Source organism: Lolium perenne, chromosome 3 (genome assembly GCF_019359855.2).
Source record: "Lolium perenne isolate Kyuss_39 chromosome 3, Kyuss_2.0, whole genome shotgun sequence".
Lineage (NCBI taxonomy): Eukaryota > Viridiplantae > Streptophyta > Magnoliopsida > Poales > Poaceae > Lolium > Lolium perenne.
The window spans coordinates 223,229,804-223,301,892 of NC_067246.2; the positions used below are offsets into that span (position 1 = coordinate 223,229,804).

Here is a 72,089-nt window from a genome sequence, read left to right on the forward strand (position 1 = left end):
GATATGGATATCGCATAGGAAAGCGCGCTCGTCAAGTTCCTCCGTGAGAACTGGAAAATCTTTGCATGGTGTCCAGGTGACATGCCAGGAGTACCAGGGAACTTGCCGAGCACCACCTAAATTTGGATCCAACAGCAAAACCAATCGAGACAACCTTTGCGGCGTTTTTGAACCAAACCGCAAAGCCATGCTTTCAGAGATAAATCGACTCGAAGAAGCTGGTTTTATCGAGAAATATCTACAGACGCCACCAGGGTAGCTAACCCCGTGATCGAGCCGAAGAAAAACACGACAGACCTTCGCATGAGCGTCGACGTTACGTGTCTCAATAAACATTGTCCTAAGGATCACTTTCCCTCCCAAGGATCGATCAAATTATCGACTCCACGGCAGGTTGCGAACGTCTTTCCTTCTTGGATGCATACTCTGGTTATAACCAGATCAGATTAAAAGAAGATGATGAAGCCAAGACAGCGTTTATTACACCTTACGGCGTGTTTTGCTACAAAACAATGCCCTTTGGTCTAAAAAATGCGGGAGCAACATATCGAGGATGATGCGAAGTGTTTAGCAACACAGATCGGGAAAAACGTGCAAGTATACATCGATGATGTCGTCATAACATCAAAAAAGGGGACAACGTTGATCGAGGATCTCAAAGAAACTTTTGACAACCTCGACAAATTCTGCCTCAAACCGAACCCGACGAAGTGTTCTTTTGGCGTCCCAAACAGGAGAACTTCGGGGTTTCTAGTTTCGGCAAGAGGGATTGAAGCAAATCCCGACAAAATACAAGCCATAGTAACAATGAGAAAGCCAACAAAGTTGAAAGAAATACAAAGCAGCTAATCAAGTAGTCGCAGCTTTGAACGAGGTTCGTCGCCAGGTTAGGAGAAAAAGCGTTACCATTTTATGCGCCGATAAAACAAGGAGATAAATTCCGGTGGAACGAAGAGGCCGACAGAGCTTTCGAGGATCTGAAGCGAAAAATCTCGACACCACCAATCCCGGTGGCTCCAAAGGAAAAGGAACCTCTCCTACCGTATATTGCAGCCACGCCCCAAGTGGTTAGCACAAAGTATTAGTTGTCGAAAGAGAGGAAGAAGGGAAAATCCATGGAGTGCAGCGGCCAAGATACTTCGTGAGCGAAGTCTTGTCACCTTCAAAACAAAGGTACCCTCAGCACCAAAAGCTAGCATATGGAGTGTTCACGACGGCACGAAAATTGCGCCACTATTTTTCGGCACACCCGATCATAGTGGTCAATGAAGCTCCCTTATCAAATATCTTGAATAACCCAGAAGCTACGGGTCGTGTCTCCCTTTGGGGAATAGAACTTTCCCTCGGGACATCACGTATGAAAAAAGAAAAGCAATAAAGTCGCAAATACGCCGGACTTCATCGCAGAATGGATGGAGTTGCAAAATACAGGACCTCCAGATTTATCGAGAACTTGGACCATGAACTTTGATGGGTCCAAGAGACTAGAAGGAGCTGGCGCAGGAGTAGTACTCATATCACCCGAAGGCGACAAATTAAAGTACATCCTCCGGATGACGTTCCTTAACGCATCTAACAATGAAGCGAGAATATGAGGCTCTCATACACGGGATGAAGATGGCAAAAGCTGCGGAGCAACTCGATTAAAAATCTTTGGCGACTCACGGTTGGTGGCTCGGCAAGTTATGAACCAATGTGATGCAATCAATGATAGCATGATGGCATACAAGGAGGTGTACAACGAGCTTGAGAAGTTATTCGATGGATGCGAAGTAAATCATATTAGCAGGTTGAGCAATGACGAAGCCGACGTTCTTGCAAACATCGGGTCACAAGGTGCCTTCCAATCCCGCCAGGTGTATTCGGGGAAGAGATAACAGAGAGATCCACTAAGCCAACAAAGTCAAAAAAGAAGGAGAAGAAACCCTCGGGGGCTGCCAAGGAAAAGCAAGAGGACGAAGAAGAAGATCGGGACTTGGTCATGGTGATACAGATACCGTGGATGCAGCCGTACATATCATACATCATGAGGAAAGAAATACCCGATGATCCAGTTGAAGCAAGGCGAGTAATTCGACGCTCCAAAGCTTTTACGGTGGTCAAGGGAGAATTGTATAAGCGAAGTATTTCAGGCGTTTTGCAAAGGTGCGTTACACCCGAAGAAGGAAGAATAATCTGAAGGATGTACACGAAGGAATATGTGGCCACCACGCAAGTAGTCGAGCTATCGCAGCCAAGGTTTTTCGGGCAGGATTTTACCGGTTGACGGCAATCGAGGACGCCAAGGACATAGTAAGAACTTGCGACGCATGTCAAAGGTTCGCCGCAAAACCTCACTCTCCAAAAGAGAGCTAGCACCAATACCATTGTCTTGGCCCTTTGCTCAATGGGGACTTGATATGGTGGGTAAGTTACACAAATCCTGGCCAGGAGGAAAGGAGTACATGCTAGTAGCTGTCGATAAGTTTACAAAGTGGATAGAAGCGAAGCCGATAAATTCACCAGATGGAGCATCCGCAGTAAAAAATTCGTAAAAGGCCTCGTCTTCAGATTTGGAGTGCCCCACAAAGATCGTCACGTACAACGGCGGCAACTTCACATCCCATGAATTTAAAGATTATTGCGAAGAGGTGGGTATTAAGCTGAACTTTGCGTCGCCGCACATCCTCAAACCAATGGGCAAGTCGAGAAAGCCAATGGCATCATCCGCAATGGTATTAAGAAACGCTTGTTAGGACCACTTGGAAAAAGCTCGACATACCTGGCCGTAAGAACTACCAAGCGTGTTGTGGAGCATCCGAACAACACCAAACACAAGAACGCAGAAACTCCGTTTTTCCTGGTTCATGGAGCAGAGGCAGTACTACCAATCGAGATAGAGCACAACTCTCCACGTGTCGCTGAATATGATGAAGAAACGTCGAGAAGAGTGCTAGAAGACGACGTCGACGCACTTGATGAAGCTCGAGATGAAGTATTATCTCGGGTAACCAAATATCAACAGGACTTGAAGAATTACCACAGTCGACGTTTGCGGCCAAGATCTTTTCAGGTGGGAGACCTAGTTCTTCGGCTCACACAAAAAAGTCATGAAAAACTCGAGTCACCATGGCTTGGCCCTTACATTGTCACGGAAGTAATTGGAGGAGGAGCATACAGAATAAAGGACAAGAAGACAGGGGTGGAGGAGCCAAACCCCTGGAACGTGGCGCAACTTAGGCGTTTTTACGCCTAGAGTCAAAATATAGTCTTTGTAAAGCTTCAATGTACTGAAACGCCCGCGAGTTTTCAGACGCACTCTTTTCCTTTTTCGGGGCACCGAGTGGGGCCGGAGAAGGTTTTTAATGAGGCGGGCTCGCGGTGCTGCAATATAATAAAGATAGTGACAATATAACTTTTCTTCCTTATCGACATGACCAAAGTCTTCGCTCCGACGAATTTCAATATAGTTCATCGACAAAAGGAAAAACTTGCCTTGGTATTCAAATACCTCGTGAGTCAACAAAAATACAAAATAGTGCTCAATAAAAAGCTTGGGGGCTCATATTCGCCTTAAATATATAAATGTCTTGGTTCAAAACCTCGCAAGAATACAAATATAGTAAAGAGTCACCGAAACACTCGGGGGCTAAACAAACAGAGAAATATAATGATTGCTTTACAATATAGTCATGGATTACAAAGAAGAAATATCTACAAGAAGAAACTAACTAGTCTTGATTCAATATGTCATCAAGAGTAACCCTGTTTTCCTCAGGAGCAGCACCAAGAAAATCGGCATAATGGCCATCGGCAAAAAAGTCGGCATCCATCCGAAGTAGGTCCTCAATCATTTCTTCGGCTATAGGCGTAACCTTCGTGTTAATCCTGTCAACACCAACTTTCCGACGTTTTACTTTTTGGTGAACCTTCTCGACAACCTGGGTAAGGTCAAGCTTCGAGTGGCAGATTTGGAGCATGATAAGAGCAAATCTGGCGCCAGCTACTAGTTGAGCCTTGACAAAATCATGGATACTGCGAGCATCCTTGAACCTTTCCATCAATTCAGGAAGAGTTTTTGGTTGGACGTTGCGAGGAAACATGGAGTTGTAAACCATGGACAAGGTCTTGGTACAGAAGTCGAGGAAATCGCGAGTTTGAGAGGCGCGATCTTGAAATCTGACAATTTGGCGGGTCCTTTCCGGGGTAGCCCAAAACAAAGAACCATGGTCCAAGGAGAGATTAACAAGGAGGGTTGTCCTAGCATTCACCCTCTCTTCCTCGGCAGCAGCATCAGTAAAGGCACCTATCAAAACAAAAAAGCGGAAACCTTCAAAGAAACAATAGTATGCAAATAAAGGATATCAGCGGATGAAACAGGCATACCCGACATATCTGCACTGGCTTCATTCATTAATTCGAGCATGAAATTTTCTCGAATAGTCGCCTTTTCAGCCTCGGAAGCAGCAATTTCCTTAGCAGCTACGGCCTCGCGAGCTTGTTGAAGAGCAATTTTTTCGGCTTCAGATGACTTACGAGATTGCTCCATCATCACAAGTGTTTGCTTCTTCGCATACTGAAGTTGTTGCCGAAGTTCATCCAGTTCTTGCGACAAGGTATCGTCGACAGGAGCGGTATCAGCAAAAGCTCTCCTCGCACGAGAAGAAGGCGATACATTGGAAGGAGCGGAAGTTGGAGTATAGTTATCAAATATCAACTGAAATTTAGACAAGACAACATCAAATGACAGATAGAGTTTTTCATTAATTTCTTGGAATAATTACAAGGGCACTACAGTGGAGCTAAGGAAATGAATGTCGCCAAAACAACTACTTTGGCAACAAAAGCAAAAGAAACAGAAAAAGAAACAAGAAGGCATGCAACTAGACCTCCGGCCTCGAGGAGCTAGGAGTCGAAGCTGGCTTGATCCCCAGATACGCCAAGATCTTCTTCGTGTTGGGCTTGGCTGCCTTGATCAGCAACCTCCATCTCGAATGCTCTACCTGGCTGGTGTCGCCAACCTTCATCCAATCAAGCGTCTGTTGGCTGTCAGCAACCAGGGCAACAAGATTCTCGACAGCAACCTTCATATTCTCTGACGCATCTTCAATCCCAGGTCTTCCGACGAATTGAAAAGCTTGGCAAGGGCAAGGAAAGTCGAAGGTTCCTCTTTCTTCGGGAAGAAGTAGGGGAACAACGCCGACAAACTCGCACTGGCATTGGCCACGCCTTCACGAATTTCGCGCCCATGGAACTCCAGAAGAGAAAGTGCATCAAGGAGAGGGTCATTGACGGGATTCTCCAGATCAAAATCTTGGTTTGTTTGGGCTGCCACACAAAACAAAGAACCATTAGTCAAAAACCAAGAAACAGGAAGTACAATAGAAGGGGTTGATGATATTACTCAGCGTACGTCGACTTTGCGACTTCAGACGCTTGATGATCTCTTGTTCACGCACAGTTTGTGCAGTTTTCTGCTCATCTAAGGCAGATTCGGCATCTTTGAGCCTTCTCTGCAGTTCCTCGACACTAGCAGCTTTCACCTTGGCTTCATCAACCTCGGCCTTGGCTTTGCTAGCAGCAAGTTCAGCTTTCTTGCGAGCCGCCTCACTTTGCTCGAGTTTTTGAGCAAGTGCGTCGACACGTTCGTTGGCCTCTGAAAGTTTTTCTGTCGAGATATGAAAAAGAAAGAAAAGAAAGATCAAAAAATAGCGACGAGCAACAGGAATAGAAAGTGCAAAATAGCAAGTATAAAAGTCGTTACCTTCGGCTCTGGCGGCATATTCACGGTACCCAATAAATTGGGACCCGATGCGGAGAAGATCCTTGATCATAGGCTGTTCAGCATGAACACAGTAAGAGAAACATCGGCATGAAAAAGAGAAAAGGTGTGAAAAAATAAAATAAGGAAAATATAGATGTCGACAAACTTACATCATCTAGGAGCGGGGGCGACGAACTGCCCAACTGAGGGGCAGAATCAACAATCTTTTCAACCCTTGCCCTTTTTGGTGAAGGGACACGGGGGCTTGATGGCGGAGTAGTGGTGACGACGTCTTGTTGAGGAGGCGACGTTTCTTCTCCTTCAACTAGCGTGTCTGAGGCAAGTACAGTACGTGACGTGCTTGTTCGAGGAGCCACGTCAGTAACTGGTACTTCTTCCTCCTCATCACTGATTGATCAAAAAATCGGCAGTATAAAAAAAAAAAAAAAAAAAAAAAGCACGACAAGATAAATATTTCGAGTACAAAAATATAGCGAGATAGGTGACTTACGAGCTGATGAGGGATTCAACATAAGGATCGTAAGCTGCCTTCGGATTAGAAGGACCAGCTTCTTCAGCCTTAGAAGTGCCAGAATCCTCGGCATCATGCCTTTTCCTTTTGTTCTTTGGGGAAACTGCAGGAGGAAGGGATTGCGTCGATTCACTGGCCTCAGATTCAACTTCCTTTTCATGGGAAGCCGCAGATTTGTGGGAACCCGCGACTTCACTTTCAGGAATAGAAGAACCTGGGGTATCTTCGGCAACGATGCCCCGTTCTTCGACTTCTCCATCCTCAGGAAGAGGAGGAAGGGAAGTCATAGTAGGATGGTTCTGCAAGAAAACAGCGACAAAAGAAAAAATTAGAGTGACACAAATACAATGAGATGCAGGGCAAATTCGGAACAAGATAGAAACTCGAGAAGGCAAAATACCTTGGGGAGAGGATTGGTGGAGCTGTATGGTTCCACGCGACAAGCGGAAGGAATAGGATCCTTTTTTGCCAAGCGGGAAACTCTTCGGATCAACTTCTCCAAGTCCTTTGCAGAAAGATCGTCGGAGATTCTATTGGCGTCGTTTTTACCAGAATACGTCCAGAGGGGATTTTTGCGAGCCTGAAGAGGCTGCACCCTAATCCTAAGGAAGTAGGCAGTGATTTGAACACCAGACAGTTCTTTGCCTCGAGTGTTTTGCAGCTGATGGATACGAGACATGAGTGCCTCTGTCGCCTTTTTCTCTTCTTCGGAAGGTTCAGCGTCCCAGGAGTAGCGGCGTTGGATTTTTGCGTTTCCGTCGAAAGGAACTATGTTGTGTTCAACGGAGTTGGCGCTTTCTTCGTGAATGTAGAGCCATCTCTTGCGCCATCCTTGGACAGAGTCGGGAAACTTGACGTCGAAGTAATCGACATCAGTGCGGACACAGATAACAACGCCACCTATGTTATAGGTGACGTTGTGAGAGCCATTGCGGCAGAGGCAGAAAATACGCTTCCACAGAGCCCAATTAGGAGGGACTCCGAGGAAGCATTCGCAAAGGGTGATAAAAATAGAAATGTGGAGGATGGAATTGGGAGTCAGTTGGTGCAGTTGAATCCCATAAACAAAGAGAAGACCGCGGAGAAAATCATGAATTGGGGTAGAGAGGCCACGGATGAGATGATCAACAAAACTAACCCGATACTCCATTGGAGGGTTGGGGTAGCTTTCTTCGCTGGGGAAGCGGATGGCGTCCTCCTTCTTCATGAGGCCAAGCCTTTTCAGCGTGTTGATGTCCTGGTTGGAGATTTTGGATCTCTCCCACTCAAGATCTTCGGTGGCCATCTTGGATTCGGGAGTGCTGTGGCGAGTGAGTCGCGTGCGCGGTGGCATCAACGGCAATGGGCAAAGCAATGTTCGTGAATGCGGAAGCTCGGAGAGATTTGGGCGCAGGAGAAGTTTTGCGAAGAGGAACAGATGAGCGGCGCAAGCAAGGGGATGAACGGAGGTTGAAGAAGGGTTTATATAAGAATCGGGTGAAGCAGTGCACCGTTGGATGAAAAAATCGTGGGGTGAGAATAGATCTTCCAGATACAAGGGCAAAAACGTATTTTTACTGAGATAGGCGTTACCGTACGTGCGCCAGAAAAAGCGGAGGACGTGTGTCCCCCACTTGCACGACGTGTCAACGTGGTGAAAGCAATGGACCCACAGGACAGAAAATTCACGACTACTTGTCAAGGATGAAGTAAATTTGATTAAGTGAAGAATGTCGACAAGGAAGTATTCAGAGATTGGCGACAGGATGAAATATTCAATACTTCGGGAGCCTTTGATCAAATACAAGTTTTTGCCCAAATGCTCGGGGGCTACTCCGACAAAAAGTAAAATTTCGAGTATGACAATATAGAAAATGTTGAGCCTACAACCAAGCACAAGTTCTTGGCTGTAGCCTCGGGGGCTACTCCCATCGGGAGCGCTGTTCGCGCACCCGAGAAATATAAAAATAAAGAGAGAGAAGAAGAAGAAGAGGAAAGAGTTCATATTGCGAAATAATGACAAAATAGCGACAAGGTGGAATAAAATGTTGAGCCTACAACCAAGCACAAGTTCTTGGCTGTAGCCTCGGGGGCTACTCCCATCGGGAACGCTGTTCGCGTGCCCGATGAAATTAACAAAGGAAAAATAGAAGAGCAAGAGAGTATATTTCGAGTTATAATTAACTCTACATATACTCCCATCGGGAGAACAATATAAGTCATATTTGACTCAATAAAATGTGCCATTCCAACAGCCGGAAAAGCACTCGACAATATATTCTCAGGACGCCAAAGTTGCGATCAATTTCTGAATGCCGCAAATTTGCGAAGGTAAGACCCCGTAATCCATTCTCGTGGGCGTGGCATCGCCAAAGACTGCGTCGTTACTTTTATCCGTATCAACAGATACGAAGAAAATCCTAACGGACGCGTTAGGTACCCGATAAATTTGATCGGGACTCGACAGAATGGTAAGACCTTAAGCGGCACTCGTCGAAGTTTACACCGATATCCCGAGATCATGTCCAGGGACGTGATTTTGAAGTAGGTTTTTGCGGATTGCCACTAGAGCAGCTTAACTAGTACCCGATCCGTCGGATGAACTAGCCCCAATTACCAATATCCCTGTACAATATAGAATTTTATGAGAAGAAATATAGAAAGTTAAGGCTTTCGGGTAAAAATAAACAGTGGAGATTTTCCCTGACTTTACAATTCAAGCAAAATCTCGGGGGCTACTGACATAGGCATCCCAAATGGGCCTGCCGAATATAGTACCCGGGGTTTATTGAAGGCCCACTACCCGAAGAATAAGAAGATTCGGGAGCCCAAGATGCGTTTAAGGAAGAAATAGAGTTGTAATAGGAAGTGTTACTTGTAATCTGGCGGGATGAGTTAGAAACCGTCCCGAATTCTGTAAACTTGTACAACACGAATCCTTCGACTCCACCTCCTATATAAAGGGGGGGTCGAGGGACGAAGAATCAATCGAATCATTGTCTGCAAACCCTAGTTTTCATAGTCGTCGAGTACTTTTCGGCTGAAACCTTCGAGATCTACTTGCCCTCTACTTCTAACTAAACCCTAGCCTATAATCCATAGGCATTGACAAGTTAATCCCTTGTCAGGGGCCCTGTGGGCCCCAGATGATAGGGTGGCGCGGCCTGGGCCCTGGCCGCGCCAGCCTATGGTGCCGCCGCCTCTTCGACCCTCCTGCGCCGCCTCTTCGCCTATATAAAGCCCCTGGATCGAAAACCCTGAGGCGTTCGACGAAAACCACAGAAACCTTCCAGAGCCGCCGCCATCGCGAGGCCAAGATCTGGGGGACAGGAGTCTCTGTTCCGGCACGCTGCCGGGACGGGGAAGTGCCCCCGGAAGGCTTCTCCATCGACACCGCTGCCATCTCCACCGCCATCTTCATCACCGCTGCTGCTCCCATGAGGAGGGAGTAGTTCTCCATCGAGGCTCGGGGCTGTACCGGTAGCTATGTGGTTAATCTCTCTCCATGTACTTCAATACAATGATCTCATGAGCTGCTTTACATGATTGAGATTCATATGAGTTTTGTATCACAATTCATCTATGTGCTACTCTAGTGATGTTATTAAAGTAGTTCTATTCCTCCTGCACGTGTGTAAAGGTGACTAGTGTGTGCACCGTGTGGTTCTTGTCGTAGGCTATGATCATGATCTCTTGTAGATTGTGGAGTTAATTATCATTATGATGGTATTGATGTGATCTATCTGGTTATGTTGATCTATCTTACACTATAAGGTTACTTAAATATGAACAAATTGTGGAGCTTGTTAACTCCGGCATTGAGGGTTCGTGTAATCCTACGCAATGCGTTCATCATCCAACAAGAGTGTAGAGTATGCATTTATCTATTCTGTTATGTGATCAATGTTGAGAGTGTCCACTAGTGAAAGTATAATCCCTAGGCCTTGTTCCTAAATACTGCTGAGTTACTACTGCTTGTTTCTTGTTTTATCTTGCGTTACTACTGCTGCAATACTACCACCATCAACTACACACCATCAAGCTATTTCGGCACCGTTACTCGCTCATATATATTCATACCACCTGTATTTCACTATCTCTTCGCCGAACTAGTGCACCTATTAGGTGTGTTGGGGACACAAGAGACTTCTTGCTTTGTGGTTGCAGGGTTGCATGAGAGGGATATCTTTGACCTCTTCCTCCCTGAGTTCGATAAACCTTGGGTGATCCACTTAAGGGAAAACTTGCTGCTGTTCTACAAACCTCTGCTCTTGGAGGCCCAACACTGTCTACAGGAAAGGAGGGGGAACGTAGACATCAATGATCCCTAAACCTTATACAACCCTGAAACCCTAATCCCTAATCCCTAAACCCTAAACACCCTAAACACTAAACCCTATACCCTAAACCCTAACCCTAACCCTAAACCCTAATTAAACCCTATATATAGGCCAACGACACTTAATTCTGCATCAAGCACGCCAGGGGTGCCTCGCGGTCCTCTAATTAAATTAAATGTGCCATGCATTAACCCTAAACCATATATATGTAACTAACCATAGCTAATCAACCCTACTTAATGAAAACACATAACCCTAAAGTATACTAGCTATAACCCGATCTAATAAAAACATGCTCTATATATAGCAGCTAGCTAGCAAACCTTAGATTAACACCAATTAATATATACATGGCCTATATCGATCATGTTGTATAACATATCCCTGAGATTCATTAATTAATTATATAATTATCGTGATAAATTAATTAACTCTAATTTTGACAAGTTCTCTCGAATGAAAACACATTTGATTAAGTTGCCTCATAATATATATATAATTAGTGTGCATGCATGGCCTACCATGCATTCGTGCATATATTTTAATGTATATTTGAACATATTCTTGGGGATTTCAATCTCTCTCTCTCGATCATCTATATATCGTTGGTGACCAAAAAACACACATATATATGCATGCAATTTATGCGTAAAGGCGCGGGTGCCTCTAATAATGTGTGTGCGCACTCGATCGATGATCCCTAAACCTTAAACAACCCTAAAACCTTAAATCTCTAATCCCTAATCCCTAAACCTAAACACCCTAAACACTAAACCCTAAACCCTAGACCCTAAACCCTAACCCTAACCCTAACCCTAACCCTAACCCTAACCCTAAACCCTAGCTAACCCTAAACCCTAATTAAACCCTATGTATAGGCCAACGACACTTAATTGTGCATCGAGCAGGCCAGGGGTGCCTCGCGGTCCTCTAATTAAATTAAATGTGCCATGCATTAACCCTAAACCATATATATGTAACTAACCCTAGCTAATCAACCCTACTTAATTAAAACACATAACCCTAAACTATACTAGCTAGCTATAACCCGATCTAATAAAAACATGCTCTATATATAGCAGCTAGCTAGCAAACCGTAGATTAACACCAACTAAAATATACATGGCCTATATCGATCATGTTGTATAACATATCCCTGAGATTCATTAATTAATTATATAATTATCGTGATAAATTAATTAACTTGAATTTTGACAAGTTCTCTCGAATGAAAACACATTTGATTAAGTTGCCTCATAATATATATATATAATTAGTGTGCATGCATGGCCTACAATGCATTCGTGCATATATTTTAATGTATATTTGAACATATTCTTGGGGATTTCAATCTCTCTCTCGATCATCTATATATCGTTGGTGGTCCAAAAAACACACATATATACGCATGCACTTTATGCGTAAAGGCGCGGGTGCCTCGATCTAATAATGTGTGTGCGCACTCGATCGATGATCCCTAAACCTTAAACAACCCTAAAACCCTAAATCCCTAATCCCTAATCCCTAAACCCTAAACACCCTAAACACTAAACCCTAGACCCTAGACCCTAAACCCTAACCCTAACCCTAACCATCTGCCCTAGCTAACCCTAAACCCTAATTAAACCCTATGTATAGGCCAACGACACTTAATTGTGCATCGAGCAGCCCAGGGGTGCCTTGCGGTCCTCTAATTAAATTAATTAAATGCGCCATGCATTAACCCTAAACCATATATATGTAACTAACCCTAGCTAATCAACCCTACTTAATTAAAACACATAACCCTAAACTATACTAGATATAACCCGATCTAATAAAAACATGCTCTATATATAGCAGCTAGCTAGCAAACCTTAGATTAACACCAATTAAAATATACATGGCCTATATTGATCATGTTGTATAACATATCCCTGAGATTCATTAATTAATTATATAATTATCGTGATAAATTAATTAACTTGAATTTTGACAAGTTCTCTCGAATGAAAACACATTTGATTAAGTTGCCTCATAATATATATATATAATTAGTGTGCATGCATGGCCTACAATGCATTCGTGCATATATTTTAATGTATATTTGAACATATATATTCTTGGGGATTTCAATCTCGATCTCTCTCTCTCTCGATCATCTATATATCGTTGGTGGCCCAAAAAACACACATATATACGCATGCACTTTATGCGTAAAGGCGCGCGCGGGTGCCTCTAATAATGTGTGTGCGCACTCGATCGATGATCCCTAAACCTTAAACAACCCCTAAAACCTTAAATCCCTAATCCCTAATAATCCCTAATCCCTAAACCCTAAACACCCTAAACACTAAACCCTAAACCCTAACCCTAACCCTAACCCTAACCCTAACCCTAACCCTAAACCCTAGCTAACCCTAAACCCTAAACACTAGACCCTAAACCCTAGACCCTAAACCCTAACCCTAACCCTAACCCTAACCCTAACCCTAAACCCTAGCTAACCCTAAAACCCTAATTAAACCCTATGTATAGGCCAACGACACTTAATTGTACGTGCATCGAGCAGGCCAGGGGGTGCCTCGCGGTCCTCTAATTAAATTAAATATGCCATGCATTAACCCTAAACCATATATATGTAACTAACCCTAGCTAGCTAATCAACCCTACTTAATTAAAACACATAACCCTAAACTATACTAGCTAGCTATAACCCGATCTAATAAAAACATGCTCTATATGTAGCAGCTAGCTAGCAAACCGTAGATTAACACCAATTAAAATATACATGGCCTATATCGATCATGTTGTATAACATATCCCTGAGATTCATTAATTAATTATATAATTATCGTGATAAATTAATTAACTTGAATTTTGACAAGTTCTCTCGAATGAAAACACATTTGATTAAGTTGCCTCATAATATATATATAATTAGTGTGCATGCATGGCCTACAATGCATTCGTGCATATATTTTAATGTATATTTGAACATATATATTCTTGGGGATTTCAGTCTCGATCTCTCTCTCTCGATCATCTATATATCGTTGGTGGCCCAAAAAACACACATATATACGCATGCACTTTATGCGTAAAGGCGCGGGTGCCTCTAATAATGTGTGTGCGCACTCGATCGATGATCCCTAAACCTTAAACAACCCCTAAAACCTTAAATCCCTAATAATCCCTAATCCCTAAACCCTAAACACCCTAAACACTAAACCCTAAACCCTAGACCCTAAACCCTAACCCTAACCCTAACCCTAACCCTAAACCCTAGCTAACCCTAAACCCTAAACCCTAGACCCTAAACCACCCTAGACCCTAAACCCTAACCCTAACCCTAACCCTAACCCTAAACCCTAGCTAACCCTAAACCCTAATTAAACCCTATGTATAGGCCAACGACACTTAATTGTGCATCGAGCAGGCCAGGGGGTGCCTCGCGGTCCTCTAATTAAATTAAATGTGCCATGCATTAACCCTAAACCATATATATATGTAACTAACCCTAGCTAATCAACCCTACTTAATTAAAACACATAACCCTAAACTGTACTAGCTAGCTATAACCCGATCTAATAAAAACATGCTCTATATATAGCAGCTAGCTAGCAAACCGTAGATTAACACCAATTAAAATATACATGGCCTATATCAATTTTAATATATATTTGAACATATTCTAGGGGATTTCAATCTCTCTCTCTCGATCATCTATATATCGTTGTTGGTGGCAAAAAACACACACGTACATATATACGCATGCACTTTATGCGCAAAGGCGCGGGGTGCCTCTAATAATGTGTGTGCGCACTCGATCGATGATCCCTAAACCTTAAACAACCCTAAAACTCCCCTAAACCCTAAACACCCTAAACACTAAACCCTAGACCCTAAACACCCTAAACACTAAACCCTAAACCCTAGACCCTAAACACCGTAAACACTAAACCCTAAACCCTAAACCCTAAACACCCTAAACACTAATTAAACCCTAAACCCTAGACCCTAAACACCCTAAACTAAACCCTAGACCCTAGCTAAACACCCTAAACACTAAACCCTAAACCCTAAACCCTAGCTAACCCTAAACCCTAATTAAACCCTATATATAGGCCAACGACACTTAATTGTGCATCAAGCAGGCCAGGGGTGCCTAGCTCGCGGTCCTCTAGTTAAATTAAATGTGCCATGCATTAACCCTAAACCATATATATAACTAACCCCTAGCTAATCAAACCCTAGTTCATTAAAACACATAACCCTAAACTATACTAGCTAGCTATAACCCGATCTAATAAAAACATGCTCGATCTATATATAGCAGCTAGCTAGCAAATTAAACGGTAGATTAACACCAATTAATATATACGACATGGCCTATATCGATCATATGTTGTATAACATCTCCCTGAGATTCATTAATTAATTATATAATTATCGATGATAAATTAATTAACTTGAATTTTGACAAGTTCTCTCGAATGAAAACACATTTGATTAAGTTTCCTCATAATATATATATAATTAGTGTGCATGCATGGCCTACCATGCATGCATTCGTGCATATATTTTAATATATATTTGAACATATTCTTGGGGATTTCAATCTCTCTCTCTCTCTCTCGATCATCTATATATCGTTGTTGGCCAAAAAAACACACACATATACACATGCACTTTATGCGCAAAGGCGCGTGTGCCTCTAATAATGTATGTGTGCGCACTCGATCGATGATCCATAAACCTTAAACCCTAATTAAATAAACCCTAATCCCTAATCCCTAAACCCCTAAACACCATAAACATTAAACCCTAGACCCTAGACCCTAAACCCTAACCTCCTAACCCTAAACCCTAAACCCTAATTAAACCCTATATATAGGCCAGTGACACTTAATTGTGCATCAAGGAGGCCAGGGGTGCCTTAGCTCGCGGTCCTCTAATTAAATTAAATGTGCCATGCATATATATATGTGTTTAATTTGGGGATTTCAATCGCTCTCTCGTATGTAGATCTCTCTCTACCTCTCTCTCTCTGTCTCTCTCTCTCTCTCGTTAATTGGTGGCCAACAACACACACATGCACTTTGTGCGCAAAGGCATGCGCCTCTAATAATGTGTGCATGATCGATCAATCTAGTTTTGATTAATCATAGCACACAAATAAAGAAGTTGTATTTGAATCCACACAACCTAATCTAAAACACATAACCCCTAACATGGCCTAATTAATTAACCCCTTCTCTCTACCTAATTAGTGGAAATTGCACAAAATCAAAAGGGGTCCCTCACTAATTGTGCATATCTGCTAGATTGTGATAAACTTTTGCCCCATATATATTTGGTGGATGGGTGCATCTTGGCATGTAAAACAATTAGTGTTTGCAAATGGCGTTGTCAAAATTTATGTACAAATGATTTCTTTCCATCCAAAGTGCATAAAATGGGAGTTTTAATGAAGAAAGTACAAATAAAACAGCTCAACATGCTTCCACACCCCGATTTCCACACGAAGTAGAGCATATTTAAAGGATAATTCCAGAGTTTTACTATTTTTCAAGCAACTTTGCTAATTTTCCCCCACTCACATGACTTTATGTCGATTTAACGAAAATATGGCGAATTTAAACTACATGGGCGGGATAGTTTGAATTGTGCGCGCGGCAAAGGGAACCGCCTATTCCTCAACCTTGTGCACGGCAAATTACACACGCAACTCCATTAAACGCCACCTACCGACCTTAATTATCACCCCGGCGGCCCGGCCGCATGACCCCCCACCCACCCCTACACAACTTATCCCCGTCCGTGCGAAGAGCTTCCCCTCCCCGTCCCGTCCGTGCGAAGAAGAAGCTTCCCCTCCCCGTCGTTCTTCTCGAGACGCACCGGCGGTCAAGTTGATCCACGGTAGGGCTGCTATCTCTAGCTCAATCATGTATCGGGCAAGACGGCCTAACGATTTATATTTTCTTGATGCTGCTAAAAAAATTCGTCAGTATGCTCGAACTAATTGGCACTTTATAGTTTTCCGCTCGATTTGTCATCGATCAATTTGTTCATTTGCGTGGGCATATAGAGTCAGTTCTGCACTCGATCCGTTAATTTGCTGAAATGCCATGGCAGAGTTTTGTACACGATCTGTTTGCTAAAATGTCGATGGGCATTTTTTGTTTTGTACTCGACATGATTGCTGAAATGCATAATCATGTAGTATAGTTTTGTACTCGATGGATATACATTTCCTACTTCGCCTTAAATTAATCGCCAACCACTGTATCTCATAATTAAACAGATGGACAGAACTTGGATACTGCATGGACACTTATGTTCCCCTTCATATATAAATGGTGTTCAACCCTTTATGGGGTTTATTAGAGCTCATGAAGGTCACAACCTGGACGTGTATTGCCCGCGCTGCACATGTATGAATGGTGAGAAGAGGCCTCACCCTGTAGTGGCAGATCATTTACACATTTTTGGGATGGACCGCACATATGTTAGGTGGGTTTAGCATGGTGAACCATATAATGATCCTTTAGCAGGAGAAGCAGATCTTGCTCACACTGTATGTGTGCTGGCATATGTAGTTAATTATTTATATTGATGCTGCCGCTGTTTCAATCAATAGTTTGCATTGCTGTGCAAGGTTCTGTACTCAAATTTAACTTGTTGCAGATGGATGGACGGGAAGGAGAGAAAAAGCGCTTGCTTCAGGAAACGGGTTTCAGCTCTGGGACATGTGCTGTGCCAGATGAGAAGGTAAATATGTAAAACGGTATTTGTTCAGGTTGCATCCCTTAGATGTTTGTCTAATCGGTTGATGTACTAATTGCAGAAGCATAGAGTTGAAGAGGTCTCGCTTTGATGGGAGATTTGAAGATGAATCTCAGTTTGATGCACCCGTGGATGGTACCGATGACGAGCCTTTCATAGACGAAGGTCCCGCACCCGAGATTATCCAGCCTACGAAGGAGGCCGTGGACCGAGTACACAGCTTTGCGTTGAAGTGGATGCACGCCCGGAGATCATCGGGGCGTCCGGTAGTCTCAAGACCACCCAGCCCCGATGCACTGTGGATGGTACCGATGACGAGCCTCTCATAGACGAAGGTCCCGCACCTGAGATTATCCAGCCTACGTAAGGAGGCCGTGGACCGAGTACACAGCTTTGCGTTGAAGAGGATGCACACCCGGAGATCATCGGGGCGTCCCGGTAGTCTCAGGGACCACCCAGCCCCGATGCAAAATGTTGAGCTACTTTATGATTCGTACTCTTATGTTCGTGCTGTAGTATGTTATGATTTGTACGCCTTTGGCGCTAGATTAAGCATTCGATGGATGATCGCGTTGCAAAATTCGACACTCACACAATCAGTTCATCGTATGAGTAGTAGCACAATTACTTCTACAGCGATTCCTGCGCCGCATTAGTTGGTAGCATGAAACACTTTCGGTACTCCCCTCGATTCATATTAATTGACTCAATTCTGTCTAGATATGGATGTATCTAGATGCATTTGTTAACTAGACTAACAAACTTGAGTCGCTTAATATGAATCCGTGTAAACCGCCCTTGATCCTCGAGCAGCTAGTTTATTGACTCGGACTCCAAGCCTCTCGCGGCAAGCCATCGACGAAGCTTTGACTAGAACTTGGCCCGCAATTTTTTGTGTGTGGCGAATAGCAAAGCTTTGACCAGTTCCTCTCGGGATGCAGCACGCCGGTGAGCTTGCACGGTTGCCATGAGCACTTTCCGGCGGAACTTCCTCTTCGCCGCGCCCTCAAGCCGGCTGCGAGACAGCACGCAAGGCCTCGAGGTGGACGGAATTTCGGATCTCAGGGCGGGGGTCCGCATCGTCCGGGAACGATCTCCGCCGGGTTAATGAGGACATGCATGGCGGCTGTGGGATTTTTTTTTTTGGTTTGAGCTTGGGATTTGGGGTTTTTCGGATAGGGGAGGAGGAACCGAGGAAGAGGAAGGAACAGCCGCGTGCTTGGCGCGTGGCTGTGTGCTTGAATTTCGAATTTTTGTGAAATGTTTCATTTCCCCGCTACAATTCGGGGTTTCTTGACGCGCCAATGCGTCCCGCCGGGCAGCTTCAAGTGAATTTGGGGTGCCACGCTATGGGCCCTAGTTTCGATGAGACATGTAATGACTAGTCACATCGCAAGTTCGCTGTGTAATAAAATATGTTACCCCTCCCCTTTATGTAGCACCCCTTCTCTCCCGATCGAGTGCCGATTGCCGACGGATGCAAGCCGCTAGCTCGATCCCCTCCTTTCGCCTCCACCGTCTGCATCCAGCTTGGAGGGGCAAGCTGCATCTAGACCAAGCGGATTAGGTAGGACTAGTAATGTTCTTTCCTTTCTCGAGATCGGTTCTTTTTTCCTCTCCTCGATATCTTGCGCATCTCTTTCCTATTAGGGTGAAGGGGTGTCTTTCTCGGTCACCCTCGAGCTGCGAGTGATTGATGGGGGTGGGGGCGGGGGCTACCTTTGCTTGGATTGGGGTGTTCTTCCTTTATTTGTCGACATTTGCAACCTTTGTAGTTTCGCCGATCCTCACTATATCTTTTGTCGCCTTGTACATGAAAGGTAAGAACTCGGCGGTGGGGGCAATGGAGCGTAAGGCCACCACGCATGTGGGCAGTTGGCTGAGCCCGAGCTGCGTCCCCAGCCCCGCAAGGTGTACTCCGTTTGCTTATCCACTCTTTACCTTTTAAGTGTCTCTCGCATCCTCAATCTGCTCCTCGTTTCCGGAATATGCTTAAAGTAGCACATGTCTTCAGGTGTTTGTGCGTAAAGCCTCCGTGACACCATGCTCTATATTCTCGTATCGGGTTGGTACCTCCAGGTTCCGTGGCCGAGGCTATGGGGAACGAGAATAGCGCCCCACCTGCTGCAGGAGCATGGCCCGATCTGCAAAGACAAGAAGCGAAATGCCATCGCCGAGCTGGGCAGTGGACCGCCTGTGGGTAATTTTTTTTAACCAACTTACCATGATGTAGTCTCGAATCGATACTCCCTCGGATCCAAATTAATTGACTCAACTATCTGTAGATACGGATGTATCTAGATGTGTTTTAGCTCTAGATACTACTGCCTCCATCCCAAAGCTTTGGGCTTATATTATTTTTAGAAAATCAAACTATACCATGTTTGACTAAGCTTTTACCAAAAATCAGTAACATGCAAAATACAAAATTAATATCATTAAATAGATAATAAAATATATTTTCCTACGGTATCTACACAGTATTATATTTGTTGATAGAATGTTCTAAAATTTTGGTCAAACTTTGCTTGTTTTGATTTCTCAAAAATAAATAAGGCTTAAGCTTTTGGATGGTGGTAGTACATTCATATCTAGACAAAGCTGAGTTAACTAGTTTTTTGTCTGTCCATAGCTAGTGTTCACGCTGCAAAAGGCTAAGAGCATCCACTATATGCATCAGTCTATCTCATACGGTAATTCAATATCACCGCCGAGGTCTGCCTTTTGTTTTGCTATTCATATGCAGATCGAAACTTTAGGGCCTTTACTCAAAAGGAAGATCAAAACTGCGGCTGATCAAAGCCGGTATGTTGATGCCGCCCCATCTTCTAAATGCCTCTACAAGCACAAGGCCACGCGCCACCGGGTGGTGATCTTTTAATGAATATGGTATATTTTCTTAATCCACAAAACATGCCTTGATTTTTCTCTGTTTATTGTCGGTTTTTTCTATGCTTGCCAAAAGTTTACAACGACAACAACAACAACCAAGCCTTTCAGTCCCAAAAAAGTTGGGGTAGGCTAGAGTTGAAACCCATAAGATCTCGAAGCCAAAAGTTTAGAAACACCAAATTCGTTTGCTTACAATCATCATACAGTAATGTTCATCTACTCCAGTTCCCCTAACCCAACAAAAAATGATGTTAATTACGATTTTTAGATTAAAAGAGCACCATTAGGCGCTGTTAATTACGACTTTGAGATTAAAATGTCATTTGCAATTGTTAATTACAATTTTGAGACAAATGGTTAGTTTAACCTCGATCTCTTCTGCTCTCCATTTATCCCAACCGAACAAAAATTTAACCATTCCATTCCTCTGAAATGGAACCATTCCATTACATTCCACGCTGTTTCGGAACCGAACACACCCTTGCATTGTTGTGAACTGTTGTCCATACACGGCCATACCCTTCCACTTACATCCAAAGCACTATATGCATCAGTCTGTCTCAGAGTCATTCAATATCACTGCTGAGATCTGTTTCCATTCTTATGCAGGCTGAAACTGCTGCGCCTTTACTCAAGTGGATGCAAAATGAGGCTAATGAGGCTGCTGTGAGGACGATGGTGCCGGCACCATCTTCCGAAAACCTCTACAAGCACGAGGCCATGGGCCAGCTGGGTGGTGACCTTTTAATGAATCTGGTATATTTTCTTAATCCACATACATGATTTCATTATTATCTGTTTAATTACTGTTGGCTTTGTCTAATGCTTACCAAAAGTTCAGAAACACTGCGTTTGCTTACAATCATCATACACTAATTTTTCATTTTTCAGTCTGTCTCATCCAGTATATAAACTGTTGATTTCCATTGGCTTCTTTTGTAATCATTTGCATTGTTGTCAACTGTTCTCTATGCACAACCCTATTCTTCCACTTACACCCGCACTATTTGCATCAGTCTATCTCATAGATTTATTAAATATCAATGATGAGTTCTGTCGCTATTCATATGCAGGATGAAACTTCTATGCCTCTACTCAAACGGATAAAAAATGATCCTGATGAGGCTGCTGTGAAGACGATGGTGCCGCCACCATCTTCTGAAAACCTCCTCAAGCACAAGGCCACGGGCCAGCTGGGTGGTACCCTTTTCAAGAAGCGGTATATTTTCTTAATCCTCATACATGATTTGATTTTTGTCTGTTTATTGCCGGCTTTGTCTAATGCTTACCAATAGTTCAGAAACACACACACCTATTCTTACACTTACATCCAGCACTATATGCATCGTTGTCTCATAGATTCATTTTATATATCACCGCTTTGATGTATGTTGCTCTTCAATTTTCATATGCAGACCGAAACCGCTAACACTTCATTGGTCAAAAGGATTGCAAGCTGCTGATGAGGCATCTGCAGAGGCTGCCACCAAGTTATCGGCCCCACCTTCCGGATGCTTATATAAGCTCAAGTCCAAGGACCAATAGGGCCGTAACCATCCAAGGGTTCGGGTATATTTTCTTAAGCCACATATACATGCCATGATTTATGTCTGATATTATCACCGGCTCTGTCTAATGCTTTTTGGAATTCGGAAACACCAAATTAGCATGCTTATATTCATCATACACTAATTTTTCACTGTTCAGTTTGTAACATAGTGTTATGCACTCGCTTGTCAACATTTGCATTGCTCTGAACTATGCACTTTACACAACCTAATTCTTCCACTTACATTCAGCGCTACGCACCGGTAGTACCTCCCATGTTTCCTTCACCATCCCAATGCCGAGCTTGCGGGAATATGGCGGGCCCATGTACATACCCCGCATATAACACCTCCTATGGCTCTATTTACCTTTCTAGTAGCTCCTTCACAGAGTTACAGGTATGTATTCTCAGTGGTTTAGCATGAATTGGCATATAGTAAAGTCTTGTTTTTAGTCTTCCTGCTTCTTACATTTGTATCAATTTTCACATGCAGACTGTACCTTGTGAACTTCGTCCAATGATTAACCAGATGTGTCCGCATGAAGGGTCTTTCACTATGCATGGCAATGGCAAATTGATGAACACCTACACGGTCTATGAGGTGTATGTCTACAAGACGCAGGCCATCACATATTTGTATGGACATGATTAGAGAAAGTTTGCTTTTGACTACGGTCTGAAGAAGGGCGACGAGCTGAGGATCAGAAACTCAAACGGGCAGATATACGTAATCGCTACGTAGTTGGAGACACTTCCAAATATATAATATGTAACTTTTTTCTACTCATATCTTTTGATAAGCGTTTCCGAGCAGTTGTTCTAAACCATTCCCTCTGTTCTAGCTTGTTGGGTTTAACATGATCAAAGCTGCATCCCCCGATGGAACATGAGTGGATGTCACAAAGGGCAACCACACCAAAGATCGGCACCGGCTTCCCACTCTCCCGCATCAAGACCGGTTCTCGTACCAGCTCCGTTTATCGCATCTACCCAGCAGTCCCCTACATCAGCATTGGTTCCCGTAGAGGCCCCATATACTACACCTGCCAAAGAGCTCCCCGCATCAAGATCGGTTCCTCTAGCTGCACCGTTTATCGCACCTCGCCCAACAGCCTCTCGCATCAGCACCGGTTCCTCTAGAGGCACCATTTACCGCACCCGCCCAGCAGTCTCCCGCATCAGCACCAGCTCGTGTACCAGCCTCAGCTCCCCGCACCTGCCCCACCGGATCACCGAGGTCTCGGCTCATTGCCGTGGCCACCCGTGTGGTGACCAGGACGCATCCGAAGGCTATGTTCGTGAGTATATGACAAAGATAATCGCTCTTATCTTGATGTCTTCTCTGCTCAAAGTCTCACATGGTTCAGTTGCATTGGTGCCATTGACTAATTTTTGGTGGTATCTCTTGCTTTGAATCAGAAATTGCCTAAAAGTATCTCCAAGGATCTCAATGCTGGCCGAAGGGGCAAGATATCCCTCGTCATGGAGAGTGAAGGTCTCACCGTGGAGGGACGGTACTCCGTCAGTCCCACAGATGGCCGCTTGGCTGTTACTTCCAGGTGGAAAAAGTTCATTGACGGTGCCAAACTTCGCATTGGATCAAAGTTGAAGGTCAAGATCTTTCGATGCCGCTGTGACATGCTGGTCATAAAGTTCGCGGTTGTCTAGTTCTGTTGCCCCATGAGCCCTTAGCAAATGCATTTGTAGTTATACTTATATAAGGTTATCTTATCTGAACCGCTAATTAATTGTATGGGTGGTAAAACTACGGCAAGCTTTTGCTCTTAGCAAGTATGTATGTATGATCAGCTATTATGATAACTAATGTTTGTGTTCATCTTAATTTGCATTTCCGTTTTAGAAAAAAACTTAATTTCTATTTTGGCTGACCTGTTAGAGAACTATCAGATTGAACCCACAACATGATTCAAATAGATTCATTACACCGAGCCACATGTCTTCACCTTGCTATACATTACTTCCATTAATCAAGCAAGAAGGCTTACCCGAGCTGCTCGAACCATGGCAGATTCGAATCCACCTTATCTATCTAGAAATACAACCTTTGCAGAAAGAGGATTTGCAGTATGGGGAGGCTGACATTGGGGACCCATGAGCCAGCAGCGTCGTCAACGTTTTAAAGGTGGCAGGAGTTCGAAAGAAAAAATAAGCCAAAAATCAGTTGGTAAACAAATTTAAGAAAAGAAACATTTACCTTTCTGAGAGGATGACATGCGGGACCCATGAGGCAGCAGCATCCTCAACTATTTCAAGGCGGCAGGGGATCAAAAGAAAAAGGAAATAGCCAGAAATTAATTAGGGTCAAAAATAAATCCATCAAAGGAAACTTTTATTGTTCATAGAGGATGACATGTGGGACCGACTTGCCACTGCGTCGTCATCGTTTCATAGGGGGCGGGGATCAAAAGAAAAAGGCAAATAGCCAGAAATTAGGGGAAAAAATAAATCCAACAAAGGAAACTTTTATTGTTCATAGAGGATGACATGCGGGACCCATGAGCCAGCAGCTTCCTCAACGTTTCAAAGTCGGCATGAGATTGAAAGAAAAAGGCAAGTGACATAATATCAGGAGCCAAAAATAATCCAAGAAAAGAAACTTTATTGTACATAGAGGATGACATGCGGGTCCCATTTTGTAGCAGCGGTCTCAACGCTTCCAAGGCGGCACAGGACCGAAAGAAAAATGAAGTAGCCAGAAATCAGGGTGTGAAAAAAAATCCAAGAAAAGAAAGATTTCAATTGGGCTGTATCTGGACATCTGGGCCTTCGAACTATCCTGCTGGGCCTTTTGACTCGTACAATTTCAGCCCACTCCAAAACAGGAAAGGTCGTATTTTTCTCAAAAAAAAAAAAAACAGGGAAAGTCCTATGCTTCGCAAAAACAAAAAACAAGGAGATTCAACAAATAAGTTTGTAAATGTAGATATAAAGATTTAATATATACGTTTGCAATAGCTCAGAGCGAAATACAACGTTTATTGTCTGCAAAATAAAATATCACATGTTTCTTGTACGGGGAGGCTGACATCGGGGACCCATGATCCAGCAGCGTCGTCAACGTTTCAAAGGCGGCAGGGGATCAAAAATAAAAAAAAGCCAAAAATCAGTTGGTAAAAAAATATAAGAAAAGAAAACATTTATCGTTCTGAGAGGATGACATGCGGGACCCATGAGGCAGCAGCATCCTCAACGTTTCAAAGTCGGCATGAGATCGAAAGAAAAAGCCAAGTGACATAATATCAGGAGCAAAAAATAATCCAAGAAAAGAAACTTTATTGTACATAGAGGATGACATGCGGGTCCCATTTTGTAGCAGCGGTCTCAACGTTTCCAAGGCGGCACAGGACCAAAAGAAAAATGAGGCAGCAGCATTCTCAACAATTCCAAGGCGAGGGATCAAAAGAAAAAAAGGAAATAGCCAGAAATTAATTAGGGGTCAAAAATAAATCCACCAAAGGAAACTTTTATTGTTCATAGAGGATGACATGTGGGACCGACCTGCCAACAGCGTCCTCATCGTTTCAAAGGGGGCAGGGGATCAAAAGAAAAAGGCAAATAGCCAGAAATTAGGGGTCAAAAATAACTCCAAGAAAGGAAACTTTTATTGTTCGTAGAGGATGACATGCGGGACCCATGAGCCAGCAGCTTACTCAACGTTTCAAAGGTGGCATGAGATCGAAAGAAAAAGGCAAGTGACCAAATATTAGGAGCCAAAAATAATCCAAGATTTATTGTACATAGAGGATGACATGTGGGTCCCATTTTGCAGCAGCGGTCTCAATGTTTGTAATGCGGCTTGAGATCAAAAGAAAAAGAAAGTAGCTAGTAATTAGGGGGTGAAAAAAATCCAAGAAAAGAAAGTTGATGGACATAGAGGATGACATGCGGGTCCCTTGAGCCAACAGCTTACTCAACGTTTCAAAGGGGGCAGGGGATCAAAAGAAAAAGGCAAGCCAAAAATCAGAGGGTGAAAAAAAATCCAACAAAGGAAACTTTTATAGCACATAGAGGATGACATGCGGGTCCCATGAGCCAGCAGGTTCCTCAACGTTTCAAACGTGGCATGAGATCGAAAGAAAAAGGCAAGTGACCAAATATTAGGTGCCAAAAAAAACTCCAAGAAAACAAAGTTGATTCCACATAGAGGATGAAATGCGGTTCGCATTTAGCGTGAGGGGTCTCACTTTTTGAGAGGCGGCAGGGGATCGAAAGAAAAAGGCAAGTGACCAAATATCAGGAGCCAAAAATAATTCAAGAAAAGAAAGTTTATAGTCCATAGAGGATGACATGCGGGTCCCATTTAGCAGCAGCGGTATCACCGTTTGAGAGGCGGCAGGGGATCGAAAGAAAAAGGCAAGTGACCAAATATGAGGTGCCAAAAAAATCTAAGAAAAGAAAGTTTTATAGTAGATAGAGGATGACATGCGGGTCCCATTTAGCAGCAGCGGTATCACCGTTTGAGAGGCGGCAGGGGATCGAAAGAAAAAGGCAAGTGACTAAATATGAGGTGCCAAAAAAAATCCAAGAAAAGAAAGTTTTATAGTACATAGAGGATGACATGCGGGACCGATTTAGCAGCAGTGTATCACCGTTTGAGAGGCGGCAGGATCGAAAAAAGGCAAGTGACCAAATATGAGGTGCCAAAAAAACTCCAAGAAAAGAAAGTTGATTGCACATAGAGGATGACATGCGGGTCCCATTTAGCAACAGCGGTCTCAACGTTTCCAAGGCGGCAAGGGATCAAAAGAAAAAGGAAGTAGCCGTAAATCGGGGGTCAAAAAAAATCCAAGAATAGAAAGAATTTTGGTTCATAGAGGATGACATGCGGGACCCATGATCCTGCATCGTAAACGGCTCGATCGGAGAACGTTGAACGAGATGGCGCGATCTAGAAAAAAAACAATGCCAAAGAGGCTGCCATCTGGGCCCTACATCCCTCAGCGGTGCGGATTTGCGTTGACTCGGCCGGCGAACCCGAGATTTCGAGATGCACCACGTCCCGGGCCACCATACGCGACGTTTTGGCCGCTTTCGTCGGGCTAGGTGGCCTCAAAAACGAGAAAAAAAAGTTTTGACATGCACCACGGAGGGACCCAAAATCGTCGGCCATGGTACACCAGCAACCACGGCGCGACTTCAACTTCGTCGGCCATGGCAACTTTTCTTGTAGTGAAAACAAACTCATTAGAGGGTTAGTGCATAATCAAAAGTTCACATGTTCAGAGGTGACACAATCATTCTTAACACGTCTGGACATTGCACAAAGCTACTGGAAGTTAATGGAACAAAGAAATCCATCCAACACAGCAAAAGAGGCAATGCGAAATAAAAGGCAGAATTTGTCAAAACAGAACAGTCCGTAAAGACGAATTTTTTAGAGGCACTAGACTTGCTCAGATGAAAATGCTCAAATTGAATGAAAATTGCGTACATATCTGAGGATCACGCACGTAAATTGGCAGATTTTTCTGAGTTACCTACAGAGAACCCTGCCCAAATTCGTGATGCATGTAAATCTGTTTCTGCGCAGTAATCCAAATCTAGTATCAACCCTACTATCAAAGACTTTACTTGGCACAACAATGCAATAAAATAAGATAAGGAGAGGTTGCTACAGTAGTAACAACTTCCAAGACTCAAATATAAAACAAAAGTGATGTAGTAAGATAAACACATGGGTTATCTCCCAAGAAGTTCTTTCTTTATAGCCATTAAGATGGGCTCAGCAATTTTAATGATGCACTCGCAAGAAATAAAAGTTGAAGCAAAAGAGAGCATCAAGAAGCAAATTCAAAAAACATTTAAGGCTAACATGCTTCCTATGCATAGGAATCTTGTAAATAAACAAGTTCATGAAGAGCCAAGTAACAAGCATAGGAAGATAAAACCAGTGTAACTTCAAAAATTTCAGCATATAGAGAGGTGTTTTAGTAACATGAAAATTTCTACAACCATATTTTCCTCTCTCATAATAACTTCCAGAGGCATCATGAACAAACTCAACAATATAAGTATCACATAAAGCATTCTTATTCACATGCATAAAAGTATCATTACTCTCCACATAAGCATAATCAATTTTATTAATTGTAGTGGGAGCAAATTCAACAAAGTAGCTATCATTATTATTCTCATCAAGTGTAGGAGGCATAGTATAGTCATAATAAAATTTACTCTCCATAGTACGCGGCACCAAAAGACCACTATCATTATAATCATCATATATGGGAGGCATATCATAATCAACATAAACTTTCTCCTCAATACCCGGAGGGCTAAAGAGATCATTTTCATCAAAACCGACCTCCCCAAGCTTAGAATTTTCTATATCATTAGCAACAATGGTGTTCAAAGCGTTCATACTAATATCACTGCTACTAGCATGAAAATAAGGTTCCATATGTTTTTTAATTTTCGCATTAAACCATTCATGTCTTGACTCAGGAAATAGTTTAAAAAGCTCACAGATGTTTTCCATTATGCCTTACTAGTGTTTAACTAGAAACAAAAAGATGCAACTGCAGGATCTAAAGGAAATAGCTTCGAGCACTTACAACGGCAACAGAAAAGTACTTAGTTACCTGGGACCGGAGTATGAGTGCCTTTTACCTTTCCTCCCCGGCAACGGCGCCAGAAAAGTGCTTGATGTCTACGGGTGCTTCTATTCTTGTAGACAGTGTTGGGCCTCCAAGAGCAGAGGTTTGTAGAACAGCAGCAAGTTTCCCTTAAGTGGATCACCCAAGGTTTATCGAACTCAGGGAGGAAGAGGTCAAAGATATCCCTCTCAAGCAACCCTGCAATCACGATACAAGAAGTCTCTTGTGTCCCCAACACACCTAATACACTTGTCAGATGTATAGGTGCACTAGTTCGGCGAAGAGATAGTGAAATACAAGTAGTATGGATGTATATGAGTGGTAATAGCAATCTGAAATAAAGATGGCAGCGAGTAAACATGCAACAGAACAGTAAGTAAACGGAGATTCGATGTTTAGAAACAAGGCCTAGGGATCATACTTTCACTAGTGGACACTCTCAACATTGATCACATAAATAAATAAGTTCTCTTCCTTTGTGCTACATATACTCTTGTTTGATAATGAACACCATTCGTTGTGTAGGGCTACAAGAGCACCTCAATGCCGGAGTTAACAAGCTCCACAACATTCGGCATTCATATTTAAGTAACCTTTAGAGCATAATAGATCTTTGCAATTTAAACCGAGTACTAACATAGCATACACACTGTCACCTTTACACTATGAAGGGGGAATAAATCACATCAATACTATCATAGTAATAATTAACTCCATAACATACAAGAGATTATGATCATAGCCTACGCCAAGAACTACACGATGCACACATTGTCACCATTACACCGTGAAGGAGGAATAGACTACTTTAATAACATCACAAGAGTAGCACATAGAATAATAGTGATACAAAGCTCATATGAATCTCAGTCATGTAAGGCAGCTCATGAGATCATTGTATTGAAGTACATAGGAGAGAGATTAACCACATAGCTACCGGTAGAGCCCTTAGCCTCGATGGAGAACTACTCCCTCCTCATGGGAGACAGCAACGGTGATGAAGATGGCGGTGATGTCGATGGAGATGCCTTCCGGGGGCACTTCCCCGTCCCGGCAGCGTGCCGGAACAGAGACTTCTATCCCCCAGATCTTGGCTTCGCGATGGCGGCGGCTCTGGAAGGTTTCTCGTACCGTGGCTTTTTCGTATCTAAGATTTAGGTCAGGGACCTTTAAATAGGCGAAGAGGCGGAGTCGGAGGGGTTACGGAGCCGCCACACAATAGGGGGGGCGCGCCCCCCCTCTGGCCGCGCCGCCATGTTGTGTGGAGGCCCTGGGCCTCCCCTCTGGTGCCTCTCGGGTGTTCTGGAAGCTTCGTGGAATTCTAAGATGCTGGGCGTTGATTTCGTCCAATTCCGAGAATATTTCCTTACTAGGATTTCTGAAACCAAAAACAGCAGAAAACAGGAACTGGCACTTCGGCATCTCGTCAATAGGTTAGTTCCAGAAAATGCATCAAAATGATATAAAGTGTGAACAAAACATGTAGGTATTGTCATAAAACTAGCATGGAACATAAGAAATTATAGATACGTTTGAGACGTATCAGGGAGGTAAGGTAAAAGGTACTCACATCCTCTGGCTACTAAGTCTTTTAGTTGTTGGTGAGTACTCGAAGATATTTCCTTTAGATTCTGCAATTACATCTTTTTGTTTCTTGTTTTTATTTTCACTAGTTAGGCTTAATGCAAAACAACAACAAAATTAGAGAGCTTTATAGTATTTATCTTGAGTTAGGACATGAGGTGTTTGACGAGAAAATTTAAAAAACCTATGAAGCTTTACTTGCATGCTGGTGGCAATGTTATTAATATGAATTCTTTTAACACCATTATTGCTAATTCTATGGAAAATTTTAACCTTGGGGAAGCTGGTTTTGATGAGCATGATATTTTTAGCCCCCCAAGCACGGAGGAGGAAATTTACTTTAATGATACTATACCTCTGATATATGATTATTACAATGATGAATATGATATTTTTAGTCCACCTACTATTGAGGAGAAAATTAATATTGATTTCAATATGCCTCCTATATTTGATGATTATGGTGATGAGAATAATAATGATAGCTATTTTGCTGGATTTGCTCCTACTACAATTAATAAGAATTACTATGCTTATGTGGGGAGTAGTAATTATTTTATGCATGTGACTCATGATAAGAATGCTTGATGTGATGGTTATATTGTTGAGTTTATTCATGATACTACTGAAAGTTATTATGAGAGAGGAAAATATGGTTGTAGAAGTTTTCATGTTACTAAAACACCTCTCTATATGCTGAAAATTTTGAAGTTGCTCTTGTTTTATCTTCCTATGCTTGTCACTTTCTTCTTTGCGGATTTATTTGTGTACAATATTCCTATGCATAGAAAGTGAGTTAGACTTAAATGTGTTTCATATTTTCTCCTTGATGCTCTCTTTTGCTTCAATTCATATTTCTTATGTGAACATCTTCTCAAACTACTGCGCCTAGCTGAAAGGCATTAAAGAAAAGCGCTCATGGGAGACAACCCATTGTTTTATTTATGTAATTTTTATTTTATGCTGAGTCTTGGAAGTTGTTACCTCTGTAATAACCTCTCCTTATAATTTTTGTTTCTTTTTGTGCCAATATTAGCCTCTAATAGGAAGAAAGTAAGATTTGGGGAAGTTGCTGTCCTGAAAACAGATTTTGTGTTGTTACCATAAATCTTCATAAAACTAGCCAGAGAAGAATTTTGATCTGCCATTGTTTATGCATATGCCCCAGGTTATTACATAACTTTCGTTAGTTGACCACTTTTCGAGATGAGAAACAGAGAATTTTCGAAAAAATCGATCTTTACCTGCTGTTCTGTTTTGACAGATTTCTGCATTATTTGCATTTGCCTCTTAAATCTTTTTACTTTTGAGTTCTTTTGATCAAAGAGCCTTTTGAAAGGTTGCTACAGTTGATAATTCTTTAATAGATATTTTATATATGTTAGAACTGAACCCAAGTAGATTTGTTTATTTTGATTGTACTAATGCTGCTAATAGATAATTGTGTGAAGTTTTGTATGAAGGAAGTTTTCAAGTGTAGGGAGAGAAGAATGATGTGATGAGATGAAGAATGGATAAAAGCTCAAGCTTGGGGATACCCCTGCACCCCAATACATGTTCAAGAGGTACAAGCGTGAAAGCTTGGGATGCCCAAAGCATCCCCTCTTCATCAACAAAGCAACAGGTCATCTCTCTATGCGCTATATTTTTATTGCTTCATACACTATGTGTTGTTCTTAGAGCGTATTTATTTTTGTTTTTAGTTTAGTTTTATTTTGTTTATTGTAGCACACGGTTGAATCCTATCATTCTTGTGTGGGAGAGAGACATGCTCCGTTTTAATTTCATAGAACGCTCTATTCACTGTTATTGTTCTGTGAGTGTTCTAGTTTTCTGGTACTGCGTTTAGCTCTTGTTCTTTCACTTGAATTTTGTTCAGAGCTCGTTAGTATTCTTCATTTGTGTATGATTATCTCTCTGGTATATAATGTATTTCATCTCTGAGATTTATTTCAAATAAGTTGATTGGTGTTGGATACGAGTAAAATATTTCATGCATATAGTGATGCAAAAGGAAGCTTGTCTAGACTATGGCATAGACTTTAGCATGTCATGTTGGATGTTATTCTTGTCATATGGTTAGTATTTATTGTTTTAGCATGACTTGTTTCAAATGGCTAAGAGTGCATAATGTGTCATTGAAAGAATCATGTGTTGTTTCCATCATAAAAGCATAATATTGTGGTATTCTCCTTTGATGCTTTATTGGGTTGACTTGGCGCATGCTTATACCATGTTATGACTATAACCAGTCAACTAAAACCTCTATGATAATTTAGTTTTTGACTTGTAATATAACTTTGTGCTTTGATTGATAATGTTTTGTCGCTATGCATGATTATGGCCATTATTGCTCTCTTAGTTGGTCGATCCCAGTCTTTTTCTAGCTTCCGCCTGTACTGAGTATGAACTCTACTCGTGCATACAACCACCATAAACCAAAGTTTGCCAATTGTGTCCACCATATCTACCAAGTAGCATTATTGCTATTCCAAGTAATTCATCATGTTTTTATTTATCTTCCAAATTAAATTTTGGCATGAGAAAATTAGTCAGTAAAACTCTCATGAACTTGATGACACATTTGCTTTCTTGCACTTAATAAACTTGATCATTGTGCATATCTTATGAAGTTTATATGTTTGCAAATTGCAAGTTGGGAGTTAGTATAATCATGCTTTCATGGGGAACACTTTCGACATTGCACTTATATTTAGTTGATGTCATGTTCTTTTGTTTATGGATGCCTAGTGGTGCGAAATAAAATGGAAACTTGTAAGTCCATGAAGTTTGTATATGAGTTAGAGAAACGCCCGGGCCGCTAATCTAAGCCATGCATCATTCATGGTGGAAATTTACAGCTAAACAATAGCGAGCATTCTATGAATCATTTTCAATAGAAAGCTATACCCATAGTAAATAAAAAATTGTTGGGATGCTCATTGTCTGTTTGTCTTGTCATTTTGGCATGGGATTGCTCTTACAAGAGTACCTCCATATCATCGTGCAAGAGGTACCCCATTGGCGGTTCTTAATGATACATGTATACTTACAATGACAAGAACTTATTTGGGACCTAAGTTGAGTAGCACGAGGTTTAGGCACTCGCATTCAAGGGGCATGAGATTTCAACTTGTGATTTGCAAGCATATAGCTCATATTTGACTCACATTAAGTTTAACCATTCAAGATGCTTAGGATAGGGGTAATGAGAGCTCAAAGCTAATAAGTACCATTCTTTTTGGAAGGTTTATAAAACTTGTTTATCTTGCTTAATCTGCAAAGAGTCTCTCTTTTACTTTTATGTTGAGTCTTCATCTTCTACTTTATGCACCGATTAAGAGAGCATAGTTGTCATTCTTAGTGCAATGTGCATAGTCCCAAAATTATTATTGATTGATTCATGATTGTGCTATTGCTTGTTCTTAAATTACCTGTATCTAGTCACCCTTTGAACTTTACAGGTGTCCTAGCGTTTATGTTTTGCTACTTTATAAAGGACATACTTTGCCATGTTTTCTCTATGCTCATAAACAAACAGTTGCTTTCAATGCACAATTATTCATGATCTTTTGTTTGATTTACTCTTCATGTTATAACATAGTTGCTAAGTTCTATTGAATGATATCTATCATGCATATGTTAGAGTACTTAGATCCCAGCTCACAATGCTTTACAATGCTTGATCAAGATTGTGTTGACTTCATGTCACCTCAAAAATTATCTTTGTTATCACTTACCTACTCGAGGACGAGCAGAAGGTAAGCTTTGGGATGTTGATACGTTGCAAACGTATCTATAATTTTTCATGCTCCATGCTTGTTTTACACCAATTGCTATATGTTTTATTTACACTTCGTGACACTTTTATGCATTTTCCGGAACTAACCTATTGACAAGATGCCACAGTGCCAGTTCCCTGTTTTCTGCTGTTTTTGTATTTCAGAAAAGTTGTACAGGAAATATTCTCGGAAGTGGACGAAACAAAAGCCAAAGTTACTATTTTCCTGGAGCGAAGACGGAGTCCAGAGAAGAGACAGAGGAGGGACACAGGGTGGCCACACCTACCCTAGGCGCGGCCTAGCCCTGGCCCGCGCCTAGGGGTGGTCTGGGGCCACCAGGCCTCCACTGACCTCGCCCTTTCGCCTATATAAAGCTCCCGACGCAAAAACCCTAAATATACAAGCGTCCGCCCACGAAAATATCCGTAGCTCCGCCGCCGTCGCAAACAAGATCTGGGGGATAGAAGTCTCTGTTCCGACACCCTACCGGGATGGGGAATTGCCCCCGGAGCCATCTCCAACGACTCCAGCGCCATCTCCATCGATGTTGCTGACTCCCATGATGAGGAGGGAGTAGTTCTCCCTCGGGGCTGAGGGCTCTACCGGTAGCTATGTGGTTTATGTCTCTCCCATGGTGTGATCTGTATGTGACCATGAGCTTTGTAATCTAGATGTCGTTATGCTATTCAAGTGAATTTTACTTATGTGATCTCCGGAGACTCCTTGTCCCACGTGTGTAAAGGTGGAGTGTGTGCACCGTGTGGGTCTCCTAGACTATATTTCATAGAATACTTGTTCACTGAATTATGATTTGAGTTGGATGTCTCTATGAAATTGTGGTGTGTTAGTACCTCCTATGAATGCTCAAAGTGAAGCGCGGGGTGTTCATTAGTACTTGGAAATACATCTTTAAGGTTTGCTTTTGTAGTCCTACGCGGTGAATTACTATTCGTTATCCAACCGGAGAGTAGTTCAGAGTAGCATAGTTAAGTGCTTATATTTGTATTCCTTTATGATATCATTGTTGAGAGTGACCACTAGTGAACGTATGATCCCTAGGCCTTGTTTCCAAACATCGAATCACCATTTATTTACTATTTTACTGCATGTTTACTTGCTGCCATATTTATTTCAGATTGTTATTACCACTCATATTCATCCATATCACTTGCATTTTACTATCTCTTCGCCAAACTAGTGCATCTATACATCTGACAAGTGTATTGGGTGTGTTGGGGACACAAGAGACTTCTTTTATCGTAATTGCAGGGTTGCTTGAGAGGGATATCTCTGACCTCTACCTCCCTGAGTTCGATAAACCTTGGGTGATCCATTTAAGGGAAACTTGTTGATGTTCTACATCAGGGTGGGCATAAAAACCGTGAAACCGAAAACCGAACCGAAGCCGAAACCGAACTAACCGAAATCTCGGTTTTTTCCGTTAACCGCTATTTTATCGGTTTCCATTTATACTAACCGAATTAAATTTGGTAGAATTCGGTTTTTAGCCCCACCAACCGAATAGGACCGAATAGACCGAATTGAGTAACCTACCATCAATTTGTGCATAAACCGATCATTCCATAGAAGCCCAATTGCGTTTGATGTTCCAAAAATTGTTCATTCAATGTATGACTTTGGTCTTTGATGTACTAGCTTTTTCTGAATATAGCCTGAAGCCTGCATAATAGAACACGTCGCTCGAAGTCTTAGCTACCCCTTTTAATCGCTCACGAGTGATGCACCTGTACCACGAGTGCCGCAGCCTACCAAATAGCATCCCTCCATGATTGGTGCTCATTTGTCGATTTCTTGCGCAGTTGATGCTTTTTGTGTTGATATGTCAATCACTATTTGCTTTCTTCGGTGATGCCTACTATTTGTTCAAGTGAGTAGGTTCATTCGGTTTTAACCGAAAACCGAACCGAATTTGTCGGTTAACCGAATCTTCGGTTTCCTAAATTTTCATGCCAATTTCGGTTACCATTTTTGAAAATCGAATTTGTTCAAAAACCGGAAAAACCGAACCAAAATTTCGGTTTAAACCGAATGCCCACCCTGAGTTCTACAAACCTCTGCACTTGGAGGCCCAACACTGTCTACAAGAATAGAAGCGTGCGTAGACATCATGCCCCGATTTTCGCGCTCGACGTGCGAACAAATCGGTCTCAGCCAGTTAGACTTCTAGCAAGGGCCCACTGAGGTCAAGTCTTACACTGAGGTCAAGTCTTATCAGTTGTGCAAAGAAGTACTCAAGTATGTCTTGATGTCATACTTGATGTCATCTACCACATCTTTTATGAAAAGTCGATAACCATTGGACTACAACATAAGCTTTAGTCGAGTTTTTCCCTCAAGTGCTATAAATTAAAGTTGAGTTTCTCCTCAAGTATCACAAGCTCGAGTTGAATTCTTCCTCGAGTGATGTGAATACGAGTCAAGTTCCTCTTTGAGGGCCATATGTTTGAGTCTATGCACAACTGCAAGCACTCCGGGCGTACTCCCATTAGGAGCGCTTGCCGCGCACCCGATAAAATAAGCGACTTCACAATCAAGATGATCTCCCTTACAAATGCAGAAACTCATTCTCATATGACTAGACATATGCTTGGTATCCTACACACAATCGAAACATCGAGTGTGAGGTCTACAACCCCTCGACTACCAAGATCGCATCGGTCGCGAGAATATGTCTAGATGTTACATCTACGATGCAAAGATAAGTCATATAGATCATATCTATTGGCCTAGCACTCACCTCCACGACACTCTACCAACTGATTACCGTGCCAATAACATAATGAAAAATCCCGACGGGCCGTTGGGTATCCTTTACATTAGCAAGAGCTCGATTCAGTAAGACCTCTGTGGCATCATTCGAGTTACACCTAGCTTATACCGAATTCGAGTCTGGGGACTCCAGTTTGAGTAGGTTGCTTTTTTTTTTGCCCTGGAGCAATTAACTGGTCATGATCCATTGGTTGCACCAGACGCATTAACAAATATCCCTATGACTTTAAAAAGGATTTAAACATTGACCTGATGAATTTCCAGGCTCATATTAACACTTGATAAAATCATCGACTGCAGTAAATATTGAGTTGGATCAAGTCTCTACGCTAGTCTTTGACCCCCTAGACATTTGGAGGCTAATGATGTGGGCATACCTTATCGAGTACTCACTGTTATCATACCTTGTTATATCCAACTAGAGGCTCACGAAGCCCAAGAAATAAAACATCTCTCGCAAGATTCCGGAAGCCCAAGAGCCGGACGTAACGAAAAGGGAAAGCTCATATAAGAAAGATACTAATTTGTGTACGACTTGAATAATGTGGCACCCGAGCCTCTGAGCAAATCTAAGCAATCCATCAACCTACTCTCGCACAAAACAAACCTAGTTTCGCTAGGTCATAGCCTATCTCGACAACATTGTAATCTCATCGACAATACATGCAACAATAAACACGTAGGGTTTCTCCTCTGGAGGCCTGAAGCTAGGTAAAATCTCGCATCCCCGTGTCTCGTGTTTGTACACCGCCAGATTCACCATCATTCTTATTTCCCTAACCAAAGTCCATCACGCCAGATAGTGATCTATATTTCTGGCATCGTGTAATTTAACAACCTCCTCATTATATCTCTCATGTTGCTCACCGGTCACAACTCACAAACCATCGAGAAGGGACGCAAACACGAAATTGTTGGGAATCCATTGAACTCCCAATGCCTCGAAAGCTATCCTTCAATTGGGAACCCATTTACCTCCCAACATCGACCTTGGATGGTTTGGATGATCGTTTTTCGGAGGATGAGGTAAAGGATGCCATTATGGACATGCCTTCCGATAAGGCACCCGACCTGGATGGATTCAATGGAAAATTCTTCAAGACTTGTTGGGAAATTATTAAACTCCACAACATGGAGGTTATACAACGCTTCTCCAACCTCAACATTAGGAATCTACATTGGCTAAACACCTCCAATATTGTCCTTATTCCCAAGAAAGAAGGGGCGGAGGACATCTCCGACTTTAGACCCATTAGCCTGATTTGCAGATTGTGTCAAAAAATCCTATCTCGCTGCTTGCCCACCCCCTCCCCCCGCATGAACGACATTGTGTCTCATTCCCAAAGTGCTTTCATAAAGTCGACGAGAATACACAACAACTTCATATTTCTTCCGCAACTACGCGAGATGGTTACACCGAAGAAAGAAGGCGGTACTTCTCTTCAAGCTTTGACATTAGGAAAGCTTTCGATCATGTTCGTTAGGACTACATCCTTGATCTTCTTCAATGCCTTGGATTTCCACAACGCTTCCTCAATTCTCTCACGACCTTTTTTTGCACCACTTCGTCGAGAGTCCTCCTAAATGGCATCCTGGGTGATCCTATCAAGGATGGACGTGGCCTACAACAGGGGATCCGCTCTCCCCCTTAATTTTTGATATCGCAATTGACCCTCTCCAACGCATCCTTCAAGTGGCCACTGACCACTGCCTCCTTAGCCGCCTCCTCGGTAGGTGATGTCTACGCACACTTCTATTCTTGCAGACAGTGTTGGGCCTCCAAGTTCAGAGGTTTGTAGAATAGCAACAAGTTTCCCTGAAGTGGATCACCCAAGGTTTATCGAACTCAGGGAGGTAGAGGTCAAAGATATCACTCTCGAGCAACCCTACAATTACGATACGGGAAGTCTCCTGTGTCCCGAACACACCCAATACACTTGTCAGGTGTATAGGTGCGCACTAGTTCAGCGAATAGATAGTGAAATACAAGTAATATGGATGATTGTAAGTGGTAATTGCAATCTGAAATAAAATGGCAGCAAGCAAACATGTAGCAGAACTGGTTGTAAACAGTGTTTCAATGCTTGGAAACAAGGCCTAGGGAGCATACTTTCACTAGTAGACACTCTCAACAATGATACCATAATTGAATACATAGATATTATCTCTTCAGTACGCTACTCTGAACCACTCTCTGGTTTGATAACAAACACAAATTCACTGTGTATGGCTGCATAAGCATTCCTTAAAGTTCACATTCCCAATCTATGGATGCCCCACGCTGTCACTTTGATCATACAAAGATGGTACTAACTAGACACCACAATTCATAAGTATTTCTGTAAATTAAGCTTAAGAAACAAACACAGTGTGCACACTGTCACCTTCACACCATTGGACAAGGTGTCCCCGGAGATCACATAATAAAACCACTTGAGTAGCACAATAGTCGAAGCATAACATCTACTTATTCAACTAGATTACAAAGCTCATGATCACATAAAGATCATACATGGAGAGATAGATAGACCACATAGATACCGGTAAAGCTCTCAGCCTCGGGGGAGAACTACTCACTCCTCATCATGGGAGTCAGCAACGGCGATGAAGATGGCAGTGGAGTTGATAGAGATGGCTCCGGGGGCAATTCCCTGTCCCGACAGGGTGCTGGAACAGATACTTCTGTCCCCCGGATCTTGTCTGCGACGGCGGAGCTACGGAAATTTTCGTGGGCGGAGGCTTGGGTATTCATGGTTTTCCCGAGATCCTGAATAAATAGGCGGAAGGGCGAGGTCGGTGGAGGCCAGGGGCCCACACCACCCCTAGGTGCGGGCCAAGGCCAGGCCGCGCCTAGGTGTGGTCTGGCCGCCCTGCGCCACTTATTTGACCCCCCTGGACTCTGTCTTCGTTACGAAAAACTATTGACTTCGGCTTTTGTTTCGTCTAATTCCTAGAATATTTCCTGTACAACTTTTTTGAAATACAAAACAACAGAAAAAATGGAACTGGCACTGTGGCATCTTGTCAATAGGTTAGTTCCAGGAAATGCATAAAAGTGCAACGAAGTGTAAGCAAAACATGTATGAATTGGTGTAAAACAAGCATGGAGCATAAAAAATTATAGATACGTTTGAGGCGTATTAGTAGGGGAGGGAGGTTCCGAACATCTCTATATGCCAGCAATGCAACCATCTTTATGGGCCCAAACCATGTGGAGGTGTCCAACCTTGCGCATATTTTGAACAACTTTAGCAATGTTACCGACCTCTTGACAATCTTTGAGAAGAGCCTTGTGGCACCTATCCGGTGGAATGAGGTGGACCTTGTGCATGTTCTACAAGACCTATCGGCTACCACCACGAGCTTTCCTATGAAATACCTTGGCCTTCCAATTCTGTTGTAGCGCCTCAAGAGATCACACTTTTAATACATCGAAGATAAAGCAGCGGCGCGCCTTGCTCCTCTTCATGGAAGATACTTCAACATCATCGGGAGGAAGACGCTAGTCAATTCGATTCTTACCTCACATGCCATCTACCGACTGATAGCCCTTGAGGTCCATGTGGAACCTCCTCAATCTATCAGAAAGGTAATGCGAAGCTTCTTTTGGGAGGGTAATGAAAAAGCTAACCGCAGAAAGTGTAAAAGTCAATTGGAACGCGGGTTGCCGCCCTACCTACCTTGGAGGATTGGGTATCCTTAACATGGATAAATTCGCGAGAGCTTTACGCCTACGTTGGCCGTGGCTTTCTTGGACTTCACCGGATATGCGTTGGATTGGAATGGAAAGCCCTTGCAACAGGGAGGACTTGGAGCTATTTTTCTCATTAACTAAAGTCACCATTGGAGACAGAAATTAGGTTAGTTTTTGTGATGATCCTTGGGCCGATGGGCTAAGCCCCAAGTGCTTTGCGCCATCCATCTATGCTATTTATAAGTGGAAAACTTGGAACGTCCGGAAATCCATCAACAACGGCGATTGGATCCTTCATCTTGTCATAACGCAGACATTTCTGTCCAAAACCTTCACGATTTTACCTTGCTTTGGAAACACACCTCTCAAATCGCTCTTCAAGATGTTGTGCCGGACTGTATTGTTTGGAAGCTCACCGCAAACAGGGCATACTATTGCTTGTCAGCCTACAAGGCTCAATTAGCCGGAACTATTCACTCTTCCATGTAGATGGTCGTTTGGAAGGCTCACCCCCCCCCCCCCCAATGCAAACTATTCTCTTGGCTTATCATCCAAAACCAGATTTGGACGATAGACCACCTTCAGAGACGTGGATGGTCTGATGGGAGGATTTTCCCCTATGCCATTGCCATGACAAATCGACAACCCATCTTATATTCAAATGCCACTTCTCCGTTATGAATAGGAATTGGCTTCACATCCACGACTTTGACCCCCCCGGCCCTTGGTAAGGATGGAAATGGGTAGGGTATGGGCAGGGTAGAACAGTACCATACCCATATTCGCATAGTCAATGGGTACAAAATTCTACTCATACCCATGCCCATGGGTATAAAACGTTACCCATATCCATACCCGATGGGTTACCATACCCATTGGGTACCAGGTGGGCAGGTAAAATTGTACACAAATCACTCGCAATTTTATATTTATTGATAACAAATTTGATTAAAAAATTAATTATGTCAACTTAGGCAGTTGAGTACATAACAATTAAAAAACTATAAAAATCACATTCTCATATTCTAACTCGTAAGTCGACAAAGTAGACGTGTCTACATACAAAATTGACAATAAACGAGCAGGGTATGGCTATACCCGTGGGTACGAGGATATAGCCACGCCCTACCCATGACTTGACGGGTGGGATATATGGGTGCTACCCATGGGCATAAAAGTGTACCCATACCCTACCCATACCCGTGGGTAAAATTCCATCCTTACTCCTTGGAGTGATTTTGACAGTGTGGAATGTTGGTGGACTTCAATGATCTTTGCTCACGACGGGAGAAAGAAGACTATGGCCTCCCTCCTCATGCTAGTCACTTGAGATATTTGGAATGAGAGGAATGCGAGAACCTTAAAAAAGGTGAGCACTACGCCAACCATCATCTTCGATAGAATCAAGTCGAAAGGTAGAATGTGGGTTCTAGCCGGTGCGAAACATTTGGGTTTTCTGATTGCGGGAGAGTAGACTTTAACCTCGATGTGGTCGTAACACTAAAACTTGGTTCTATGACTTTTCCTTATTTAATAAATTAAGTTCATTTTGACTAGTATGAGCGCACGTGTATGGACGCGAGCTCCGCTTTTCGTCTGTCACAGGCACGTGACGGCCAACCAGCAACATTTTGCCTGCATGCAATTTCTCCCTGCTCAACACGTGGCAAAAGCTGACTGCATATGTATACCTTTCTCTTTTCTCTTTCTAGATTCGAATACAGAAAAGTGAATATCTTTCAAATGAAGTGCCCAAATTATGTTCTATTTTCACGACTAGGCTAGTTGCGTCGAGATCTTCAAAACTAGATCTCATGTTCATAGGTTTTGATGATTTTTTGCACTTCTTTCATGCCTACGTTTCACTGCCTTTGATCGGTTTGCACGGCGCTGTGTCCTGATAGTGCAACACCCATGGACTGTCATTCTGAACCAAGTTGCACTTTCTTGTATTGCACTGCCTTTGACCGTTTTGCACGGCACGGTGTCTTGGTAGTGCACCACTCGTGCACAACCTTTTTATACTATGTTCCACGGACTTCGTTCGTTTTGCACGGCTTGGTACCCTGGTAGTGCACCGCCCATGCACTGCCTTTTATACCACATTGCACTTCCTTCGATCGTTTTTGCAAGAAGCATTGTCTTGGTAGTTGCATCGCCATGCACTATCTTTCTGTACCACGTTGCACTGTCTTCGATCCTTTTGCACGGCGGGGTGTCCTGGTAGAGGACCCGCCTATGCACTGCCTTGAATCGCTTTGCACTGCGCAGTGTCTTGGCAGTGCACCGCTCATTCACTGTGTTTTGGCAGTGCACCGTCTCTGCACTGTCTTTTTGTGCTGCGTTGCACTCCTTTTGGCGGTGTACTGCCTTTTTGTACTTTGTTGCGCTGCAGTATTATTGCATTGCATTGCCTTTTTTCGCGGTGCTTTTTTACGCAGCAGTGCTTTTTTCTTTATTTATTTTTGTGTTAGTACATTGTGGAAGCACTAAAACAGCAAACTTGCAGTACGGCATGGGACAAAAGAGTGTGTGAAGACGAAGCGGCACAACGCGGCCACGTGGCGGGCAAGCAGAGCCCGCGCGACCCCTAGTGCGCGCGCGAACCCAGCTCGCGTACCGCATTGACAGACGAACAACCCAACCCTTGGAACCACCTACAGCTCCAGGTGGCGAAGAGCCGACATCGAGGTGCCATGCTAGAAGCGCTCAATTAAGTTAAATCTTCTATCTTTATTTTTTTTTTTTTTTAAACACAGGTTCCAGAGCTGCATCCTTTTCAAGTTCGCTGTACTGAACGTATGGATGCGAGGGTTATCACAAACTAGTAGCTGTCGTAAGGAGGATAGCAGAAACAAGAGGTTATTTACTTTGTACAAGCCGTTGGTTGGATCTTGTGTTTGGGTGTGTGATTCTGTTTATAAGCTGGTTCAGCATTTCGAATAGTAAACAAGAGGTTGCTTCCAATAAGAACCACACAATTCAAGATTGTTTTCTCTCTTTCCGACTGAAGAACTGGCCTGCAGTGCCGAACATGTTTTTCTTTTGTTGTCTTGTTTCATATAGAGAAAGAATTACGTATGCTAGTTCTAGCTACTGTCTCAACTTTCCCTAATATAATAATATTTAAATACATGCGAATATGTAACTTCAAAAGATTGAACAGAAAGAAAACAGTACTTGTGTAATATCTATATTCATTATTAATACTATATCTCCAGATAAACGACGGCAGAGACTTTAAACCTTACGAAGCTATGAATCTTATTAACTCTTCTTCTACTAGCTAATCAAACACAATCGCCAAGGCTCTTCTTCTACGTACAAACTAATCACGCAATCGCCAACGACACGGTACTGTAACAAAACAACTCTATCACATAACTGTAAATCAAAGCACACCAATGTAGTCAAGCTCGACGGAACCGAGCCAGAGCTTGCCGTTCGAGATCGCCACCTCGCTGAGCGTGACACCCGCGGCGGCCGTCAGCTCCTCGACCTCCTTGCCGTCGGCATTGAGACGCACGCCGACCAAGTGCTTCGGCTTCGGCACCGGAGCCGTCTCGTTCTGCTGACTCTCCCGGTTCAGCGCCACCCAGAAACCACCCTGCGTGTCTGGCCTCACGTTGTCCGGGTACCCGGGCAGCTTCGCGAAAAGCTCGTACGTGCCGGCCTTGGGTCCTTTGAGCCAGTACCTGTGCGCCTCGCATGGCCCCGTGTGCGCCACCACCAGGTGTGTACCGTCGCGGCTCAACGCGACGCCGTTCGGGTACGGCCTATTGGCCACAAGCACCGTGACAAGCTTCGTCCGCGCGTCGTACTTGAGCAGGCGACCGGAGTCGTCGTGGTTCCTCATAATCTCGAAGTTATCCCTGCACATATAGACACCGTTGAGTGCCTGCTCATAATGGCTAAAGCATGAAATCAAGTAAATTCAGTGTATGTTACGAGTAAATTAAGACGTGACCTCCGGGTGAACTTGAGGCTGCTATCGGTGAAGTATACATTGCCGGTAGCCTGATCAACGGCGAGGCCGTTGACAAAGTGGAACGGGACACCGTCCGCCTCTTTCGCTAGCACCTGGGCTTCACCGCCGGCCGGCCCTACCTTCATGAGCCCAAAGTATGCATCGGCGATGTATAGCTCGCCGGTTTTCCTGTAGAACCGGACACCGAGCGGTCGTCCGCATATGCTTTCTTTCTCTACCGATGGCATCGAAGAATCCGAGCATAGAGGAAGCTTACTACACACATGCAGGTCACACGTAATTGAAACAAATCTAATTAACCAATAGAGATCTATTTGACAATGCGATGCTCAACCATTTATTTTATATACGGACCTGAAATTCGCGTTGTAGGCGAAGGTGCTCCAACCCACAGCGCGGCCGCCCCACCTGAGGACACGGCCGTCGGAGACGCCCGTGTAGACCCCGTTCTTGCCATAGAAGTCAAGGCTCTCGGCGCCGGTGACGCCGTGAGGAAGCTGGAGATGATGGCAAGAGCTTGTGTTGGTTGTTTTGAGCTGGTCGGCCGTGGCTACGCATAGCATGTAGGCTAGCCCGAGGAGTATCGCTGCTAATCGCCCCATCTCTCGTGGATCACGATGGAATCTGTTGCATAACGCAATGCCTATGCCTTTATATATGGGGTAGAGTCCATGCATGTTAAAGCACCGAGCCACCGACCTTAGAACAGAGATAAGTTGCATGGTTTAAAATTAAAAAGAAAAGACGAATCATGCCGGACCCAATCGTCGGCTCGTTGGACTCCTCAGTTTGTTTAGGGTCGGCCCGTTGTGAGAGCAGCTCTAGCAGCTACCTTAAATAGGCCCAAAACCAAAAAAAAAAACTCCATCGACATAGGGGCCGCGCTCGGTTTTGCGCTTCGTGCAGCGCCCGTATAGTGGTGCCGGCCCATAAACGTAGTTCAGTGGCCCGAACAAAGCCCGCTTCAGACGGTACATATGCTGCTCGGGTCGCCGGACCCGAGCAGAAACCCTATCTACTCCGCCGCATTCCCTCGCGAAATTCGCCACCACCGACGAACCTCGAGCGACCAAATACTCCACCACCACCACCTAATCCACACCGTCGTCGACGCCAAACGCTCCGCCGCGATCGACATGGACCCCATCCCACCGCCTCCCCGCCGCGCTACGGTGCCCGCGGCCAGCTCCTCAAGACGAGCGCCGAACTCAAAGCAAGCCGCTCAATGGGCTGCAAGAAGCAGGCGGTGCGGCGCTGGACCAACTGGGGAGTTACTCCGCCTCTCTCCCTCGTGCCATACACCTACGGCGGTGCCTCCTCCTCGGGTGCAGGGAGCAGTAGCAGCAGCCGCCGCTGTTGCAGCCGTACTCCCTCTCCACCGCCCGCCCTCTCCTCGGGGTTCAGCTCCGAGGAATCCGAAGAAAAAGAAGACATTGTCAACGGCGACTACGTCGCCTCCGACGAGGACGAGGCGCGCGTCCTCGCGTGGATCAAGCGGCGCTCCGAGCGCACCCGCCTCCGCGAGGCCGCCGCCAACGACGCCGAGCTGGAGGAGGCCCTCCGCCTCATTGAGCGCCAGAAGGCGGCGGAGGAGGCGGTGCAGCAGCTTCAGCAGCGCCAGAAGGTGGAGGAGCGCGCGGCGGGCGTCATCGTCATCGAATGAAGCGTCGCCGTCGCCGTCGTAGTTGATGCGCGCTAGCCGCCGTAGGTAGATGCGCCGCCGTAGCTAGCGGTCGTAGGTAGATGCACCGCCGTTTCTTTTGCTCTATGTATGAACTATGATTCGTATGAACTATGGTCCGTATGGACTATGTGTGTGATCGTTAACAGAACTTTCTCTGATTTTTTCCGAAAGTACAACGAACGCGAAATTCTGAAAAGTACAGTTTACCATTCGGTGGCAGCTCTCCCATGAGTTTCTTGAAGTGAAAATGCGGGATTCATCTGAACACTGAACCCGTTCGCGTTTAACCGAGTCCACCGGCCTCCAAACTCCAAACTCCAAACTCCAACCAAGTACCAACTCTGCCCACCACACCGAAGCCAGAAGCCGGCACACGTGGTGGCATCGCGGCCGTCCATCGCGCAGGGCGGACCCGAAACCCACCACGGCGACAAAACCACCAGCAGTAATGGGTCGCAACCCACACCTCGTCGGCCCGGACTCCGATCTGCTAACCCCCCACCGGATCGGGTTGCGGGTCCCCTCCCCGCGACCCATCACCACCGCTCGCCGCCGGCCGCTTCCGACGAGGTCAGTCTCCCCGCCCTCCGCCCTCTGCCTCTCTGCATCCTCCGTCTTATCGGGTCCACTTACCCAAGCCATAAACCCTACCTCAAGGGGGCCTGGGAGATATCTCGTGTTCATTTCCTGGGGCTCGAGCTTGGGGGTGGGAGGAGGACCCCTCTGGGCCGATTAGTTCCTTGATTACGGAGATCGCTTGCTTGTTGCGGCTGATTGTGTTGTAATTTTGGGGGATTTGGGTTTTCAGACTTGGTAGGTAGGTAAGGCCGTAAAAGGGGGATTTTTGACAAGGGATTTCGTGTATGTTTCATTTGCTCTGTGGCATGGCAGCTCCCAGCATTTCGCGAAATTAAAGCCGAATCTTTGTGATGCCATTTGCGTTCTGTAGTGCGACTGTGCGAGTTTATGCTTGTACCGTACGAGCAGTCTTTAAGTTGGAAGGTCATCATCCATTTATTTCAGTTCGTCAGGGGAGTGTACAAAGTCTTCTCTTTTTATCTTCTCTTTCTGCGAAAGATGAAGCATCATGGTTCATCTCCGTTAACTTCACATAGGTTTAGTAGTATCCACCATGGAATGTTCTCATGATATTTCTTTGGACCTGTTGCAGTTGGTGAGCATATATGCGATAGCATGCTGGAACCGGCGGCGATGGAAGTGCCGATTGCCGGCACGATGAGCACCACAGTGGCGGCTGTGCCCGTGTTGCACAATCCACGGGCACGCAAGCTGCGGTCTGCAGTTTGGCAGGACTTCACCAAGGAGCGCCGTGCTGATGGGAACTGTGTCGCAATCTGTAACCACTGCAAGAAGCAGCTCACCGCAACTAGCCGGTCAGGCACCACGCACCTGCGCAACCACCTTGCAATCTGCACCACCACCTCTACGCGCCGTGCTGGTAAGCGTCGGAAGCTTATTGTACGACGTATCCTCAACAACAAATCTTCTACTGGGCGGCCTGGCGATGGGCATGCATCTGGTGATGATCATGACAACGACAACGCACACTTTGATCAAGAACTCAGCCGCCAAGACCTTGCCCGTATGATTGTCCAGCATGGCTACCGGTTTTCAATGGTGGATGATCTGGGGTTCCAGAAGTTTGTTAAGAACCTCCAGCCACAGTTTAGCATGGTGTCGTATGACATTGTGAGAGCTGATAGCATGGCAATTTACGCAAGTGAGAGGCTTAAGCTGCAGGATGTGCTCCTCAAGACCCCTTGCCGGATTAGCATCTCAGTTGATATGTGGCGATCAAGTACACAGATGGACTACTTGTGTTTGACCTGCCACTACATTGATCATGCCAGTGATGAGTGGAAACTCAGGAAAAAAATACTCAACTTTGTGCATGTTGATGAACATTTCACAGCCAACCAGATTGCCAACCTAATTCTGGAGAAGTTGCAAGAGTGGGGTATTGACAGGAAGCTAGCTGCTGTTGTATTAGACAACTGTACCTCTGGAGACAGTGTTGCCACAGAGCTTGTCAGAGTTCTGCAGCCTAGGAGACTTCTCCTGTTAAACGGAAACTTGTTCCATGTACGCTCTTGTGCACATATTCTGAATCTCACAGTTGAAGAAAGCTTGGAAGAAACATCCGACATAATTAATAGAGTCCGCGAGATGATTCAGAATGTCAAGTTCTCACAAGAGCGGCTTCAGAAGTTTCTCGGTACCGCAAAGCTGCTTCAGATTGACCAAAAAATGTTAGTTCTTGATTCGCCTAACAACTGGCCATCCACTTACTTAATGTTTGATTCTGCATGCTATTATCATGATGTGCTTCTGCGCCTTGCGGAACAGGAATCACACTATGCTGCTTTCTTGACTCCTAAGGAGTGGGCTGATGTGAAAGCCCTCACCGAAATACTTGATGCGCTCAATAATACAATGGAGAAGTTTCCAGTGGAAAACCCGACTGCAAACCTATATTTCAATGACATGTGTGAGATCCATGTCCTTTTGAACACCTGGCGCAATAGTCCATCTCCAGTTGTTGCACAAATGGCTGGCCGAATGCTGAAAAAGTTTGAGGGATACTGGGATCTTACTAGGCAAGTAATGGCATTCGCATCTATACTGGATCCTCGGTACAAGATGAAGTCAATTGAGTACTTTTTTCAGCTGATTTATGGAAATGACCAATTTACAGCAAAGGCGACAATAGAAGCCATCAAGCAAAATTTTACCAGTCTGTGCAATGATTATGAGCATTCAGCAGATTCATTGAAGAATCCATCTGTTCTCTTCTACACCGGAAATAGTAGTTCTTGCATGAGCTCTGTGTATAGCAATGGAAATGACTCTAAGACCTTCTCTCGCATCACATTATCAGATGCCCGACGGGGACTTGATCAGTATATTCAGGAATCATCATCAGGCCAGTCCTTAAAGTCTGACTTGGACATGTATCTCGAGGAAGCTGTCTATCGTCAAAAAGAAGGGAATCAAGAAAATTTTGACATCCTGGGATGGTGGAAGTCTTTTGCGGCAAAGTATCCTGTCCTTTCTCAAATGGCTCGTGATATTCTAGCTATCCCTGTATCTATCATCCCATTGGATAGTGAAGCCCGGGTGCTAAATGAGTATCTCAGTACTATGGATCCTTCAACAGTTGAGGGATTGGTCTGCGCACAAGACTGGTTACGTGCAGACACAGAAGGTATTACCAAGTCCCATCAGATATATTCACTTTTGAGTTACTCTTGTAAACACTAATGTACACTTACCAGCGTCATTTCCTCTTTGTTTCTGCAGTTGCTAATACAGATGGTCATGCAGATGATAAAGCACCACGTGGTGATGAAATGATTGTAGCCCCAAATTAGGTAAATACAACCTTTTCTTGTTTTCTTCTTGCCTCTGTTGAATTGCTTGCTTCAGTTTTGACCCATGCCAGTAGTTTAACTTGAATTTTTTTTCCATTTGATGTCGTAATGTCAACCCACTTTCTAGTGATGCTAAGTGATATCTTGTGAAACATGTACCTTTCTTGACGGAAAAAGTAAACCTTGCACCTTTTTCTGTTTTATGAATATAATAAATGGGCCTCTTCTTTTTGTAGTAAAGTCTTTTAACCGTAAGTATAATCTTTATAATCAAATTGAACGGGTATTTGTATTGTTAACCAAGTTTGTGTTTTTGACATTAGTGTACGAAGATCATTTGTTTGCTTGGAGTAAAATACTAGTAGTAAACTAGTGGTTTGTATTTTATTGTCGAATCTCGCGATCTGCCCTCTCTTTTATGTTGCGAACTTCAGTTGATACTGGCCTCTTCGTTTATGTTATCAGGATGCTATGAATTTGAACTTTTCTCATGTACTAGTTCACTGGTTACTTATATTTATATTAAGGGTAATTAGTCACATATTCTGAAGACTGAAAATTGCAGTGACAACATGTGTATGCATATTTGAGCATTATATCACCATAGTATGATCCCATCCAAAACTATTACCACTATAATGGTGATGCCTTTGAAATGTCCATTTAGCTTTCTTGATCTAGGAGGATACCAAGTTTAGCCATTTGGGGATCTCTTTTTCGGGTGCCTTGACATTTCACGATTGGTCAAAGAACAAAACAAGATATTATGTGTCCTTTTAGTTTCTTGAGAGTGACCAGAGGGTCAGGTGGTTCGAGCTGGAGTTTAGCTTGCTGCCCCGCAACCCGTGTTGGAGTCCCGTCTTACGGGAGTTTGCGGCTCATAGCTCCTTCTATTAAAATATGCCCTGGGTGCTAGTGCCCATGGGTATCGTTTTTTTTACTGAGACACCGTGATTCTTACGTCTGACCAGTTTAATTTGTTGGCAGTTTCATTCTTCTCGATGGAAGGGTTTCCAAGGAGACTAGAGGTATAAGAATGTTGTTTCTTTGGTGCCCTTGTCGAAGATCCAACAACTTTATCTTGTAAATGTATCACTCTGGTTCTAGGCTATCTGTACAATGAGGGTCCTAGTGTTACCCCTAAAAATGGTACAAGAGGAGTTTTTTAGCAGTTGCTCTGTACGACTTGTATGGTTGACTTGATCTGTATTATGCTGCTCATCCAAGTTATTTCCAAACGTCTCTTCCCTGGGCGTTGTGCTATATGAACATTCTTTGGGACGCTTGGAGTTGAGCAGTGTTTTGTACTGAGTATTTGGAAGCTAATGCCAAAAAATTATCGTCAGTTTTACAAAGTACCTGAATCGAGCGTGTATGCATCCAAAGTAGGGTTTGATTTCACGTTTCCTGCGGGGAAGGAATGATGTGTATCTAAGAGCATCTTCAGTCGCGTCCCCCAAAGGGATATGGGGCGCGCCGGACAAAAAACGTTCCCAGCCGCGTCCCCAAAGCCGCTTTTTATCCGGCGTGGTCCGATACGGTGTCCGGCATCCCGAGCCCGTCCCGCCCCACAGGGGACGCTCCGGGCACGCCAGACACAACGAAAAGCGAGGCGGAGAGTGGCGGGACTGACCCGTCAGTGGCACGTTGAATTTTAACCTAATCGTCGCCTACCTCGCGAAGGAAGTTATTCGCGCGCAGTGACACACGACGGCATCTTTGCCTTAATGGCGACGGAGGGGCAGGCGAGACGTCTCGTCGGTGCTGCGCAGCCTCCACGCGTCGCTGGCGTTCGCACGCCAACGCGTGTTCCCGCGCTTTCTTCCCGTCGTTTCTCGCCTCTTCCCGCATTTTCTTCCCGACGCCGCCGTCTATAAAAGGCCCTCCCGGCTCAATGGCAGCCACCACAGCCACCGGCACCCCTTTCTCCGCCACAAGCCCTTGTCTCGTCCACCACCACTGCGCAATGACGCCACCGCCGTCTCCCCCACCTCCACCACCGGATTTGTAGTTCAACATCGACGTCGCCGCCCGGGAAGAGCGGAGGCGGCGAGGGCTGGAGGTTTGGCGTGCACATCGTCAGCAGTGGCGGGAGGCACTCGAGCAGCAGGCCCGCCAGCAGCGTGAGGCGGCGCACGCGGCGGCAGAAGCGGCGTTCTACGCCCCTGACCCCGCAGCTGACGAGAGCGCGGCGGCAGCAGCATGGCAGGAGGAGGCGCTGGCGGACACCATTGCGGCGGCGCCGGACGGAGGAGATTGGCCAGCAGGAGGCGCAGTACCGTGAACGGCGCGAGGCGATCGAGCGCCGATGGCGGCATTCGATGGACGGTCGCTGCAGCTGGTGGCGGAGGAGCGTCAGCAGCGGGAGGCGGCGCTGGCGGCCTGGTGGAGGCGTGTGGATGCGTTGGCGGCGCGCCTGGAGGCGCGAATGGAGGAGGAGGGGAAGGAGACGGAGGCCGAGGCTGGGGAGGAGGAGACGGAGGCGGAGGCGGAGGAGGAGGACGACGACTTCGAGTGGTCCGACGACAACGGGCCGCACCCGGACGAGACGGCCGATCAACAACGCGCGCTAGTCGAGTCCTTCAAAGCGGAGAAGAAGCTCCAGGATGCCACCCGTGCCCGCGAAGAGGCGCAGATTCACCTCGCCGTCGAGCTCTCCCTCCAGACGGCGCAGCAGGGGAGGGCGGGCGACGACACGCTGCTGGAGCAGCGGCGTATGGCCACCGCCCTATGCATGGAGAGGTGACGCGCGCAGCAGGAGCTACGGCGGAGGGGAGGCGACGATGGGGCAGGGCCGTAGAACGTACCGCCGGGCGGTTAGTAGGCTAGGGTTTAGATGAAATGTAGCCGTTTTCATTCAAACTTTGTAATATATAATCAAATTTGAATGAAAACCTTTATTTTCATGCACTAATATTTATTTGGGGGATGCGAATTGGGGAGCGACGTCCCCCAAACGCGGCACGAACAAAACACGTCCCCCAAACGCTCGATCTGACGCGTTTTGGGGGACGGTTTGGGGGACGCGACTGGAGATGCTCTAAGCACCTCGGGGCTTAACCTTCATAAGCGTTTTCCTTCTTTTTCGACTCTCTCTTCTAGTAGAGGATAATGCTGACTGTACAAACTGGGAAGTCTTTTTTTCAGGAAGCACGCCTTCTTTATAGATAGGAGAAAAACCAAATACAAATATCCACTTTTACAACTTCCTAGACACAGATCTGCATTAAAGGGAGAAAAACCTCACAACAAACCGACGAGCTTCCACATGTCTGCCTCTTTAACGATGGCATCTAACAAAAGCGTTTCCGTCCTTGATTTGTTCTTGAAGATTCGATTATTCCTCTCAATCCAAATAGATTGAAGCACCAGGAGGAAAAGGGAACACGCTTGAGGCTGGAGTTTGAAGGGCCACGTGTTAAGCACCCGCGGCCACCAATCAAGGAGCTCATCCATGGCAGATGGGGCAAGAGAGGACCGAGCTAGACCTCTCAAGACCTCAAACCAAATGCTCCTCGAAAAAGGACATTGAAGACAGAAGGTGCAGGAGTCATCATTAGATAGATCATGGCGAAATCTCCTGTCACCCGTCCAACAGCGGTTCCACACCACTTTCCACCAAATAACTTGAATTTCAGAGGAGCCCTGCATTTCCGTATTGGATCATGTAAAGGCCAAAGAGTGTGACCTTCAATAAAGGCCAAGTATGCCAATTTGGCCGATAAGTCACTAGATGTAGTCCAAGTCCACTTGAAACAGTCAGCCTCATGTTCCAGAAGATGCAGTCCAACAATTTTGTTCCATAGATGCAGATATTGCACCAAAGCCGGGACTGAAAGGCCCGCGGAGAGGTCACGAACCCAACGGTGCGTGATCAACCCTTAAGCCACAGTGCGAGAACAAAGGACACCTTTGTCCACAAAATTAAGAAGTAGAGGCGCAATCATGTCGACACTTTGGTTATCAATCCACTTATCTTGCCAAAAAAGACAAAACTCGCCATTACCAATCACATGCATCACCGAAGCGTGGAAAATGGCTCTGGATTGATCCGAGCAAGGCAAACGGTCACAAGTCCACGGTTTATCGTTTGATGTAGACCAAAGCCAAAGCCATTTCATACGGAATGCCTCACTAAGCAAGTGGAGGTTCCTAATACCAATCCCACCAAATTTCGTAGGGGTACAAACCAAAGGCCAAGCTAGGGGGCATGCCCCACCCTTAGCCGAAGGTTTGGCACACCACAAGAATCCACGACAAAGCCCCTCGAGAGCATTAATCATCCACACAGGCAAGTCAAGGGCCATCATGCAATAAATAGTCATTGTTGTAAGCACGGCCTTGACCAGAACCACCCTCCCCGCAAGATCAAGAAGTGATCCCTTCCACGTGAAACTGGGAAGTCTTGTTCCCCAGATCACATGATTCACAAACACACACCGCTATAAAGTTAGACGGTCTCGGGACCTGGTAGTCCGGTATTAAGCTTGTTCTTCTTAGTCCCTTCTTCCCAAGTCACCAAGACAAAGCTTTCATAGGAGGAGCAACACAAATACACGGATAAGAGCAACTCTAGGGTATCCCCGATAATCCGAACCCACATATCTCGGATCGGGGTGCTGGATATGCGTTATCTAGTACGCAGAGTCGTACGATAACACAAATTCATACTAGATATTTGAAAAAGGAGAGGTGTTCGCCGGTCGTTAGTTCGCGGGATTTTTTTCACAACATTAGTTAGTCTTCAACATAATTAAGGCAAAGTTCATCATTAACACTAACTAAAGATTAACCTAGACCTACATTAGCATGACCTACATCTAACCCTAACCCTAAGACGATAGAGGCATCGGTGGTAACACTTCACCAGCGACCAAAAGGCGGCGGCGCTCAACTAAAGATGCAGCGACGCTTATCTACGCGTTAGGCGCGGCGGAAAGCAACTAACAGGGGACCAAAATGCGGTGGCACATAGATCAGTGCCACCGCATTTTGGTGCAGGCGGACGCGGCCTCCGCAGTGCTTCAGTACGCCCTGGGACAAGGAGATATCGGCGCCTCACTTGGCCTCGTCGGAGGACGAGTACGCCATGTAAGCCTGCAACACGGCCTCGATGTGCCACGTGGTTCACTTTGTGCTGCCCAGAGGCGAAGACACCCGCCTCGAGTTGGTCCGTGTTGTACTACTCAACCTAACGGTGTGCTGCTCCTCACGCGGCTGTGCGCATTGAGCGGGTGATGCATGTAAAATACACACATGATTTTTGTATTTTATTGCCACATATTTCTACATATTTGCATCTTATATAATGTTATATCCATGTTTTATACTGTTTTGGGGATTTTCCAAAGATCCTTCTTATTTTGGTTATAACTCATGAAATCTTTGTTTGTGTATATTTTTTTACTTTCAGGGACCTATACGAAGTCAAATGAATCTGGGTTTTTTCGATGATCAATATTTCACGAAGACGAACATTCTAGAGTCCTGAAATCTCACGAACGGAGGCCTGAAGGACAAAAGAGCCTGGGTGGTGCGGCCACCACTCCTGCCCGCGCCACACCACTTCTTTCCCACCTCGAGGATCCACAATCGTCCATCCAAAGCCCTACCTTATGGTCTTGACCTTTAAAAAGGCCTATATAAAGGCCCCCTGACGCATCTCAGAGAGGAGGCAGGGCGTAACACAGAAACACCTAAACAAATAGTCAGCATGCCGCCACCGAACGAACATTGGAGGGGGGAACCGCTGCCGAAATTGCCTCCGCCCGCCTCTCCTCCTTCACCAACGCCTCATCATCACTCTCCATAATGAGAGGGGTGTAGTCCACCCCCCTGGACAATGTGTTTGTGGTGGTAACTTGATCCAATCTCTCTATGTATGATCATTGGTGAAGTCCATATGATGTGCTGTGTATGATTATGGATCTATCTATGTAATTCCTACTGTGGATATTATGGTATGATATGATATTTTTATGCATTACTGTAGGGTTGGAACTTGTTGGGGGATGACCCCCGGTATGCCAAAGGCATGCCAAACCGGATGGTTTGAGCCATCAAGATACCGGTTTAATGTTTATACCGGAGCACAAAGATAAGTGTTTGGCTAAGTAAAGCTAACCCGGTATCCCCAAGAGGGGTATACCGGAACCGGATAAAGAAGACACCGGGCTACCGGTAAGAAGAGCATGTCGGCAGGACTGGTCAAAGATTCTCTTCAGAGCTAGAGGACAAAGATGAGCTAAGCAGAGTAGCTTTAAACGAAGCCCTGGCGCCAAAGAGGAAGATGACGCTAAAAGAAGCCGGAGGACGTCAGCCTCCCTGATTAAAGAAGACCCCGGCGTCATCTATGATTAAAGTTACTTTGTAAAGTAGTTTGTCCAGTCAAAGATGCCATTAGGGTTTCTTGCTCTGTAAGCCACCCTCTCCCCTATATAAGGAGAGGGGGCACACCCGTATCCGGGATGGTCGATCTCTAGATGAACCTTGTATCCATAAACCTGTTAAGATCAATGAAGAGAGTGATCTAGAGCAGAGTTCTTCCTTGTGTGTTTCTTCTTGTATCACTGCCTTTGGCTGAGTTCTTGAGGAAAGCATCCGGAAGTTCATCCCATCTACTCACCAACCCTCCCCCGAATCCTCTTGCGCCCATTCGGCCCCAACTTAAGCCATCCCATGGCATCTGCTCGTTCGCCACGACGACAGTTGGCGCCCACCGTGGGGCATGAAGTGGCGCTTGCTGGAGTTCACATTCGGGCGGACATCCTCGACGTCGCCGGCCAGCGTACGGTGTCCGCGCTGGTGTAGCGCATCTACGCCATGGACTTCATCAACGACAACGCAGGCTGCTTCGCCAATGGCGGCATCTTCCCCAAGAACGGCCGCATCATCGAGTTCGGAAGCCACCGCGTCTACATCGGCACCGTCCCTATGCGCCAGCGCCTTTCGCCGGTGCTGGTGGCGCCGGATCCGCCAAGGTGGCTACATGCTGGCCGCGCCCCCGGCAGGGTGGAGGTGATGATGGTTGGCGTGGTCGGCACCGGCAAAGAAGCTGTGGAAGAAGGTGCTGGGCGTGCGGCATCAACCCGTGCGGGCAAGCCACCGCTGGAACGCGACGCAGGCGCTGCAGGAGCATCGTCCACGCTACCGGAGACACCGCTCCAAGCGGCGATGAGCGTCCTCGCCACGCCCATCGCGCAGAACATCGACCCGGCAGCGTCTCAGGCGGAGCTGGAGGCGCAGCGCCAGAAGCTGCTCGAGAACGGCAAGGACGTCGTCAGGGCGCAGCGCGAGCTGAACCTAACCATACGTGAGTATAACGCTGCCCACGGCTTTGCTTCTGTTAGCGCTCATGCTGCTAGGATACCGGAGAACCGGCTTAAGGCTCGCAATCTAGATCAGGATTTGCGTAAGGAAGTTCTTGCCGGCAAAAGTGTCTCTGCATCTGTTAGCATCGTAGGGAAACCTAAGTACAATAGCCCGGATAAAACTATAAAAGCTGCTAAGGCTGCGGTAGAGCTGTGTGAATCGCTTTCCGGGGACGCTCTGGCAAAACAACAAGAGCGCGTCCGGGAGCTGCTTGAAACTATCGAGCAGCAAAACGCTGAGCAGCTTGCTAAGCTGAACAAAGCTGTGGCTTCAAAGTCCGCGCGTTCAACAAAGAATGCCGGTAGCAAGTCCCACGGGCAGGCCTCGTCCCCCCATCCGGACAGAAGAAGAGAAAAAGAGATGAATGCGCAGCAGATGACTGTGTATGATCCGGTTCTTGCCGGAAAACAACAAGCCGGGCAACACGATGCCGGTAGAAAAAGCCAAGGGGCAGACAGAGGCTATGCCAAAGGAGGCTATGCCGGAAACAATCATGCCGGTAGACACGAAACCAGGCAAAATTATCGAGCTGCAAGGGCAGCGTATGATGAGGAGGAAATGGATCCCCCAAGGTACCGACATGCAAGGGCCGCGGTACTGGAGCATGATGACGAGGTTGATTCAACAAGACCAGCAGCATACCGGAACCCATTGGGAGAACGCCTGGGAGAAAGATACCTGCTAGAACGGGATGCGAGGCACCGTCTGGATAGAGTATACTTGTCAGAAATGATCGAGGCAGAAGGTCCTCTGGGCCCAAAGTGTTTTGGTCCAAGGATCATGAAAGAAGGACCACCGGTTCGTAACTTCCAGTTGCCCCGTGACACAAAAACATATGATGGCACCACTAAGCCGGAAGACTGGCTCGCGGATTACGTGACCGCGGTATACGTCGCTGGTGGCGGAGGAACCGTAGCTGGAGGAGGAAACCGGCGTTGGGCCGTGAGAATCATACCATCATTCTTGGTGGGACCGGCACGAATCTGGCTGAACAACTTGCCGGCAGGAAGCATAAACGGTTGGTTGGTCTTTGAGGAGGCTTTTGTGAGTAACTTCAGTAGCATGTACCGGAGGCCAAACAGGCCGCAGCAGCTCGCCTTGTGCGTGCAGCGCCCGAATGAAACAGACCGGGATTACCTAGCCCGGTGGAACACCACAAGGAACTCCTGTGAAGGGGTGATAGAGGCGCAAGCCATTGCTTGGTTTAGCAGTGGGTGCAGAAGAGGTTCGCCGTTGTGGCAAAAGCTGCAGCGGAACATGCCGACAACGCTGGCGGAAATGATACGTGTGGCGGATAACTATGCGTTGGGAGACCCAATGCAACCGGCAGTACAAGCTGAGCCGGAACAATCAAACCCGCCTCAGCAGCGCCAAGAGCAACACCGGGATAACCGGAACAACAAAAGAAGGGAAGATTTCCCGGATCGAAGGTACGGTCCGCAGCAAGTTGCTGCTGTACAAGAGAACTCTGAGGCCAGCGGCAGTCAGAGGCAAAGAACCGGATCGCAGCCATGGGCGGGTCCTAAGAAACAGTGGGTCGAAAAGAAACCCTGGGGCCAGAAAAAGAACTGGCAAGAACCTGTGAAGTACACCATGTTAGCCGCCATGGATCAACCTTGCCGGTGGCACACACCGAATCCGGCTCACCCGTCAAATCATCTGACGAAGGACTGTTCTTGGACCAAGTACTTGATGCTCAAGGGAGCAGTAAAAGATGCGTAAGCACAAGGGTGCTCCACCGCGCAACCACCATCTCAAGATATGCTACGACATCATCAACTACCACCACCACCACCGCTTACCGGAGCAAATGCTTTACCGGTACAGCCTCAGCCAAACCGGCAGCAGTACCAGCAAGTTAACCAGGTGGGAGAGGGCAATGGCCAACCGCCTCCACCGGCACCTTTGGGCCGGAATGTTTACCATGACCCAGATATGTGCTACGTTGTGTTCGTCACTGAGCCAACCGACAGACAGAGCCTGCATCGCCGTTCTATGGAGGTGAACGATGTGATGACGGCGGTACCAAAATACATGTTGTGGTCAGATCAAGAGATCTCTTGGTCGTTCAAGGATCACCCCAAGATAATGCCTAACCCGGGTGGCTATGCTCTTGTCTTGGACCCAATCATGCAAGGGCCAAACGCTCGAGTCAAATTCAGCAAGGTGCTGATAGACAATGGGAGCAGCATAAACATCATGTACCGGCACACCATGAATATGCTGGGCATAACAGAAAACATGCTTCAGCCAACTTACGACTTTCCATGGAATCGTTTCGGGCCTGTCCTGCGCACCGGTTGGAAAAGTCCGGGTGGATGTGTCGTTTGGAGGACGTGACAATTGCCGGGTTGAAAACCTTGAGTTCGAAGTGGTGGACTTAGATAGTCCTTACCATGCATTGCTGGGAAGACCGGCACTGGCTGCTTTCATGCCTCAACTCACACGGCATATCTCAAGATGAAGATGCCGGCACCTCGTGGGCCCTTAACTGTGGTGGGAAACTATAAAGTCTCACTGGAAACCGCTTCAGCCGGATCAAACCTAGCAGAATCACTGGTGATTGCAGAGGAAAAAAGGAGAATGCAAACTGCAGTTGCGCTGGCTCAGTCCTCACAGCTGAGCTTAGCGGCAATGAGTGCAAACCTGGGCACACCGGCATTCAAGCCGACAAAAGAAACAAAGGACATTGTGCTGGACCCGGCTTACCCTGAGCGCACCGTCCGTATCGGTGCCGGCATGAATGAGGCATAGGAAAGCGCGCTCGTCAGCTTCCTCCGTGAGAATCGGAATCTCTTTGTCTGGTCTACTGATGATTTGGTAGGTGTTCCGAGGGAGCTGGCTGAGCACTCTTTAAATGTCCGGAAAGATGCGAAGCCAGTAAGGCAGCCGCTGCGCCGGTTTGCTGAAGACAGGAGAAAGATCATTGGAGAAGAGGTGACAAAGTTACTGGTCGCCGGTTTCATCGTGGAAGTACTGCACACTGAGTGGCTAGCCAATCCGGTGCTGGTCGAAAAGAAGAAAGAAGAGAACCTAGAAGCAAAAGCTCCAAAGGTGTGGCGCATGTGCATCGACTACACCAACTTGAACAAAGCTTGCCCGAAAGACCCTTTCCCTTTGCCCCGGATCGATCAGGTGATTGATTCCACTGCTGGTTGTGAACTGTTGTCTTTCCTGGATGCCTATTCCAGTTTCCACAAAATCCCCCTGAAAAAGGAAGATCAAATAAAAACTGCGTTCATTACCCCGCACGGGGCTTATTGCTATGTCACCATGCCTTTTGGTTTGCGCAACGCTGGTGCAACGTACCAGCGCTGTATGCAAAAATGCTTGTTTGATCAAATCGGAAAAAATGTGCAAGTCTATGTGGACGATGTCGTAGTAAAAACTAAATTAAAAGAAACCTTAATCGATGACCTCCGGCAAAGATTTGGTAACTTGAGAAGATTCCGGATGAAACTCAATCCGGCAAAATGCACCTTCGGTGTTCCTGCCGGCAAGCTGCTTGGCTTTCTCGTATCAAGCCGGGGCATTGAGGTTAATCCGGTAAAAATCCGGGCAATTGCAAGAATGACTATACCGCGCGATCTCAAGGATGTGCAAAAGTTTACCGGAAGCTTGGCATCGCTAAGCCGGTTCATAAGCAGGTTGGGAGAAAAAGCTCTGCCACTCTATGCTCTCATGAAAAAATCCGATACGTTCGTCTGGACCCCTCAGGCAGACGCGGCGTTTAAAGAGCTAAAAACAATGCTGGCCACAGCGCCTATATTGGCTTCACCTCTAGAAAGGGAGCCTATGCTATTAGACATAGCTGCAACAAACCGGGTTGTGAGTGTAGTGGTTGTAGTTGAAAGAGAAGAGGAAGGAAAAACCGTCCAGAGGCCGGTATACTACCTGAGCGAGGTGCTCTCCCTCTCAAAACAACACTACCCTCACTTCCAGAAAATGACTTATGGCGTGTTCATGGCCGCCACAAAGCTTAAGCATTACTTTGAGGAGCACCCCATGAAAGTGGTGAGCGAGGCACCCATTTCCGATATCATGTGCAACAAAGATGCAAGCGGAAGGATTGCAAAGTGGGCAATCCAGATATCACCATATGTACCGGTGTACGAAAGAAGGGATGCCATAAAATCACAAGCTTTGGCTGATTTCCTTGTTGATTGGGCGGAAATGCAATACAAGCCGCCGGATCAAAAAATGGAATACTGGAAGATGCACTTTGACGGATCCAAACTCAAAGAGGGTCTAGGTGCCGGTGTGGTGCTTACCTCACCTAAGGGAGATCATCTCCGGTATGTTCTGCAAGTACATTTCAGGGCATCAAACAATGTCGCTGAGTACGAGGCTCTGATTCACGGACTTAAGGTCGCAAAATAAATCGGTGTGCACCGGATCATTTGCTACGGGGATTCAGATCTCGTGGTGCAACAATGTTTCGGAGATTGGGACGCAAAAGATGCCAACATGGCTTCGTACCGATTTCACGTGCAAAAGATTGCCGGCTTCTTTGAGGGCTGTGAATTTCACCATGTGCCACGAGCGGAAAATGAGGCCGCGGATGCTTTGTCCAAGCTGGGCTCATCTAGGCAAGAAATTCCTCCCGGAATAGCCTTGTTACACTTAAGAGTACCGTCGATCAAACCAAGCCCGGAATCGGAATCAATTTTCGTACCGGAATCACATGTAGTACCCATGGATATCGATGAAGGGAACCTGGGGACTGTTCCGGCAAACTCGGGGACTGTTCCGGCAAACTCGGGGACTGTTCCGGTAAGCTCGGGGACTGTTGCGGCCGTGCCGGAAGAAACAATGCCGGTGGATAACATGGAGATAGACGTACCGGTGTTTCTGGTTCGAGAGGCACCATCGTGGGTTAAACCTATTAAGTAATTCCTGATCAACGGCACCTTGCCGGATGTCGAAAATGAATCCAGAAGGATCCAGAGGAGGTCCAAAGCATACACCATCATCAATGGCGAGGTGTACAAGAGAAGTGTTACCGGTGTCCTTCAAAGGTGTGTGGAACCGGAAGAGGGAAAAGAAATGCATGAGGAGATTCACCAGGGAGAATGTGGGCACCACGCTTCATCAAGGGCGCTGGTAGCAAAAGTGTTACGGCACGGGTTCTATTGGCCCACTGCTTTGGAAAATGCTGAGGATTTGGTAAGAAAGTGCAACGGGTGCCAGAGGTACGCCAAGCAAAATCATACCCCAGCATCCGGTTTAAAAACCATACCGCTAACTTTCCCTTTGATGTTTGGTGCCTTGACATGGTTGGCCCATTCAAAACTACAAGAGGGAATATGACCCACATCTTGGTTATGGTGGATAAATTCACCAAGTGGCTAGAAGTGAAACCTATCGCAAAGTGTGATGGGCGCACAGCGGTAAAATTCTTGAGAGATGTTATCTTGCGGTATGGCTACCCGCATAGCATTATCACTGACAACGGAACCAACTTTGCTCAAGGGGAGTTCAAAAGATTCTGTGAGGATAACAATATCCGGATGGATTTGTGCTCAGTGGCACACCCACAAGGCAATGGCCAGGTGGAAAGAACAATATCCGGCTGGATTTGTACTTTCCGGTATCAAACCAAGACTCATCGAGGCGGTGGAAAAGTCACCGGTGTGTTGGCTCGATGAGCTACCATCAGTGCTATGGAGCATAAGAACAACTCCAAACCGGTCCACCGGATACACTCCATTCTTTATAGTTTACGGAGCAGAAGCGGTCATACCAACCGACATTCTCCATGACTCACCAGGGATTCCGGCGCCAACGTGGAACCTGCACAACACAATCAAAATACTTTGCCCCAACTTAACAGTGAGGTTGTCAATCTCACCGGCTTGCTGTAAACAAAGGATTAAACGTATGGTGTGGAGAATGATGTTTGTTTGCAAAGAACAACATAGAACAATGATTGCGGTAGATTATATTTCAGATGTAAAACAATGGACCGGGGTCCACAGTTCACTAGTGGTGTCTCTCCAATAAGATAAATAGCATGTTGGGTGAACAAATTACAGTTGGGCAATTGACAAATAGAGAGGGCATAACAATGCACATACATATCATGATGACTAATATGAGATTTACTTAGGGCATTACGACAAAGAACATAGACCGATATCCAGCATGCATCTATGCCTAAAAAGTCCACCTTCGGGTTAGCATCCGCACCCCTTCCAGTATTAAGTTGCAAACAACAGACAATTTCATTAAGTACTGTGCGTAATGTAAACAATACAAATATCCTTAGACAAAGCATTGTTGTTTTATCCCTAATGGCAACAGCACATCCATAACCTTAGAACTTTCTGTCACTGTCCCAGATTCAATGGAGGCATGAACCCACTATCGAGCATAAATACCCCCTCTTGGAGTTACAAGTATCAACTTGGCCAGAGCCTCTACTAGCAACGGAGAGCATGCAAGATCATAAACAACACATATATGATAGATCAATAATCAACTTGACATAGTATTCCATATTCATCGGATCCCAACAAACACAACATGTAGCATTACAAATAGATGATCTTGATCATGATAGGTAGCTCACAAGATCTAAACATGATAGCACAAGAGGAGAAGACAACCATCTAGCTACTGCTATGGACCCATAGTCCAAGGATGAACTACTCACGCATAAGTCCGGAGGCGGGCATGGTGATGTAGAGCCCTCCGGTGATGATTCCCCTCTGCGGCAGGGTGCCGGAGGCGATCTCCTGAATCCCCCGAGATGGGATTGGTGGTGGTGGCGTCACAGTAACTTTTCTCGTATCGTGGCTCTCGGTACTAGGGTTTTATCGACTGATACGTCCAAAACGTATCTACTTTCCCGAACAGTTTTGCTATTGTTTTGCCTCTAATTTGTGTATTTTGGATACAACTAACACGGACTAACGTTGTTTTCAGGAATTGCCCTGGTGTCTTATTTTTGTGCAGAAAATCAACTTTCAGGAAAATCCCCGGAAATAATTGCAATGGGCCTATTTTCACAGAAGATTGACGGAGCCAGAAGACGAGACGGAGGGGGGCCACGAGGCGCCCACACCACCAGGCGCTGCAGTGGGCCCCTGGGCCGCGCCGGCCTATGGTGGCGCCGCCTCGGCCAGCCTCCGACGTTCCCCTCTGGACTACTTAAAGCCCTTGACCTAAAAACGCGAGGGGGTTCGACCAATTTGCCAGAAGACATCCAGAACTCCGCCGCCATCGCGAAACTCCGTCTCGGGATCAGAAACTCCGTTCTGGCACCCTGCCAGGACGGGGAATTGGAGGAGATCATCGCCATCATCGCCACCGACGCCTCTCCATCAATCATCCATGCTTCCCCCATCCATGTGTTAGTAATTCCCCCGCTGTAGGCTGAAGGGGATGGTAGGGATTGGATGAGATTGTTCATGTAATAGCATAAGATTGTTAGGGCATAGTGCCTAGTATCCGTAGTTGGTACTTTTATGATATTGTTGCAACTTGTTATGCTTAATGCTTGTCACTAGGGCCCGAGTGCCATGATTTCAGATCTGAACATGTTATTGATTCATGATGATAATCATTGTTTTATGATCTTACCTGCAAGTTGTATACACATATTGTTCTCCGGAACCCAAGGCCCCAAAGTAACAGAAATTGGGACAACCGGAGGGGAAGGCGGTGATATGAGGATCACATGTGTTCACGGAGTGTTAATGCTTTGCTCCGGTACTCTATTAAAAGGAGTACCTTAATTACCAGTAGATTCCCTAGAGGCCTGGCTGCCACCGGCTGGTAGGACAAAAGATGTTGTGCAAGTTTCTCATTGCGAGCATGTACGACTATATACGGAACACATGCCTATGGTTATTTAGTACTTGGATACTGTTTTATTACTACCTGCAAATACCCTGCCATGATCGTTACATGAGTTCTCTTATCCATGCAGCGCCCGTTCATCCATCCATGTGCCTACAGTATTTTAATCCTGCTGTTTACTATAATCACTACTTCTGTCTTTATTACACAGCTGCTTATATTTCACTACTGCTACTGCTATAAAACTGTTGCTACTGATATACTCTTGCGAGCAAGCCTGTTTCCAGGTGCAGCTGAATTGACAACTCTGCTGTTAAGGCTTACAAATATTCTTTGGCTCCCCTTGTGTTGAATCAATAAATTGGATTTTACTTCCCTCATAGACTGTTGCGATCCCCTATACTTGTGGGTCATCAGCGACGGAGAGAATATATAGGCGAAGGGGCAGAGTCGGGGGACGCTCGAGGGGCCCACCCCATAGGGCGGCGCGGCCAGGAGTGGGGCCGCGCCCCCCTAGGGTGTGGCCGCCTCGACGCACCTCTTCGTCTCCTCTTCGGACTTCTGGAAGGCTCCGTGGAAAATAAGACCGTGGGCTTTTGTTTCGTCCAATTCCGAGAATATTTCCTGTGTAGGATTTCTGAAACCAAAAACAGCAGAAAACAGGAACTGGCGCTTCGGCATCTTGTTAATAGGTTAGTGCCGGAAAATGCATCAAAATGATATAAAGTGTATATAAAACATGTGAGTATTGTCCTAAAACTAGCATGGAACATAAGAAATTATAGATACGTTTGAGACGTATCAAGCATCCCCAAGCTTAGTTCCTACTCGCCCTCGAGTAGGCAAACGATAACAAAGACAATTTCTGAAGTGACATGCTACTATCATAATCTTGATCAATACTATTGTAAATCATATGAGATGAATGAAGTGATTCAAAGCAATGGTAAAGATAATGAATAAACAACTGAATCATATAGCAAAGACTTTTCATGAATAGTACTTTCAATACAAGCATCAATAAGTCTTGCATAAGAGTTAACTCATAAATCAATAAATTCTTAATAGAAGGTTTTGAAGCAATACAAAGGAAGATATAAGTTTCAGCAGTTGCTTTCAACTTCAACATGTATATCTCATGGATAATTGTCAACACAAAGTAATATGATGAATGCAAATAAGTAAGTATGTAAGTATCAATGCACACAGTTGACACAAGTGTTTACTTCTAAGATAGAAAGAAGTAGGTAAACTGACTGAACATCAAGTAAAAGAAAGGCCCTTCGCAGGGATTACTTATGTGCTAGAGCTTTTTATTTTGAAAACATGGAAACAATTTTGTCAACGGTAGTAATAATTCATATGTGTTATGCATAAAACATCCTATAAGTTGCAAGCCTCATGCATCGAATACCAATAGTGCTCGCACCTTGTCCTAATTAGCTCGGATTTCCATGGATTATCATTGCATTACATATGTTTCAACCAAGTGTCACAAAGGGGTACCTCTATGCCACCTGTACAAAGGTCCAAGGAGATAAATCGCATTTGATTTCTTGATTTTGATATATCTCAACTTGAGGACATCCATACCGGGACAACATAGAAAACAGATAATAGAATCCTCTTTAATTCTTAAGCATTCAACAACAGATAATATTCTCATAAGAGATTGAGGATTAATGTCCAAGCTGAAACTTCCACCATGATACATGGCTTTGGTTGGCGGCCCAATGTTCTTCTCTAACAATATGCATACTCAAACCATTCAACTCATGGCAAATCACCCTTACTTCAGACAAGACGAACATGCATAGTAACTCACATGATATTCAACAAAAGTGTAACAGTTGATGGCGTCCCCAGAAACATGGTTACCGCTCAACAAGCAACTTATAAGAAATAAGATACATAAGCGACATATTGTTTACCACAATAGTTTTTAAGCTACTTTCCCATGAGCTATATATTGCAAAGACAAGGAATGAAATTTTAAAGGTTGCACGCAAGCAATTTACTTTGGAATGACAGAGAAATACCACATAGTAGGTAGTTATGGTGTACACAAATGGCATAAGTTTTGGCTCAAGGTTTTGGATGCACGAGAAGCATTCCCTCTCAGTACAAGGCTTTGGCTAGCATGGTTGTTTGAAGTAAACACAAGTATGAACCGGTACAACAAAACTTACATAAGAACATATTGCAAGCATTATAAGACTCTACACTGTCTTCCTTGTTGTTCAAACACTTTTACCAGAAAATATCTAGACTTTAGAGAGACCAATCATGCAAACCAAATTTCAACAAGCTCTACAGTAGTTCTCCACTAATAGGTTCAAACTACATGATGCAAGAGCTTAAACATGATCTACTTGAGAACTCAAAACAATTGCCAAGTATCAAATTACTCAAGATAATATACCAATTACCACATGAAGTATTTTCTGTTTCCAACCAAATAGCAATAAACGAAGCGGTTTTCAACCCTCGTCATGAACATTAAAAGTAAAACTAAGAACACCAGTGTTCATATGAAACAGCGGAGCGTGTCTTTCTCCCACACAAGGAATGCTATGATCCGATTTTATTCAAACACAAACAAAAATAAAAACATACAGACGCTCCAAGTAAAGCACATAAGATGTGATGGAATAAAAATATAGTTTCACTATAGGTGACCTGATAAGTTCTCGATGAAGAAGGGGATGCCTTGGGCATCCTCAAGCTTAGATGCTTGAGTCTTCTTGAAATATGCAGGGATGAACCACGGGGGCATCCCCAAGCTTAGACTTTTCACTCTTCTTGATCGTATTATATCATCCTCCTCTCTTGATCCTTGAAAACTTCCTGCACACCAAACTCAAAACAATCTCATTAGAGGGTTAGTGCATAATCAAAAATTCACATGTTCAGAGAGGACACAATCATTTCTAACACTTCTGGACATTACCCAAGGCTACTGAAAGTTAATGGAGCAAAGAAATCCACTCAAACACAGTAAAAGAGGCAATGTGAAATAAAAGGCAGAATCTGTCAAAATAGAACAGTCCGTAAAGACGAATTTTTACGAGGCACTTAACATACTCAGATGAAGAAGCTCAAACTGAATGAAAGTTGCGTACATATCTGAGGATTACTCATGAATTTTCGCAGATTTTTCTGTGTTTCCTATAGAGAGATCTACTCAAATTCGTGACAGCTAGAAATCTGTTTCTGCGCAGAAATCCAAATCTAGTATCAACCTTACTATCAAAGACTTTACTTGGCACAACAATGCAATAAAGTAAAGATAAGGAGAGGTTGCTACAGTAGTAACAACTTCCAAGACACAAATATAAAACAAAAATTACAGAAATAAAATAATGGGTTATCTCCCATAAGCGCTTTTCTTTAACGTCTTTCAGCTAGGCGCAGAAAGTGTAAATCAAGTATTATCTAGAGAAGAAGCATCAACATTATTACCAGGGGCTTTGCGCCTACCCTTCTTACTCTTATTCTTACTCTTTGGTTTAGGGAATATATGACCGCATCTGGGTGTAGAGGTAAAATTTAGAGTGCATTTCCCCACATCTATGGTTGCTCCCAAGAGTTTCAGCTGGGATCTTCCAAGTGTGATTTGTCCTGTCCCTACATATTCAATAACGAGATAATCAGTGGATACCATTCTTCCAAGAAAGGTTGTGAACACACCTTCAGCTATTCCCTTAGGAATTATAACAGAGTTATCAGTAAGAGTTATTCCTTCTCCTCCTTCAGTAAGTCCCCAAAGTGTCAAAGATTCATAAATACTTTTAGGCATAAGGCAAAACTCAGACATAATATCACAACGGGCATAAAAAGTTTCACCAAAAGTAGCAACTTTAATAGTAGGGTCCCACATTGAAGGTTCAAAGTTTACTAGGACATAATCAAAATGCTCACGAATCTGACTATACCCTTCTTTTAAACAAGATATATTTGTCTCGAGAGTGTTTAATCTATTATAAATACTAGCAAGAGATGAATCAAAATTATTAGCGGAGCTAGATGATGTAACCAATTTATTTATGGCATTAAAAGCTTGATCCCCATCGCAGTGAAGGAAATCTCCTTCCACTACAGCATCCAAGGCATATCTATAGCGAAGAATAAGCCCAAAATAAAAGTTATTAAGAAGCAGGCTTAGAGTCATTTTAGGTTCAGTTTTACCATAAGAATAAAAAATTCTAGACCAAGCTCCCTTAAAACTCTCCTCATCCCCTTGTTTAAAAGTAAAGATCAATTCCTCATGTGACAGAGTAACAAGTACAGGACTAGTCATGATAACAAAATAAATTAAATGCAAGTAACTATTTTTTTTGTGTTTTTGATATAAAGAAAGCAAACAAAACAGAAAATAAAATAAAGTAAAGCAAGACAATAAACAAAGTAAAGAGATTGGATGTGAGAGACTCCCCTTGCAGCATGTCTTGATCTCCCCGGCAACGGCGCCAGAAAACAGTCTTGATGGCGCGTGATGCACACGTCCGTTGGGAACCCCAAGAGGAAGGTGTGATGCACACAGCAGCAAGTTTTCCCTCGGAAAGAAACCAAGGTTATCGAACCAGTAGGAGATGAAGGCCACGTGAAGGTTGTTGGTGAAGGAGTGTAGTGCGGCGCAACACCAGGGATTCCGGCGCCAACGTGGAACCTGCACAACACAATCAAAATACTTTCCCCAACTTAACAGTGAGGTTGTCAATCTCACCGACTTGCTGTAAACAAAGGATTAAACGTATGGTGTGGAGAATGATGTTGGTTTGCAAAGAACAGCAGAGAACGATGATTGCAGTAGATTGTATTTCAGATGTAAAAGAATGGACCGGGGTCCACAGTTCACTAGTGGTGTCTCTCCAATAAGATAAATAGCATGTTGGGTGAACAAATTACAGTTGGGCAATTGACAAATAGAGAGGGCACAACAAAGCACATACATATCATGATGACTAATATGAGATTTACTTAGGGCATTACGACAAAGAACATAGACCGCTATCTAGCATGCATCTATGCCTAAAAAGTCCACCTTCGGGTTAGCATCCGCACCCCTTCCAGTATTAAGTTGCAAACAACAGACAATTGCATTAAGTACTGTGTGTAATGTAAACAATACAAATATCTTTAGACAAAGCATTGTTGTTTTATCCCTAGTGGCAACAGCACATCCATAACCTTAGAACTTTCTGTCACTGTCCCAGATTCAATGGAGGCATGAACCCACTATCGAGCATAAATACCCCCTCTTGGAGTTACAAGTATCAACTTGGCCAGAGCCTCTACTAGCAACGGAGAGCATGCAAGATCATAAACAACACATATATGATAGATCAATAATCAACTTGACATAGTATTCCATATTCATCGGATCCCAACAAACACAACATGTAGCATTACAAATAGATGATCTTGATCATGATAGGCAGCTCACAAGATCTAAACATGATAACACAAGAGGAGAAGACAACCATCTAGCTACTGCTATGGTCCCATAGTCCAAGGATGAACTACTCACGCATCAGTCCGGAGGCGGGCATGGTGATGTAGAGTCCTCCGGTGATGATTCCACTCTGCGGCAGGTTGCCGGAGGCGATCTCCTGAATCCCCCGAGATGGGATTGGCAGCGGCGTCACAGTAACTTTTCTCGTATCGTGGCTCTCGGTACTAGGGTTTTCGCGACGGAGAGAATATATAGGCGAAGGGGCAGAGTCGGGGGACGCTCAAGGGCCCACCCCATAGGGCGGCGCGGCCAGGGGTGGGGCCGCACCCCCCTAGGGTGTGGCCGCCTCGACGCCCCTCTTCGTCTCCTCTTCGGACTTCTGGAAGGCTCCGTGGAAAATAAGACCGTGGGCTTTTGCTTCGTCCAATTCCGAGAATATTTCCTATGTAGGATTTCTGAAACCAAAAACAGCAGAAAACAGGAACTGGCGCTTCGGCATCTTGTTAATAGGTTAGTGCCGGAAAATGCATCAAAATGATATAAAGTGTATATAAAACATGTGAGTATTGTCATAAAACTAGCATGGAACATAAGAAATTATAGATACGTTTGAGACGTATCAGTGACAACAACAACAACAACAACACAAATGAGTATTTCTTTCAACTGTGTGTTTTTAGTACATGTAGCCATCTGAAAATTTACCATCAAACCATGGCATTTGTATGTACTTTTACTATCTATAACATGATCACCACCATAGATGGAGAGAGGATTGAGTGAACCCATGAAACCATGTACATTGTTCCTATAAGAGAAAACCTTTTTCTTGTCCTTTTGCATTGAAGTGGATTGGGACACTTTACATTATTATTTTGTTTCACTTTATTTTCTTGTAGTAAATCAACAACAATTGTTTCCTTCAATTATTTAGTGCATAATTAACTAAAACTTGTGAAACTTTAGTTGTAGAGAATCAATAGATTTTCCTTCTTGCTCCTACAGATCGATATCCCACTTTCCACATCAAGAGGTGCTATCTCTTCGGGGTTATCAGCGGGCGAGGATTGGGAGAGCATGTCCTCCATTTGCTCTGGCGCGGGCTCAGGCTCGTGCACACCCTCCTCCTTCTCGTTGGTGTCGTTGTCAGCCTCCACCTCCTCCTGCTCCTCCTCTTTGTCGGAAGAGGACAAAGGCAGCTCGATCATGTACTTCGTCCGTCCCGCCATGCGAGAGCACTCAGCCTCCACTGCGGGTGCGCAGTGACGCACGATCCACGTGGAGTGCCTCATCCATGCGGCTTGCACGGTCTCCATCGTGCAGCGAAGACGCACTTTCCGTACGCAGTACTCGAAGGCAAAAAGGGTTCTGCGCCCGCACAACATCGTCGATCTAGAGGCCCTGCGGGCTGATCCCTGGTTGTTGACCGGCCATATTGTGCAGATCCGGTGGGAGGCGACCCGGAATTGCTTCCTGGAGGTGGGGAAGGGTGGCAGATTTGGGCCACAGAGGAGGCAGCGTGAGGAGGGGAAATGGGGATGTTGACCCAGATTCAATCCTCTGCGTCGGGTGTATAGCGCCCAAATGGGTCTTTTTTCCTAGGTCGACCATTTATCGGGGATCTCATGAGAATTGATCGCAAAACTGGGTAAGGTGGGAACTAATCAAAGAAAGCAACTCTAGAAGATATCGTAAAATGAGTTTAGGGTGAACCACAATTCTGTTTTGTGCTATAGGAATTGTCAGGGCATAGCAAATCCCGGACACCAGTATCGTGAAACCCAATCATGTAGAGGTATGCGATATTTATTCAAAGCATAGTCTAGCTGAGGTAGAGATCATTGACGCACGCAAGTATAAAGGAAAATGAGCCAAATATAGCAACATCGATGGCTTTGCCATCAACGTTGATGCGACCATCACCACTGCTGCCCTTGATTGTCAAAGAACCCCTGTCATTATTGCCACCTTTGTCGAGGGTACTCCTCGCCAATGCCCTCCGATAGGGGCTTAGGGTTGATGGAATCCTGCAAGCTGATACGAGACATCGGTTCACAGACAAGCGGGGAGAGCGATTTACCCAGGTTCGGGGCCCTCGATGAGGTAAAACCCTTACGTCCTGCCTG

General features: G+C 44.9%; 2 protein-coding genes across 2 annotated transcripts; one reads left to right on the forward strand and one right to left on the reverse strand.

The window, feature by feature from the left end:
* Positions 1-43,661: 43,661 nt before the first annotated feature.
* LOC127338548 (protein STRICTOSIDINE SYNTHASE-LIKE 10-like) lies at positions 43,662-44,860 on the reverse strand. Its single transcript, XM_071827451.1, has 3 exons — positions 44,613-44,860; positions 44,219-44,513; positions 43,662-44,168 (listed from the first exon to the last, which is right to left on the reverse strand). Exons 1-3 carry the CDS (start codon positions 44,858-44,860, stop codon positions 43,662-43,664), a joined length of 1,050 nt encoding a protein of 349 aa, XP_071683552.1.
* Positions 44,861-46,366: 1,506 nt separating this feature from the next.
* LOC127343490 (zinc finger BED domain-containing protein RICESLEEPER 1) lies at positions 46,367-50,689 on the forward strand. Its single transcript, XM_051369622.2, has 4 exons — positions 46,367-46,512; positions 47,114-49,168; positions 49,264-49,334; positions 50,322-50,689. Exons 2-3 carry the CDS (start codon positions 47,137-47,139, stop codon positions 49,332-49,334), a joined length of 2,103 nt encoding a protein of 700 aa, XP_051225582.1. The 5' UTR covers positions 46,367-46,512; positions 47,114-47,136; the 3' UTR covers positions 50,322-50,689.
* Positions 50,690-72,089: the final 21,400 nt, after the last annotated feature.

Excerpts from the sequence above, each read along its gene's own strand:
- LOC127343490 (XM_051369622.2), top strand. The coding sequence starts at position 47,137 with ATGCTGGAACCGGCGGCGATGGAAGTGCCGATTGCCGGCACGATGAGC. Across the intron at positions 49,169-49,263 it reads GTTACGTGCAGACACAGAAG|TTGCTAATACAGATGGTCAT; the intron begins GTATTACCAAGT and ends TTGTTTCTGCAG.
- LOC127338548 (XM_071827451.1), bottom strand. The coding sequence starts at position 44,860 with ATGGGGCGATTAGCAGCGATACTCCTCGGGCTAGCCTACATGCTATGC. Across the intron at positions 44,514-44,612 it reads GCCTACAACGCGAATTTCAG|TAAGCTTCCTCTATGCTCGG; the intron begins GTCCGTATATAA and ends GCATGTGTGTAG. Across the intron at positions 44,169-44,218 it reads GGTCACGTCTTAATTTACTC|GCACTCAACGGTGTCTATAT; the intron begins GTAACATACACT and ends CATTATGAGCAG.